At 42.1% G+C, this 72,089-nt stretch overlaps 1 protein-coding gene, 1 long non-coding RNA gene and 1 other non-coding gene across 3 annotated transcripts; all 3 read left to right on the top strand.

The window, feature by feature from the left end:
• Positions 1-1,643: 1,643 nt before the first annotated feature.
• Positions 1,644-33,257, top strand: LOC126236942 (uncharacterized). The gene is made up of 3 exons (XR_007545012.1): positions 1,644-1,742; positions 16,477-16,524; positions 33,158-33,257. It is a non-coding gene; the product is annotated as an uncharacterized LOC126236942 (long non-coding RNA).
• Trnaa-cgc (transfer RNA alanine (anticodon CGC)) lies at positions 24,980-25,052 on the top strand. The gene has a single exon. It is a non-coding gene; the product is annotated as a tRNA-Ala (tRNA).
• A 7,536-nt stretch (positions 33,258-40,793) lies between the features above and the next one.
• Positions 40,794-58,956, top strand: LOC126260388 (interferon-related developmental regulator 2). The gene is made up of 10 exons (XM_049957719.1): positions 40,794-41,013; positions 41,236-41,352; positions 42,571-42,733; positions 42,852-43,053; positions 46,348-46,598; positions 47,240-47,483; positions 51,831-51,926; positions 52,012-52,134; positions 52,342-52,464; positions 56,832-58,956. The coding sequence occupies exons 1-9, from the start codon at positions 40,983-40,985 to the stop codon at positions 52,426-52,428; spliced, it is 1,314 nt and encodes a 437-aa protein (XP_049813676.1). The 5' UTR covers positions 40,794-40,982; the 3' UTR covers positions 52,429-52,464; positions 56,832-58,956.
• Positions 58,957-72,089: the final 13,133 nt, after the last annotated feature.

Raw genomic sequence — 72,089 nt, forward strand, 5'->3', positions numbered from 1 at the left:
TGCACCTCATCGTCCGAAGCAAGTCGACGGCCACGAATGTCTCTTTTTCTGGGTTCCATAAATATGGAAATCGCATAGAGACTGTATGGAGGATGTGTAAGGGCTCCCCAGCGAAACATTGCAGCGCAGCGAAACAATCTTGGCAGAATGGGTTCGGGCATGATCCTGGAACAGAATGATGCCGTCTGTGCCGGCCGCTGTGGCCGAGCTGTTCTAGGCGCTTCAGTCTGGAACCGAGCGACCGCTACGGTCGCAGGTTCGAATCCTGCCTCGGGCATGGATGTGTGTGATGTCCTTAGGTTGGTTAGGTTTAAGTAGTTCTAAGTTCTAGTGGACTGATAACCTCAGGTGTTAAGTCCCGTAGCGGTCAGAGCATCCCTGGGTGTTTGGACTTGATAGCGCGCTTCAGTCTTTGCACGGTTCCCACTTACTGCGTTAATTGTGGCGGCGTGATCCAGAAATTCAGTGAGCAGCGGTCCCTTGCAGTCGAAGAAAAAGGTCGTCCTGACCTTCCCGGATCGGGCGCGCCTGTTGTTTCGACTACGCTGCGGAATTCTCTTACAGTGGCATTAACGTGTTACCAGTTATGACAATTGTTTTTGAAATAATAAGACACTTGATTTACTTTTTCCCCCTGTCTCGTTTTAATTTGAATGGCCCTTGTTGCCTTCAGCCCAAAAACTGTTATGTTGCAGCTCTCTACGCTAGTCTAGGGCTCTATTTCTGAGTAATTATTGCAACCTACACCCACTTCACCCTGCTTACTGTAATCAAGGATTGGTCTCCCTCTAGAATTTTACCCCCACACTTCCCTCCATTACCAGATTCACATTCCTTGATGCCCCAGGATGTGTCCGATCAATTGATCACTTCTTTTAGGCGAGTTGTGCAGCAAATGTTTTTATCTTCAATACAATTCAGAACCAAATGGCTCTGAGCACTATGGGACTCAACTGCTTTGGTCATCAGTCCCCTAGAACTTAGAACTACTTAAACCTAACTAACCTAAGGACATCACACACATCCATGCCCGAGGCAGGATTCGAACCTGCGACCGTAGCAGTCGCACGGTTCCGGACTGCGCGCCTAGAACCGCGAGAATACCGCGGCCGGCACAATTCAGAACCACATCATTACTAATCTGATCTACCCATACGCTATTGAATTAGTCTTTGGTCTCTGTTGTTCACTTAAGGTTCTTGAGCACCAGAAGAACGACATTTCGATTTACATTGTCAAACGCGTAATACTTTGTAAAAGTAGGATAACATGATTAAAATGTTCTTCACAGTTTTGTTCAACATTGTTTTGAGGGAGTAATTTTTAAAAGACACGTTTGCTGGTACACAGATCAAATACGACTGTTTCCACTGTCTCTGTTGAATGTATGTCCGAAACAAGCAGCCGGATATGAGGCCTTTGTGCCAAATCCGGAAGTAAATACCGTATAAGTGGGTCAGCGCATAGAAGGTCAATACATTCTGCAGTAGAGGTCACGGGCAAGACTGAGAGACGATGCCCATCAAATTTCGGCGAGTTGCGCAACAGGTTGCAGCGCTCTTGCGGAAAGCAGCACTTGAGTCATGCAACTTCTGTCCGGATATATAGATACGGACGCGGCCGGTAACGGTACCCATTCCTCTCTCAGCAGTTGGGGAGGAGCACCAGCGCCGCAGCCCGGTCAGCAATGGGATGGATATACGTGCCCCGTCAACAGCAGCGTCAACGACGCCGCAAGAACCGTAAGTCCGCCAAGCCGCCTCTGCCTCCGTAACCTAATTGTAAGGATCGCTCACTCCCACCGAAGGACAGCCGTGTCTCAGTCCTCCACTGCCTAGGCGGTTCACGGCGCGACTTGCTGTTATGATTTGTTAGGCCAGAGTCGGAATTGTTACGTATGCCTGCTTCTGCAGTGAGTTTTGCAATATAGCGCGCAGCGAACTTCGACTTCCGCGTTATCTTCTAATATCGATTTGACAGGCTGGCTATGGAGTTTAAGTGCTTTCGGTTTTGTTTACATGTCTCGCTTTTGTGAGTCGTGTTTCTGTCGACAACGACTATCAGTCTACCTATTTTTAAGGACTCTCCTTTGACTACAGCGCTGCCCTGAATTGATTCGTGCACAAATCAAGAGCTTTCTCTTACCTTCCCGTTTCGGTACAGTGTTTTTTAAACAGCAACAGTCACAAACGCCACACGCTGTCACCGCTTCAGCTGCCGATTTCAGTCGTCTTCAGATTTAAAACAGATAGGAAAATATATTCTAAACTTAACTGAAGTATAATTGTCATATATTTTCTTGTTTACACGAAACAAGGCGCTGGATAACAAAAAAACCTTTTGTTTTGTTTACATGAAATTTCCATTTTCTTGTTTACATGTCAGTCGTATTTTAATCATGTTTAGATTTGAAGACTGCAGCACTGCATAGCTTAAACTGATCATAGAAGTTCGCTACCTTGTTATTATTACCGATAAACAAACAACATACCAATATTGCGAAAATTATCCATCTTTCATTCTTTTCACAATTATATTGTTGTTGCTGTTGTGGTCTTCAGTCCTGAGACTGGTTTGATGCAGCTCTCCATGCTACTCTATCCTGTGCAAGCTTCTTCATCTCCCAGTACCTACTGCAACCTACATCCTTTTGAATCTGTTTAGTGTATTCATCTCTTGGTCTCCCTCTACGATTTTTACCCTCCACGCTGCCCTCCAATACTAAATTGGTGATCCCTTGATGCCTCAGAACATGTCCTACCAACCGATCCCTTCTTCTAGTCCAGTTGTGCCACAAACTTCTCTTCTCCCCAATCCTATTCAATACCTCCTCATTAGTTATATGATCTACCCATCTAATCTTCAGCATTCTTCTGTAGCACCAGATTTCGAAAGCTTCTATTCTCTTCTTGTCCAAACTAGTTATCGTCCATGTTTCACTTCCATACATGACTACGCTCCATACAAATACTTTCAGAAAGGACTTCCTGAAACTCAAATCTATACTCAAAGTTAACAAATTTCTCTTCTTCAGAAACACTTTCCTTCCTGTTGCCAGTCTACATTTAATATTCTCTCTACTTCGACAATCGTGAGTTATTTTGCTCCCCAAATAACAAAACTCACCTACTACTGTAAGTGTCTCATTTCCTAATCTAATTCCCTCAGCATCACCTGATTTAATGTGATTACATTCCATTATCCTCGTTTTGTTTTTGTTGATTTTCATCTTATATCCTCCTTTCAAGACACTGTCCATTCCGTTCAACTACTCTTCCAAGTCCTTTGCTGTCTCTTCAAATTCGTTTTCAGTAAGAGAAGCCATATGACCTTGGCATGAATAATAATTAGGTGCTACCTGAAATCAGCTGCAGTTGAACAGAATTAAGTTTCACAAATGAGTTAGCGTGACTACTGTTGCAATCCTTAAAAAAAAAAAAAAAAAAAAATGTTCTTATTTTCATCGCATCACGGAATTCTATGATCCACTTGCTGAAATGAGTATTTGTTGTTGCTGTCATCAATCTGAAGACTGGTTTGATCTAACTCTCCACGATAGTCTCGTCCAAGTCTTTACATAATTACGGAAACACCGAGCGAGGTGGCGCAGTTGTTAGCCCACTGGATCCACATTCGGGAGGACGACGGTTCAATCCCGCGTCCGCCCATCTTGATTTAGGTTTTCCGTGATTTCCCTAAATCGCTCCAGGCAAATGCCGAGATGTTTGCTTTGAAAGAAAGGGCACAGCCGACTTCCTTCCCTGTCCTTCCCTAATCCGATGTGACCGATGACCTCGCTGTCTGGTCTCCTCCCCCAAAGAACCCCAACCCAATTACGATACTACTGCAACCTTAAAACAAAATCAAAGTTTTTGCGTTGTTCGTTGTCACACGGAGCTTGTGTGGTGTGTAAAGCACAGGACTTGCATCCGAGAGAAGTTTCATTCGAAATCCTGGCTTAGTCCTTCTGTGTTTCCCTTACCTCAGACTAGTTCAGGCTAGTGTTAAGTTGAATATGTAACGTCTCGGCATATTCTTATTCGGCTAAGCAAGTGATCTGTTCTAATGACATCGAAGTTGACGCAACGTTAGTCTGTAACCCCTTTTTCACTATGCCATATATCCGCTACTGGATTCGTATCCATCCTGATCGCATATCCTATGCTCTTCCAGCAGTTACGATAAAGCTTTTGTGCTATGTTGGCAGTTACCATTAAGGGATATATCATTATGCTTGTTGAGTATCTATACCTTCGGTGTCTGTTATGGAGCAAAGAGAAAAAAAAGAAATTCAGTCACCGTAATATGTCACGAATCTTGGCTATTCTGCTAGAACCTTCATTTGCCCTCACTGCCAGTTTCTAGTGAACGTATTAGGCCATTGACCCCCCCCCCCCCCTAGCTTTCGGGGATCAGTAGTCTAATGGTAATCGGTGGTTACGTGGTGCAGTATAGTGTCTGCGATTATGCAAGTGACTGACGTTGCTCCGCAAGGAAGGAACGAGGAGCCAACAAGGCACTTGCTATAGCCGCTGCCCGAAGGACGAGTCAGCAACCAAATTGTCCATTGACTGTATTCCATATAAATTCATGAGACGTTCGGAATTTAAGTCAGGATATTGTTATACAACCTCGTGTTCATAAAATGGGTTCCAAACCTTCTCTTCGCCTTAGTTCCCAAATTGCGGCAACAGAAATCCCTGCAACAAAGTAAGAGCCTACGGAATATCAGACCAGCTGTGTGGCTGGATTGAAGAGTTTTTAGCAAACAGAACACAGCATGTTGTTATCAATGGAGAGACGTCTACAGACGTTAAAGTAACCTCTGGCGTGCCACAGGGGAGTGTTATGGGACCATTGCTTTTCACAATATATATAAATGACCTAGTAGATAGTGTCGGAAGTTCCATGCGGCTTTTCGCGGATGATGCTGTAGTATACAGAGAAGTTGCAGCATTAGAAAATTGTAGCGAAATGCAGGAAGATCTGCAGCGGATAGGCACTTGGTGCAGGGAGTGGCAACTGACCCTTAACATAGATAAATGTAATGTACTGCGAATGCATAGAAGGAAGGATCCTTTATTGTATGATTATATGATAGCGGAACAAACACTGGTAGCAGTTACTTCTGTAAAATATCTGGGAGTATGCGTGCGGGACGATTTGAAGTGGAATGATCATATAAAATTAATTGTTGGTAAGGCGGGTACCAGGTTGAGATTCATTGGGAGAGTGCTTAGAAAATGTAGTCCATCAACAAAGGAGGTGGCTTACAAAACACCCGTTCGACCTATACTTGAGTATTGCTCATCAGTGTGGGATCCGTACCAGATCGGGTTGACGGAGGAGGTAGAGAAGATCCAAAGAAGAGCGGCGCGTTTCGTCACAGGGTTATTTGGTAACAGTGATAGCGTTACGGAGATGTTTAATAAACTCAAGTGTCAGATTCTGCAAGAGAGGCGCTCTGCATCGCGGTGTAGCTTGCTCGCCAGGTTTCGAGAGGGTGCGTTTCTGGATGAGGTATCGAATATATTGCTTCCCCCTACTTATACCTCCCGAGGAGATCACGAATGTAAAATTAGAGAGATTCGAGCGCGCACGGAGGCTTTCAGACAGTCGTTCTTCCCGCGAACCATACGCGACTGGAACAGGAATGGGAGGTAATGACAGTGGCACGTAAAGTGCCCTCCGCCACACACCGTTTGGTGGCTTGCGGAGTATAAATGTAGATATAGATGTAGATGTAGAAGCGTCTCTTCTCGTGTAGGCGACAGCAGGTTAGCTATTTCGGCCACTTCAACGTCGCTAAAAAATTGTTGCTACAGCTCACTTCAGAAATAGCGGCTGCGCCTTGACACGGTTCGCGCGGCTCCCCTCGTCGGAGGTTCGAGTCCTTCCACGGGCATGGGTGTGTGTCTTGTCCTTAGCGTTAAGTTAGTTTAAGGTAGATTAAGTAGTGTGTAAGCCTAGGGACCGATGACCTCAGCAGTTTGGTCCCATAGGTACTTACCACAAATTTCCAAAATTTCAGAAATAGCAATGTCAAGTTCTGGTAAATACACGTAAACAAGTCACAAGGTAACCTCCACTGATATGTGCATTCAGGAACTCCGTGAATGTTATCAACAAAGAGATAGACGAAATCAACGTCACAGGGTACAGTGAGCTTCAGAAACATATTTTGCCTTGCACGTAATGACATCTCAGACAAAGTGCGCGATAAGCAAGCTACGTCCGCTATTCGCCGAAAAATTTCATACGCGAGCTGTTGAGAAACAATGAATTGTGATAAGCGTTGTTCTAAAGACTTGGCGAGATTTGCACACACCCTACTGATAAGCTACGTCACTTTTGAAAAGGTCAGATTGGGATTTACGAAATATCACTTACAACTATGTGCTATATCTTCTTCTTATTGCTGCCACAGATTCTAGCTAAACAAAGAGATTCATAAACTGAACGGCATTTTAAGAATCGCTGATAACGTACATAAAAAATATGAATTGCTAAAACAGTTTGTTTGTAAAACGTTTTTCATGTTCGGTTTGGAATACCATAGCACAGAATTCGAAATTTTCTCACTGGTTGTCAGTGATTGATTAATGCAGCTCTACTATGACTCTGCCTGTGTGTTTTGATATTTCAGCATTAAAATCGCGCTTATTGGAAGAATCCTGACGAAACGCCCCGTTCTTTCTTCATCTTTTCCATTAGTCATGTCGAGTAAGTGTCCCAGAATGAGCAGTAACTCTTCACAACCGGTCAAACGAGTGTTTTCTAAGCCACCCGTTTTGTGAATCAGTTACGTCGCTTAGGACTTCGGACTCTTCTAATAAATCTCTGCCTGGAATCTGCTTTTCCAGTCCCTGGTCATTTCGCTTAAGGTCATTCCGGACGCTTACTACTAGATATTTTACGGCAGGTGCTATTCCTTGTGATTTATAGCCAACTGCACAATGGCACATTAATGGATCTCCCTGCCCATTTAAGTGCATTACTATACACTCATTTACGATGAATCTCAACTGCAGGGCCCTGCAGCAAACAGCAATCCTCTGCAGATCATTCTCCAACGCGCTGCAGTCACCTGGCGATGTGACAGCTTCCTGTCAGTTTAGTTGCCTGCATGTTCCATGAGCCATAACTGCGCTCTAGCGTATGTTACGCGTAGGGTTTGTTTAGAATTATAGTACATTTTCTTAGTGAAAAAACATGCTCAGCATCTAAGTTATTCTCTGAAGCTACTTTTTCGCATACAGTGTTTTACACACATAATGTGTTCAACATATATATATATCTCTCTCTCGCATACACACACACACACACACACACAAACGCGAGCGCGCGCGCAGCTACATATACAGATACACACACACACCATTCCGTTGATATACATTAGAAAGTCCTCTACGGAGTAGCTCCGATTATAATATATGTTCACTTCACAAAAAACTGAAAAACAAGGTAACAGGTCCCAGTGCTGCCTAAGACCATCATCTATGGAATAAGAACTGTTGTGTATGCCAAAACTTATCGTATCTGTTGTACATTTCCCCTTAAGACTCGCGGTTCATAATAGAGAGTATCATTGCTCTTCTTGGTAATGACGTCACACACAACATGGCCGACATTTGTTTACAAGACACTGTATGTGGTAAGAACGTATCTGGCGTTTTTTTTATTCTGAGCTTTAATTAAATTATAGAGTTTGATATATCAGATGAATACCGTGATTGCCGGCCAGTGTGGCCGAGCTGTTCTAGGCGCTTCAACCTGGAACCGCGCGACCGCTACAGTCACAGGTTCGAATCCTGCCTCGGGCATGGATGTGTGTGATGTCCTTAGGTTAGTTAGGTTTAAGTAGTTCTGAGTTCTAGGGGACTGATGACCTCAGATGTTAAGTCCCATAGTGCTCAGACCCATTTGAATACTGTGATTCACCAACAGAAACTGAAAATCCATTAAGAAAATTGTCGCGAGACAAAATAAGCATGCAATAAATGCTAGTGTTAGGCCTCAAATTAGCTGTGAACATGACAGTGGCTTCTGCAATGCTGCACGTTTGTTACCAACTGAAATTCAAGAGAGTTTTAATTTTCATGTTTATAATATCAATATCTTTCAAAAATTTACACAGGAACGAAAGTCAAAGTATACATGTAGGAAACGGATGTTGTGATAATGTCAATCTCCTTATGGATGATAGATGTTCATGGATTACCTCCTTCTCACCTGTAGACTTTGTTGTAGAGTAGGTCTTTAATATTGTTCTGCCTGGTGATGACATTGCTGCAAAAGTGCAAGGGAATGCCATTTAGGCCATTGTTCAGATTGTGTGTAAGTGAAAATAACGAGTAAAGTATTTTGCGAAATAAATATATACTTACTAATTTGCCTTGCAATATTTCGAAACTTTGAAGTCAGTAACAGTTCAAAGCAAGCCTTGAAGAGTGTAAACTGCAGTACAAAACACTGCAAATTAAATATTCAACTATATTCTACTGTTTGTAGTAATATAAAGTAACAACAGAACAACAGTTGCCAAAAGTAACGCAATTTTCTGTCAGAAGGCACCAAATCAATTTAGACTTGGCGTAATGTGTCCCAACATCTGTCTGAATATAACAACAAAGCTAGAAAACATATTCTGATGCTACTGTAGTTGTAAAACTTTTTGTCTCTCCTGTTAAGATTTTGTGTATACGGTACCTTTTACCGTTTGCAAATGAACTTCTCATATGTGGTCTGCTCTACAGAAGACTTGCTAATACGCTAGGTGTGCGAGAAAAGTAATGAGATTGACAAAACTCCGAGCGATCTGCCAACACTGTGTTGTTCTGCTTGTGTAGACCGATATGTTCATTCCCTCCAGATGCTCAGTCCGAGTTTCAGGTCTGCACAGCCGTCACGTGATTTTTGGGAGCGCCTCCAATGAAGTTGTGTTTTTGTTGTGTGTTATGAAAATGGAACAGCAGAATTTAAGGCAATGTTATGCAATCAAGCTTTATGTCAAACTTAGGGATCCCGCGAGTGTGACATTTCAAAAGTTGAAACAGGCCTTAGGGGAACATTCCTTATCAAGAGCACAAGTTTCTTTGACGGAGACAATACTATTGTTTGAGAAAAATAAAAACGGTGATAGACAAAAAATATTCTCATTACTTTTCTCACACACCATGTACAAGATAGAGAAAGAGAGAAAGAAACTGAACAGTTGTCAGATGGATATTATTTCAGTTTGTGTACGTATAGACAACATCGTCACCGATGAGCCTCATGAAATGATGATTATTTTTTTGTTATTTTCAGGCACGCGTCTACATGGCTAGAACACATTGAAATTCCCGCTCCACACTACCTCAACACATCGCTAGGGGTGACAAAACAGCAACTCGTCTCCGCTTAATCAGTCTTCTTCTCCCTTATTGTTTTGGCACCCCTGACGATGTGTTGCGGTAGTATGGAGCGGGAATTTCAATGTGTACTAGTAGTGTAGTCATGTAGTTGCAAACTAATAAAAAATTGATTTTGGAACTTAAGGTTTTCGAGATGATAATTAAAACTTTATGACTATTCCTCGTAAGGAATGAGTGGGACGCTTAAGGGAAAACTGATCAGTCATTTTTGTTCGTTTCATTTGCGCAACTATAGTGAATGTAGTCCGTGTAGAGAGCGGTGTTCCGGCCGGAACGCCCATGCGCTCGTGCGGTCTGATGCGTGTACACTTGTGACGTAACTGGGAACAGCCGATGACTCACGTTGTGCAATGCGCTGCGTCCCCGTGTGGCAGATACCACGAAAGCGGAAACTGCACGCAACGTCACAGCAGTCAGCTGACTGGCAGAACTTCTCTGGCGCCATTCACGAGGCTGCATTCGTTCACACGTCGTGTTGGTAGTTGCGCCGTCAGCGCGGCAGATTGCTAACCGAAGGGGCACGCATTCGATTCCCGGCCGGCCCGAAGCGTTTCTCCCTTCGGGGACTGGATATTGTGTTGTCCTTAAGTTCATATCGACATAAAGCCAATAACTTAAGAACAAACAAACAAACACAAAAAAAACCTTGATGGAGGGTCTTCAAGGATACAGATCGAGACAAATCACACACGAACAGGCAGAAGCAGTCCCGGCAGGCTGCTTCTCTAAAGTATACTATCAAAAAATTCTAATTAGTGCTACTCTGCTACCAAGGATCATTCTGGGAATTACTTCTATATACATACAATACACATGTTAGGAAGTAAGCACCTATTTTAAGAAAAGTCATTACTCATCGTAACAAAACACCCGGCTGCTGTTTTTATCTCCTATTCCAAACGACGCTTTTATGCAACAAGACAGAACACTTATCAGTGTACTGGGATAGTCAAATTCCGTTTAATACCAACATTATACACTCCTGGAAATTGAAATAAGAACACCGTGAATTCATTGTCCCAGGAAGGGGAAACTTTATTGACACATTCCTGGGGTCAGATACATCACATGATCACACTGACAGAACCACAGGCACATAGACACAGGCAACAGAGCATGCACAATGTCGGCACTAGTACAGTGTATATCCACCTTTCGCAGCAATGCAGGCTGCTATTCTCCCATGGAGACGATCGTAGAGATGCTGGATGTAGTCCTGTGGAACGGCTTGCCATGCCATTTCCACCTGGCGCCTCAGTTGGACCAGCGTTCGTGCTGGACGTGCAGACCGCGTGAGACGACGCTTCATCCAGTCCCAAACATGCTCAATGGGGGACAGATCCGGAGATCTTGCTGGCCAGGGTAGTTGACTTACACCTTCTAGAGCACGTTGGGTGGCACGGGATACATGCGGACGTGCATTGTCCTGTTGGAACAGCAAGTTCCCTTGCCGGTCTAGGAATGGTAGAACGATGGGTTCGATGACGGTTTGGATGTACCGTGCACTATTCAGTGTCCCCTCGACGATCACCAGTGCTGTACGGCCAGTGTAGGAGATCGCTCCCCACACCATGATGCCGGGTGTTGGCCCTGTGTGCCTCGGTCGTATGCAGTCCTGATTGTGGCGCTCACCTGCACGGCGCCAAACACGCATACGACCATCATTGGCACCAAGGCAGAAGCGACTCTCATCGCTGAAGACGACACGTCTCCATTCGTCCCTCCATTCACGCCTGTCGCGACACCACTGGAGGCGGGCTGCACGATGTTGGGGCGTGAGCGGAAGACGGCCTAACGGTGTGCGGGACCGTAGCCCAGCTTCATGGAGACGGTTGCGAATGGTCCTCGCCGATACCCCAGGAGCAACAGTGTCCCTAATTTGCTGGGAAGTGGCGGTGCGGTCCCCTACGGCACTGCGTAGGATCCTACGGTCTTGGCGTGCATCCGTGCGTCGCTGCGGTCCGGTCCCAGGTCGACGGGCACGTGCACCTTCCGCCGACCACTGGCGACAACATCGATGTACTGTGGAGACCTCACGCCCCACGTGTTGAGCAATTCGGCGGTACGTCCACCCGGCCTCCCGCATGCCCACTATACGCCCTCGCTCAAAGTCCGTCAACTGCACATACGGTTCACGTCCACGCTGTCGCGGCATGCTACCAGTGTTAAAGACTCCGATGGAGCTCCGTATGCCACGGCAAACTGGCTGACACTGACGGCGGCGGTGCACAAATGCTGCGCAGCTAGCGCCATTCGACGGCCAACACCGGGGTTCCTGGTGTGTCCGCTGTGCCGTGCGTGTGATCATTGCTTGTACAGCCCTCTCGCAGTGTCCGGAGCAAGTATGGTGGGTCTGACACACCGGTGTCAATGTGTTCTTTTTTCCATTTCCAGGAGTGTAGTTACCCGAAATTTCATATCTGAGTCCAAATATTCTGACAAATTACGGAAGGAGCATTGAAATGGTTGTCTTTTTCTTTCTCTTTAAATATGTGGAGTTTTCACGTCACCTGTCGGATGTCTATCGGTACTGTACCAGAATATAAAATTCAATTTTGAACATGAGACAATCATGCATAGCCTATGTGGAAACTGTAGTAACTGCTAGTGCTGTGATTGTGAATTCCACAATACATACTAAAATCAGCCCTATTATTAACCATAAATAAACAGCATCACTTTATTGCCGCAATATACGTTCTATATTCCTATTACTCTAACTCACTATATCAAGCCGTCAGAGGACCACCGTCCTTTGTCAGGGGAGAGGAGTGTAAGAAATGTAACAGTCTCGTCTTCTAACAGAAAGTGAATTAAAAATGCGTGACGTTCTCATAATGTTCTCACTGATTAGACATACCGAGCGACCCGAGCAGATACTAAATACATATTTTTAAAGACATCGAATTCGCTGTTGACTGCAGAAATTGTTTATTTCGCAATTGCAGTTTCGGTCTTTCGGCCATTTTCAAGTGGTACAGCAAAAGATTTTACTTCAGCACATATGAGACTTTAAAATTCTCCGACATGTTTATACGTCATCGTCAAAAATAGGGCTTTTCGCCGTAGAAATACAGTAACACCAGACCAGTGCGGAGCTCCGTACATCGTGAAATGTTGCGAATGTTAACTTCGTTCACGCAAATCGTTACAAATAAATGTTGTAGCACACTTTTTACAAGTAAACTAAGGCCTTTTGTAAGCAACATTCCTATTAACGCGAAATTTGTCAATATAAAAATCTCACATCTTATCAAGGCTATTGGTAACGATCAATTCAAGACACAACGCCTGTATAAGCGTAGAAGATTATTTTAATAGCACAGTCCAGGCTGTACACCCACATTATCCGGTCAGCCAGAGGAGGACCCTTAGTTTGATGTGGACTACGAACTACAGTGTAACGCGCCATTTTTCACAGTAGAAAGTCATTGTCAGAGTGTAAGAAGTGGTAAATGACAGGAAACATGCTATGAGAGACTGGAAATCGAACTCTAAATATTTGGAATGGCAGTCTGACATTCATTTTTATCGTATTCGTTGCATTCAACTCAATCCTTTGAACGACGCAATCCCATTTTTTTTGTATAATTGTACTTCAAAAAATGGTTCAAATGGCTCTGAGCACTATGGGACTCAACTGCTGAGGTCATTAGTCCCCTAGAACTTAGAACTAGTTAAACCTAACTAACCTAAGTACATCACAAACATCCATGCCCGAGGCAGGATTCGAACCTGCGACCGTAGCGGTCTTGCGGTTCCAGACTGCAGTGCCTTTAACCGCACGGCCACTTCGGCCGCGTAATTGTACTGTATGAGTGGCTATTCAAACAATGTTGAATACAGAATAACAAATAATCGTTTTACCTAACACAATAAGAACAAAATGTGTTTCTAATATTGACAAGACGTACACTATGTTATCACAAATATCCGGACACACCTATGTCATGCAGAACTGACCACTAGCAATGTGACCCAGCAATATGAAAATAGGCTATTGTGTTGGCAATAGAGAAGCATTAACAACAGGATCGTTCAGTGGTGTCGAACGTGGAGTAGTCATTGGATGTCACGTGAGAAACAATTCCACTAGGGACATTTTCCACCCTTTCGAAGTTGCCCAAGTCCACTGTTAGTGACGTGACTGTGAAGTGGAAACGCGAAGAAACAACCACAGCGAAACCAAGACCATGCGCATCTCATGTGCTGACGGACATAGTCGGGAATAGTCGAGCTTTGCGAAAGGTGGTTGTAAAAAAATCGCATCAAATCGGCAGAAGGTATCACCCCTGAGTTCCAAAGTGCTAACGGCTAACACAGTGAATGTGCGTAAGGAGTAAAGAAGAATTGGGTACGATAGTCGGACAGCTTCTCGTAATCCACACATTCTGTAGTCAACGCTAAACGATGTCTGATGTGGAATAAAGCGCGACGGTTCTGGACAGTAGAGGACTGGAAACGGATGATTTGTAGTGATGAATCCGATGGAAAATTTGGGTTTGGCGAATGTCTGCAGAACGTTACCTGCCGTCACGTATAGTGACAACATTGAAGTACGGATGATGTGGTGTTACGGTATGGGGATGTTTTTCGTGGTTACGGTGCGGTCCCCTTATTGCGCTGATTAAAATGGTAAGTGCGGAAAGATATAAATACGTTTGACAGTGTTGTGAACTGGTACAGTAGAGGAACAGATCAGAGAAGATGGTTGTTTGTCTCTGCCCGACAATGCATCATGTCATAAAGCAGCATCTGTGAAGCAATGGTTGTGGACAGGAAATGGACTGGCCAGGCCTGATTCGCGACCTGAACCCAAAGGAAAAGTTTTGTAATGAGCTAAAATGTCGACTTCCCTCCAGACCCCGCCGTCCAACATCATTAACTTCTCTGGTTTTGGGTCTTGGGGAAGAAGGAGCTGCCATTCCTCCACAGACTTTCAGTCATGCCGTTGGAAGTATCCCCAGCAGAGTTCAAGCGTCATAAGGGTGAAAGGTGGAAACACAGCATATTAATGTCCACTAATAGGTGTCCGAAAGCTTGTGAGCACATAATGTATATAATTTGGCTGCTAAATACAATGATCTGCCAAGCGAAACATAAAGTACATGGAAGAAATAAAGACATAGCATACTAACTTGATGATACCTTTTGATACAAACTGCGTACGGTACGAGTTCCGTATTCAAGTGCAGACGTCATTTATCAGATCGCTGTAACCACATTGTTTCTCACGTTTCTTTATGTTTTGAAGACATAGTAATTCGGCAGATTCTTCCATTTTTGAGGAACTGATAGTAATGATGTGATTGAGTATTTTAATATACTCTAAATCAATAAGGATCTTGCCTCTGATGGGTAATGAGATAGCATGTTAATAACAAAAGTTATCAACTGCGTATGATTCAACGAAAATGTAAAATTTACCTGGCCTCCAGACTATCTGCGAAGCCGGCACTGCATCAGTAACTATATCTGGCGTAAATATATGCAGGTTTTGAATAACTCATTTGTCACTCTTAAGAAGCTCTTAACGTTAGTTGACATTTCTGCATTCGGTTGCTGGTTGGTAGATCTGGTTCCAATTGAGAAAATCAGGAAGGGATTTCCTGTTTCGCTTTTTGCCTACAACAATGGTAAACCTGCTGAAAACCTCTGTCCGAACTGAGTGATTAAAAATAATTTCTGGAAAAATAGTCTCAGACTAAAATATAAAGATGCAGAGCGCCGGTTTTTTTTTTTTGTTTTTTGTTTTTTTTTTTTTGTCATCAGTTTTGCGGCTGGGTTGTTGCGGCCCGCCGGCCGCGGTGGTCTCGCGGTTCTAGGTGCGCAGTCCGGAACCGTGCGACTGCTACGGTCGCAGGTTCGAATCCTGCCTCGGGCATGGATGTGTGTGATGTCCTTAGGTTAGTTAGGTTTAAGTAGTTCTAAGTTCTAGGGGACTAATGACCACAGCAGTTGAGTCCCATAGTGCTCAGAGCCATTTGAACCATTTTTTGTTGCGGCCCACCACGAATTCCTGTCCTGTGGCAAGCCCTTCATCTCAGCGAAGCATTTGAACACATATGTCCTCCATTATTTATTGGATGTACTCCAATCTGTCTTCCACAACGATTTTTGCGCTTGACAGCTCCCTCTGGTACCATGGAGTTATTTCCTGGTGTCTTAACACATGTCCTATCATCCTGTCCTTTCATCTCGTCAATCTTTTCCACATGTTCCATTTCCCGTTGATTCTGCGGAGAACCAACTCGTTTCTTATCTTACCAGTCCACCAAATTTCCAACATACTTCTACAGCACCACCTCTCAAACGTTTCGATTCTGTTCTTTTCAGATTTTTCACGCAGTCCATTTGCATTCAATGCTGTGGTTCTCACGTACATTCTCAGAAATTCCTCTCTCCAAGTAAGGCCGATTTTTGATATTAGTATAATTTCGTTGGTCAGAAATGACCTCTTTGCCTGTGTCAGTCCGCTTTTTATGTGCCACTTGCTTCGTCCATCATGTACTATTTTGCTTCCAAAGCACCAGAATTCCTTCAATTTCTCTGTTTCGCGGCCTGCCAATTTGAATGTTAAATTTATCGCTAATCTCGTTTCTACTAATCCTCATTGCTTTCGTCCGTCTTCGGTTTACTCTCAAACCTCAATGTGTGCTCATTAGGCTGTTTATTCCATTCGACACGTCCTGCAATAATTTCTCTCTTTCACTGATGACAGCAATGTAATCAGCGAGTTTCGTCGTTGACACTCTTTCACCCTGGTTTGTAATACTACCCCTGACCTTCTCCTTAAATTCCATAATTGATTTTCGATATATAGATTGAACAATAGGTACGAAAGATCACATCCCTGTGTTATACCCTTTCTTTGAATATCTGTTTATTCGTGTAAGGGAGTAAAGTCGATGAGTCGCTCTGTGTGTGCAGTGTTCCTGACAGTGAAAATGGGAGGGGTACGAAGTACGATGTAATGACAAATGCTCTTGCGATTTCTCCTTTCTTTTTAAGAACTTCGTTCAGCAGAAAAGTTAACAGTATTTTTTCCTTTTATTTTCAGGTGCCTTAGCCATCGGCGAGGCGGAAGGAAGAGGAGCGTTTCACACAGGTTGGTCACCACACTGAGCCCCTGAACTTCTAAGTTTGCATGTCGAGATGTGAAACGAGATACCGGGGAAAGTGGCCTTTTATCGGGTACTGTTTTTAAATTTAAGACTGCCAATAAATTAGCTTTCTGTAAATGAAGTAAAATGTGCTATACTTTTACTAGGGAATATTTAAATACTACCTTTGCAAAAAATCTTCTGGATATTTTCTTGTTCTGTAATAACAGAACAAAGAAATAAAACGTGTAATCTTTTCCTCCGGAAAATATGGTTCCTAATTTTGAGTTTCCTTATTACTGGTCGTAAATAAACACTAAGATTTAACGACGAAATGTTTGTTTCGAAGTAAATCGTGCTGCATAGTTGTCGGTTGCACCGCATCCGTTTGAGCCACAACAAGAAAAATGTTTAGTCCTTGTACTTTTTGATATTCTCGTAGATGATGCATTTAAAATCTTTCCAAGCATCATCGTCGACACCTGCACAAAGCTCATAACACCAGCGAAAGCAACCGATGCATTTAACCCATGTCTCTTTAGATGTACAATTAGCTGCAGTAAATGCACCCCTCGTCCTATTCATATTTAGATGGCGAGTCTTTTAATATGATTTCATCACCGCTTGAATCGGAGTGATCCTGCTGCTCCATGACCCTCTGGTTCTTTCTTACGAGGAGCTTCCTTTCGGTAATCTCAGCTGTCGAACGTCTGCAGGTGCATCACGTGAAGCTCTTGGCGTAAATTATGTTGAAGGTGGTGCCCTTCCTGTACTCTTGGTACTTGCTTTCTTTTTTCCTTTAGCCAGGGACTGCTAGAAAGCGTATTAAAAGGAAATGACGTCAAAACAGCTTTTTTACCTGCTCTTGGTGATAGGTTTGATGGTGGAAGCAGAGAAGGCGTGTTGATTTCAAAAGTGGAAACCACTGTTTCTTCCATTCCAGTAACTGTTGCCGACAGTGGCCCTGCTGCAGCTTCTGAGGTCTCATCAGCATATGTTGCAGATTGCTGAGGAGGAAAATCCATAGACGAAAAAACCAGGGAGTCACAATAATAGATCCTACATGTTTTGAAACTATTTGCAGCCTCTTCTATTGCTGCGGCTCTGCAATATGCCCAACCCCTCAATGGCCCGATGTCTTTGTATCTGAAACACAGGAAAGTTGGCATCTGGAATAAAATTCAGAACATGAGTTTGTGTAAACTCATCCCAAACTTCGGGTAAGCGAAACAGTGCAACCTTTTACTACCCGGTATTAGGGACTATCCCTTAAGTCCATTTAGGCACAACCTGGCCCTTAAGCGAACTGCAGACGACACTTTTATCGACTAGATAAGTCAGAGCATGCTTCAAATTACTGTCTCAAATGAAATGCTTTGAAAGTACGTCTTACCTGGCTGGAGGAAGGATTTCCAACTGAATTCTGTAGAAAATATTTTTGTTGGGCACGATCCAAAAACAGTTGTGATGAGCGAAACGTGAACAGCACCGGCACCAAACTCACAATGGAGTTTCACAATGACCTTCGCTGCTAATTGTCAGAGAGAGCTACAGAATGCTGCACCAAGCAAGGGGTATATCCAAACTACCCAGAATTAGGCAACCACCCCGAAATATGGGCGCTTTAACCTACTGCGCAGCGCTGTCGAAGTCTTTTGAAAAATTCTGATGATTCGTAATAGGTATCTAGTTTATTATTGAGGAATGTAATGACCATAGAGAGTTGATGACTAGCTGCTAGTGTCCTGGACAAACTCTTAGAGTAGGTGACCCCGCCATTGCTTCTCTCCAAACAGTGAATGATGTGACAATATGGTAACTCTGCGCCCCCTTGTTGCCTGCTAAATAAAGGCCCGTTACTGGAACATAATTTTCAAAAGGTATCCTGCTGTGTGAGAGGCGATTCCTCCCGGCTGTTGTTCATAAGCGCGACACACTTTTCCGCCAGAAGCTCGGTGAGAGGGAAACCTGTGCTTATCGGCCTGTGCCGGGAACAGAGAAAGTGCGGGTGGCCACTTCCCAGCTGGCGACGTGAACAGCGGGCCGCGTGTAATAATGCCGTCATATCAAGGCCGCGGCAGCACAACGTGGTCCAGAGGCCAGAGCTGATCGGAGGCAGGTTGGGCCGGAGCGGATGCAAGCAGCCACTGGCAGTTGTAACAACTTCGCCACTGATTCCGTGGACGCAGTGGAGTATCAGTGCTAAGGAAACGAAGAAAACCAGTCCATTCTCTTATGAAACTAATACTTATTTTCCTGCTCTGGAATTCTGAAGTTACCAGGCACAAAATACATGTGGTGGAATATGGTTTATAACTTGAACAAAGATTAGTCTGCAACTGTAAGTCGAGAGACACGAAAAGAAGGCGGTAGTCGAGAGAAGATGATGCACGGGTGTAGTCTATTCGCCTCGTTATTCAGTCTGTACAATGAGCAAGCAGTAAAGTAAATTCAGGAGAAATTTGTGAGCGAATTAAAGTTCAGGGAGAAAAAATGGAAACTTTAACGTTTGCTAATAACACCGTAATTCCACCAAAGAGGGCAAAGGACTGTGGGAGATCAGCTGACAGAAATGGATAGTGTCTAGCGGAAGTAAAGGGAATATATATAATACAGACTGACAATAACAAGAAAATATTTTTCTAAAACAGAGGTAGTTATTGATATCGAATAAAAATTTAAATGTTAAGAAGTCTTTTCTGGAGGTATTTGTTTGAAGGGAGGCCTTATATGGAATCAGAATACGGACGGAAATAGTACAGATAAGAAGAGAATAGTGGCGTTTTAAACGTAATATTACAAAAGAATGTTGAAGATTAGTTGGACAGATCGAGCAACTAATGAAGAACAATGTAATCGAATCGGGGAGTAAAGTGTTTTCAGGCACAGACTGATAGGGCACCTCCCGTAAAGAAAGAGTTAATGTGTTAATCGAAGGGATGTGGGGGCAGAAATTGTAGAGCAGGAACAAGACAAGCAGACTCAGATGGATGTAAAGTGCAGTAGTCATGCAAATACGAAGACTTTCAAAACTTGCGGAGAGCCGCATCTAACCACTATTCGAATCAATGGCGACGTCATCTTGTTTTCCCGATCCACTTTTAAGCTCAGAGAAGGCGGTATTCACTGCTGTGTCGTGAACCATACTGAGATGGTCCTGTGGGTCTCGCATTCTTACCCAGGGTGCCACCTCCCCTTTTCTAGTAAAACTGCATTCCTGCCATTTTTTATATCAGCTTCTACTCCACAGTCCTTGGGTACCAGCGGAAAAAACGAGCTCGGAATGGATGGGGTCTGCATAATGACTCCACGATAATTCTCCATGATCCTTGACACATGACTATTTCTACTTTCTTCCCAGAGAATTTATAAGATCGGAACACAACAGTTCCAAGGTTAATTATTTAAAACCCATTTTTGGCGGATTTAAGCAAGTTTATAATTTTGTAAGCTGGTTTCATAAAAGTGAAGCATTATTGAATAATAACTACCTAGTGAGAATTGATACAGGAACTACATGGACTAACGATGTGTGAACCAAGCGCACTGTTGCTACATAAACCATATTAGCTATTGACGCCTGTTTGTAAATAAGCCTAGTTTTTTGTCTATTATGGCACTTTAGACGAAATGGCACTACAGAAATGGCATTGTGATGACAATGTACGTTTACAATCTCGAGCCGCGGGCAAAACTTTTTACCGTAGACAAAAGATGAAACACGAGCGGTAGGAGAACTCATGTACCTCTCCCGGTTGGTTTTAAAACAGTCTTTTTTTTGTTTTTCTTTTCTTGCGATCAGTTTCAGCGCCCCCTCAGCGGCTACGCTCTTCGAGGGAGCCTATCTCAAAACCCCCTCGATACGCCTCTGACTGTACCATCGGTATGGAGCGTCCTTGTATACGATGCCAAATTAAAACTTGCCCAAAAAGTACGATATTGCAGTCCCTGTGACGTTCAGAAGGGCGATGGAATGTTCCTTCGGTCATGCACACATGTCTGAAGAAACAGACGCTGCAGCGGCTACAGCCGTTATGAAATAAAAGAAATGCATTCGCAGTTGCGAATATGGACGACCATCAGCTGTGTACTGCAATGACGAAAATGAAAATTTCTGCCCCACCGGGATTCGAACTGGGATTTCCCGCTTATACCTCTTAATCAAGGTAGGAAATAGGCGTAATCAGCTGAATTAAGAGGTTCACGTCGCGAGCGATGCCTTACCTTAGGCCATCCGTGCACGCTTCAAGGCCAGATCCAAACTTCGATTTGTCGTCAACCATGTGTCGCCAACCTGCACTCGTACATCCATTATGTACATTCCTTAACAGGGCAGATATTTTAATCGAAAGTCGCTTGCCCGGTGTCGGCGGATATACAGGGTGTTACAAAAAGGCTTGGCCAAACTTTCAGGAAACATTCCTCACACACAAAGAAAGAAAATATGTTATGTGGACATGTGTCCGGAAACGCTTACTTTCCATGTTAGAGCTCATTTTATTACTTCTCTTCAAATCACATTAATCATGGAATGGAAACACACAGCAACAGAACTTACCAGCGTGACTTCAAATACTTTGTTACAGGAAATGTTCAAAATGTCCTCCGTTAGCGAGGATACATGCATCCACCCTCCGTCGCATGGAATCCCTGATGCGCTGATGCAGCCCTGGAGAATGGCGTATTGTATCACAGCCGTCCACAATACGAGCACGAAGAGTCTCTACATTTGGTACCGGGGTTGCGTAGACAAGAGCTTTCAAATGCCCCCATAAATGAAAGTCAAGAGGGGTGAGGTCAGGAGAGCGCGGAGGCCATGGAATTGGTCCGCCTCTACCAATCCATCGGTCACCGTGTCTGTTGTTGAGAAGCTTACGAACACTTAGACTGAAATGTGCAGGAGCGCCATCGTGCATGGACCACATGGTGTGTCGTAAAGGCACGTGTTCCAGCAGCACAGGTAGAGTATCCCGTATGAAATCATGATAACGTGCTCCATTGAGCGTAGGTGGACGAAAATAAAATGAGCTCTAACATGGAAATTAAGCGTTTCCGGGCACATGTCCACATAACATCTTTTCTTTATTTGTGTGTGAGGAATGCTTCCTGAAAGTTTGGCCGTACCTTTTTGTAACACCCTGTATACAATATTGCAGTGCATGTATCGTTCAGATGTACGATGCAATGTTCCTTCGAACATCTTTGCAAAGTAAGAACAGCGCTCAAGTCCCGGTGGTCACTCAGTATTAACGTACCTCCTTAATAGTGAATTGTTCTCCATGCCTCATCGTTCCATCGTTCGAACGCCCGTAACACACCATCAGGCACATGTGCTGCGAGCCCAGACGGGCAAACAAATAAGCTGTCGCCAAGTACCGCATCAAGGTTATGGCCGCATGGAATTTTTCTCCCGCACCACTCGTTGCTTCTTTTATCGCCACTGAAACCTGTGTTATCTAACAAATAAATTTCTCTTTTAATAATAAGCTGATAACGTCTAAAAAGACGTATTTTAAGCCGTATGCACAGCATATATTGTTTTACTGGATGGCGTTGAAACCCATCCTCAAACGTATTTTCTCGAACGAAGTATATTATTAACAAAAGACTTTTCTTACCGCCCCTTCGTATGTCTGCAACGTGACCAGCAACGAGAACAAGGATACGTTTCATATTGAAATACGCATCAGTCAGTGCGTATCTACTGTTCACGCGGATGAAGATTGCAATAGTAACAGGAGCGATAGACGAAAAAAAAAAAAAAAAAAGAAAAAAAGAAAAAAAAAAGAAAACAGCAGTATCTTTACAGTAATCTTGCAGTAGCATGTGGCATTGTTGACTCGACATATGGCCATAGGCGAACATAAACTTGCCTCTCGCGCCTGGAACATTTCGAACGTGGATGTATGTTTTTGCGCTGTTGACTGTGTAAAAGTTGTGCAGTATCGGCGCGTATCTGTTAAAGCGCTGAGCTGAACATCAGCGGCTGACTTTGCGGTATGGTTTACCAGCTTCTGAAGCAATAGCGAAACGTTTAGTGCTTCAAACAATCATTCTAATGACGCTAATAAGAACGCAATTACGGCTTCACTTTGGGAACAGCTTCTGAAGGCACTTGGAAACTAGTGTTGACGAACTCTGAAGCTCAAAGGAAGCACTGAATAAAGGCAAGGCCTCCGGTCCAGATTGTATACCAGTCAGGTTTCTTTCAGAGAATGCTGATGCAATAGCTCCATACTAAGCACTCATATACAACCGCCCGCTCGTCGAAAGAACTGCACGTAAGTATTGGAATGTTGCACAAGTCACAACTATAACCAAGAAAGGACGTAGAAGTAATCCACTGAATTACAGGTCCACATCGCTAGTGTCGATTTGCAGTAGGATTTTGGAACATATACTCTGTTCGAACGTTATGAATTACCTCGAAGAAAACGATTTATTGACAAACAGTCGACACGGATTCAGAAAATATCGTTCTTGCAAATACAACTAGCTCTTTATCCACCCGAAGTAATGAGTGCTATCGACATGGGATGTTCAATTTATTCCACATTTTTAGATTTCCAGAAGGCTTGTGACACCGTTCCTCACGGGCGACTTCTAACCACAATGCATGTCGCCTCAGTTATGCGACTAGATAGATGATTTCCTGTCGGAAAGGTCACATTCGTAGTAATTGACAAACAGTCATCGAGCAAAACGGAAGTAATATCTAGCGTTCCTCAAGGAAGTGTTATTAGCCCTCTACCATTAATAATCTATATAAACGATTTAGAAGACAATCTGAGCAGTTCTCTTGCATTTTTTGCAGACGATGCTGTCATTTACCGTCCGGTAAAGTCTTCAGATGATCAAAACCAACTGCAAAATGATTTAGGCAAGGTATCTGTATGGTGCCGAAAATGACAAATAACTCTAAATAATGAAAAGTCATCAACATAAGTACTAAAAGGAACCCGCTAAATTTCGGTTACACGATAAATCACACAAATCTAATGGCTAATGGCTATAAATTCAACTATATACTCAGGGATTACAATAACGAATAACTTACATTGGAACGATCACATAGATAATACTATGGAGAAATCAAGCCAAAGATTGCTATTTCATGGCAGAACACTTAGAAAATGCAACAAGCCTACAAAAGAGACTGCCACATTACGCTTCACCGCCCTCTTGCTGTGCGGTGTGGCATCCCCGTCAAAGGCGACTGACGGAGAAAAAGTACAAAGCAGGGCAGCTCGTTTCTTATTATCACGAAATAAGGGAGGAAGTGCCACAGATGTGATACGCGAATTGGGACTGCAATCATTAAAACAAAGGTTTTTTCGTTGCGGCTGGATCTTATCATTACATTTCAATCAGCGACTTTCTCCTCAAAGCGTAAAAACATTTTTTTGATGCCACCTACACGGGGAGAAATGACCATCATGAAATATGAGAAATCAGAGCTCGTACGGAAAGATTTAAGTGTTCGTATTTCCCGCGCGCTAATCGAGAATGGAACGGCAGGGAAATAGCTTGAAGGTGGTTCAATGAACACTTAATTGTGAATTGCAGAATAATCATATACACATAGATGTAGATGTAGAAGCAAGTTTCCAGAATAACTCTGTGACAGTTCCACGTGACACCTTGAATATGATTGTTTCAACTTCATTGCCAGAGAATTTATAAGCTCAGATCATAACTGTTCCCACGCTAATAATTCAGAAGCCATTATTGGCGTTTATCTCGCGATTTGACGTTATCAAACAAACATAATATTAGTACCTTTATCACTGATCATTAACTCTGAACAGTGTCAAGTCTCAAACTCATATTTCTTGTATCTTCTACCTGCAACAGACCTCAGCCAATGTCACACAGCTAACACAGGAGGACATTGCAATCTTCAAATCCCTCATCCACCACTTCTCACACTGTGGAGATAAACCAGATGAGCAGAGAAACGCGTTACATAAATCGTGGAAGATAACAGATAATTGGTATCGACGACACACTGTTTTTTTTTTCCTTTGTTGTAATTTCCATTCCCCATCAGGGGCGGGCTGGCACCAGCACAAGCGCTGCTCTTCAGCCGAGAGACATAAATAGACAGAAAGACATGCAAAACAATATAAAGAAGAAAACATGGCGGAATATAGAAACAAAAAAGGTGGAACAGAAGAAAAGAAGGCATAAAAAGCGGTGACTGTAAACCGGGAAAAAAATCTAAAAAAAGTATGTTACACAAAAAACACACACTAGATTAAAAGGCACCAGGCAAAGTACGGGCGGAGCATAAAAGTTGTAGAACGATGAAAATAGCCACATGATGGACGGCATAGCATGGAACAGTCAAGGACGATAAACAGGTTGCGCACACAATTAAAACCACATCACTAGATGACACTGTATAACGGCACTGAAACGCAACACTAACGCAGCACACTGATAACGAATAAAAAACCGAGCGAGGTGGTGCAGTGGTTAGCACACTGGACTCGCATTCGGGAGGACGACGGTTCAATCCCGTCTCCAGCCATCCTGATTTAGGGTTTCCGTGATTTCCCTAAATCGCTACAGGCAAATTCCGGGATGGCTCCTTTAAAAGGGCACGGCCGATCTCCTTCCCCATCCTTTCCTCACCCGAGCTTACGCTCCATCTCTAATGACCTCGTTGTCGACGGGACATTAAACACTAATCTCCTCCTCCTCCTCCCTCCAACGAATAAAAACCTATAAGGATCCGCCAGGGGGGAGGGGACAAGCTGAAAGGGAAAAAGGGAAAAGGAGGCGAGGGGGAGGGGTGAGAAAGGGGGATGAGGTGGGGGCCGCGCCGAAGGAGGGCTGGGAAGGGAAGGGATGGGAGAGGAAAACAACAGAGGAGGGGGTGCAAGGACTCAGGAAGGGAAGGAGGAAACCCCGCTCTGTGAGAAGGAGGGGAGAGGAAAAAGGGGGCCCTGGGGAGAGGGAGAACAAGGTCAGGTTACAATTGGCAGGAAGGGTATATGTCATGGCGAAGTTCAACATCCAGGAGAGGGAGGTGCTGGAAATTGCCCTGATGCAGGAGATGATGGAGGGTGTGGAGGTGGAGAGACGGAGGGATACAGCGATAGAGGCGCAACAACGGGCGTGAGATGGAGAGGAAGGAGGAAACCAGGGGATGGGGGGATCAAGCCTGCAGGCAGTGGAAAGGATGCGGAGATGTTGGAGGAAGGGGATGAGGTAATACAGGAGTCATGGGGGGGGGGGGGGGAGGAAGGCGGATACGAAAAGCAAAGCGGAGTACATGGCGTTCGAGGGTTTGGAGGGCCTTTCCTTGTAAAAGCTGGGGGCTGGGAGGGGGGGGGGGGGAGATCCAGGAAACACTGGCGTAACAGAGAATAGGACGGATGAGGGATCTGTAGGTATGGATGATGGTGGAAAGATGCAATCCCCATGTCTGGCCAGACGAGTTTCAGGAGGCAGAGGGCGACACACTTGTCATTGGTTGTGTTGAAATAAGTTTAATGTATTTACTCCAGGATATAAAAAGAAGAGTGTGTAAAATGTTATTAGTGAGGTAAGTATCCTATAAAAGGGGTTTTCAAACAGTGTGTGTCATCTTCCTGAGGCATCGCGGCCTTACTGTAGGAATGTCATAGTGGTCTTCATAAAAATAGTAATTTGGTTTATCTGCTTTGTGACTAAAGAAACAACGTGTACGCTAGTAGTGATATCTAGTGGGCTTGAGAGTAAGCGTAAGCATGGTAAATGACAGTCTAGTTAGATTCTAGAGATATACACTGCGTTTTCCCTGCTGTTCACATGTTTTTAGAAGATGATGACTTTCCATTAAGTGAATAGTTGAAGTCTGTGTTTGTCGATTGTTTGACTGAACTCAGTGATTACTTTCTGGAGTAGTTTCCAGAAGTTGAATAGCACTACGTGATCAAAGATGTTTTCAATACAGAACTTTCATCAACATTTACCGCTGAAGAACAAGAGCACTTTATTGATTGCTCTTCGGACTCCACAATGACATCGAAATTCATTTACTCATCGCTGCTTGAGTTTTGGAGCTTGGTGAAGCAGGTCAATATCCACAAGTAGGGAACAAAGTCCTACGAGTTTTCGTAACTTTTCCAATACCCTGCGTGTGTGAGATGGGTTTTTCAACATTTACATAAATGTGGAGAAAGAGACGTGAGTCGCAATTTCCAATCTTGTCCCGAGGTTTGAAGAACTGATGATGAAGAAGCAAGTTCATCCATCCCATTGAGTGCATTGTAAGAATAAAATGTGATTTTTTTTTAAACTTAAGTTTATTTGCCCCACACTTCGCGTCGGATGTCATGTGCGAAAGAAACCGCGGATGAATGAGCTTCAGTCAAGGGATCCGTGGACCCAAAAAGTTTGAAAATCACTGCGCTATACCTTGCTTCAGTTATAATCATAACGAGTTTTGTCCCAAAAATTGCACCAGCTCTCAGTAATTTCGGTTGCAATACTTTTAGACAAGAGAATTTAAAAATATTTAAGGTTGAATAACACATAAAGGTGGCCCAATAATGGGCTATTTGACCGAAGGCTTCCGATTTTTGCCGATTTATACCGACTGAGGACTGGCGCGAATCTGTTCGAGCTAGTGTGCTTCCAAGTATTTAACAGAGTAATATCTTATCTAGGAACATTCTGCGGCTGTTTTTCGTGCCAATTATAGCAGATTATTGATACAGCTGAACTATCCGAAAATACCTCGAGCAATTAAACAGAGAACCCACTCGTGGAGATAACATCTTGGACCTACTGATAACAAACAGACCCGAACTTTTCGACTCTGTAAGTGCAGAACAGGGAATCAGTAATCATAAGGCCGTTGCGGCATCCCTGAATATGGAAGTTAATAGGAATATTAAAAAAAGGGAGGAAGGTTTATCTGTTTAGCAGGAGTAATAGAAGGCAGATTTCAGACTACCTAACAGATCAAAACGAAAATTTCTGTTCCGACACTGACAATGTTGAGTGTTTATGGAAAAAGTTCAAGGCAATCGTAAAATGCGTTTTAGACAGGTACGTGCCGAGTAAAACTGTGAGGGACGGGAAAAACCTACCGTGGTTCAACAACAAAGTTAGGAAACTACTGCGAAAGCAAAGAGAGCTTAACTCCAAGTTTAAACGCAGCCAAAACCTCACAGACAAACAGAAGCTAAACGATGTCAAAGTTAGCGTAAGGAGGGCTACGCGTGAAGCGTTCAGTCAATTCGAAAGTAAAATTCTATGTACCGACTTGACAGAAAAGCCTAGGAAGTTCTGGTCTTACGTTAAATCAGTAAGTGGCTCGAAGCAGCATATCCAGACACTCCGGGATGATGACGGCATTGAAACAGAGGATGACACGCGTAAAGCTGAAATACTAAACACCTTTTTCCAAAGCTGTTTCACAGAGGAAGACCGCACTGCAGTTCCTTCTCTAAATCCTCGCACAAACGAAAAAATGGCTGACATCGAAATAAGTGTCCAAGGAATAGAAAAGCAACTGGAATCACTCAACAGAGGAAAGTCCACTGGACCTGACGGGATACCAATTCGATTCTACACATAGTACGCGAAAGAACTTGCCCCCCTTCTAACAGCCGTGTACTGCAAGTCTCTAGAGGAACGGAAGGTTCCAAATGATTGGAAAAGAGCACACGTAGTCCCAGTCTTCAAGAAGGGTCGTCGAGCAGATGCGCAAAACTATAGACCTATATCTCTGACGTCGATCTGTTGTAGAATTTTAGAACATGTTTTTTGCTCGCGTATCATGTCGTTTTTGGAAACCCAGAATCTACTCTGTAGGAATCAACATGGATTCCGGAAACAGCGATCGTGTGAGACCCAACTCGCTTTATTTGTTCATGAGGTCCAGAAAATATTAGATACAGGCTCCCAGGTAGATGCTATTTTCCTTTACTTCCGGAAGGCGTTCGACACAGTTCCGCACTGTCGCCTGATAAACAAAGTAAGAGCCTACGGAATATCAGACCAGCTGTGTGGCTGGATTGAAGAGTTTTTAGCAAACAGAACACAGCATGTTGTTATCAATGGAGAGACGTTTACAGACGTTAAAGTAACCTCTGGCGTGCCACAGGGGAGTGTTATGGGACCATTGCTTTTCACAATATATATAAATGACCTAGTAGATAGTGTCGGAAGTTCCATGCGGCTTTTCGCGGATGATGCTGTAGTATACAGAGAAGTTGCAGCATTAGAAAATTGTAGCGAAATGCAGGAAGATCTGCAGCGGATAGGCACTTGGTGCAGGGAGTGGCAACTGACCCTTAACATGGATAAATGTAATGTATTGCGAATGCATAGAAAGAAGGATCCTTTAATGTATGATTATATGATAGCGGAACAAACACTGGTAGCAGTTACTTCTGTAAAATATCTGGGAGTATGCGTGCGGGACGATTTGAAGTGGAATGATCATATAAAATTAATTGTTGGTAAGGCGGGTACCAGGTTGAGACTCATTGGGAGAGTCCTTAGAAAATGTAGTCCATCAACAAAGGAGGTGGCTTACAAAACACTCCTTCGACCTGTACTTGAGTATTGCTCATCAGTGTGGGATCCGTACCAGATCGGGTTGACGGGGGAGATAGAGAAGATTCAAAGAAGAGCGGCGCGTTTCGTCACAGGGTTATTTGTTAACCGTGATAGCGTTACGGAGATGTTTAGCAAACTCAAGTGACAGACTCTGCAAGAGAGGCGCTCTGCATCGCGGTGTAGCTTGCTCGCCAGGTTTCGAGATGGTGCGTTTCTGGATGAGGTATCGAACATATTGCTTCTCCCTACTTATACCTCCCGAGGAGATCACGAATGTAAAATTAGAGAGATTCGAGCGCGCACGGAGGCTTTCAGACAGTCGTTCTTCCCGCGAACCATACGCGACTGGAACAGGAAAGGGAGGTAATGACAGTGGCACGTAAAGTGCCCTCCGCCACACACCGTTGGGTGGCTTGCGGGGTATAAATGTAGATGTAGATGTAGATGTAGATGTAGAAACAGCTGCTTTCAACTTTCAGGTGAAAGAGCTAATTAAGAGCATTGACACTCTTTCCATTTGAATATACTGAAAGTTTTTCTTTCTTTCTTTCTTTGTAGTATGCTTACCCAGACATCGGAATAACTTTGAGAATATTTATGACAGTATCAGTGAAAGAAGCCTTTGCAAATTAAAGAGGAAAAAAACTACTTGAGTTCGAGTAGCAGACTGTTACATTTAGCTATCTTGTCGATAGAATATGGCATAGCTGCCAAACTTGACTTCGATCACATAATCAACGAGTTTGCTTCCGCCAGAGTAAGGAAATATAAAATAAAATCATGCAGTAATAAAAACACAGTTCCTAAAAAGGAATGTTTTCTCCGCTCTTCATTATAACCGTTTTATCTCTTATTATTGTTAGTGATTTATGAGGGAGAAAGTAGTCTGTTCTTTGTTATATATCAAACTAAAATTTGCAGAAATTTAGTTTTACAGTGGTGGTGGAGGAGGAGGGGTGGGGGGTGGGTGTGGGGGCTAGTGCCGCTTTGCCAGTTGTGCCAAGGGCGCAGGAACACCTCGGTACGAGTCTGACAACAATTTCAGGTTGAAGAATAAATTGGAAATGAAGAAAGCACGTGTTGCCATCCCGTGACACGTAACGCCATTGGTTAACCAAGATCTTTCTTTTTTCAAGGTAACGCAGCGTATGATAAAGATCTCCGGTGACAAGGTCGTTAAAAGATAACGACTTGACATCAAATGATCGAACCAGAATTACATAAGATGATACGTTAGTTCTACTGGGTAAAGTAATGGAACGCACGCTCATATTTGGTTTCCATATATCGCGTAAAACAAATACTGGGATGATTCTGTCGAAAAGTTATGGCCGATTTCCGTCACCATTCCTGCCTAATAGGAGCATGTACTCCGCTAAGGATTTTGTCGTCGACGGGACTTCAAATTCTAAACTACTTGCTTTCTTCTTTTACATATACATGCAATGAAATATAGGGGAAGACGAAGTGCAGAAATTGGAGCCTTCGCCCTTCGTTGTGCTTCGCAATAACTGCAGGTAAAAAAGAAGCTGTTCTGCATGACATATTTGTTAGAAGACACCAGAAGCAATCAGACGGCAATCTGGAAAATCTGAAGCCACCACAGCATTTACCGAGCGAGACGACAAAGTGGTTAAAGCAAATACTTGCACTCGGGTTCCAGTCCGGCAATCCAAATCAGGTTCACCGTGATTTCACTAAATCCCGTAAGGTGAATGGTGGAATAGTTTCATCGAAAGGGCGCTGCCAATTTCCTTTCCCATCCTTCCCCAATTCCGAGCTTGTGCTCCGTCTCTAATGAGGTCAGTGTCGATGGGGCGTAAGACTCTGATCTTCGTTCGTTCCTTCCTTCCTTCGTTCGAGAGAACGGCGTTCAAATTCCCATCCGCTCAGCCCCGCTCAAGTTTTCCGGTGTTCCCCAAAATGAAATAAGGCGACTGTAGTATAGAACCTTTGAAGAAGACACGACGGTCCATATCCAAGCTCCACAATGGTGTGTGGCGGAGAGTCTTTCACTTCCTCCCTTCCCTGTTCCTTTCGCGGATACTGCGTGGAAAGAGCGACTCTCGGTAAGCCTCTCTATGAGTTATAATTTCTGATTTTCCTGTCACGATCACTTCGCGAGATGTATGCGCAAGAAATTAATAACTTATTGCCTTACTCTACTTGGAAGTCTAGTGGCTAGCGTTGCTGTCTCGGGGTCCCGGAGTCCGGGCTCGATTCCCGGCCGGGCTCGGGAGTTTCTCTACCTGGGAACTGGGTGTTTGTGTTGTCCTCATCACTTCTTCATCATCATCATTCGTGACAATGTCTAGACTGGACTGTGGGAAAAAAATTGGACTGCGTAAAAATTGGGACTTGGTGCGGGCGCTGATGACCGTGCATTTGAGCGCCCCACAAACCAAACATCATCATCATCTACTCGGAACTTACTCTCTCCAAATTGTAGCAGTCTGCTTCTCCGCCAAGTACAGTCTCTGTCTCGCAGCGTCTGTCTCTGGAGCTCTATGAACGTCTCCATAACGTGCTTGTCGTTATTAAACGTATTCGCGACGAAACGCGCCATACTTCTTTGGATCGTTTCTGTACCCTTCTGGTAAGAATCCCTCATTAAACAGCTATAATCAAGGAGCGGACGTACGAGTGTTTTGTAAACTACTCCTTTTATGGATGAACTACATTCTCTTAGTATTTTCCCAGTATATCTCAGCGTGGGATCTCTTTCCCCTGCTATTAGTTTTATGTGGTCATTGTACTTTAGGTCACTCCGGACGATTATTCGCGCATATTTGATAGTATTTTGTCATCAATGTTGTAATCTAGCAGCAGTAGCTCTCTTCGCCTGTTTACACGCAGTACGTTACATTTATTTACCGTGAGGTTTCAACAGCCAGACTATCCAACAATCGTTGACCCTGTGCAGACCTTCCTGCATTTTTCTAGTTTTCTGGTCTTGTACCTTCTTTACAGACAACAGAATTATCCGTAAACAGCCACACAGATCTTCCGACGTTATCCGCTAGAGATCATTTACGCTTGTTGTCAACAGCAACATCACCATAAGACTCATTTGTGGTATTTCCGAAGTTGTCTTTACGTCTGTCGATATCGTCCCATTAAGAACTACGTTGAATCCTATCTGCGAGGAAGTCGTGAATCCAGTCACAAATTTGACGCGATATTTGGTATTCTCGAATTCTGTTTACTAAGCTGTAATTACGATTGCTATGCATAACTGGTCGCGACTTACTTTTCTGGGGAAAAAAATAGGATTTTCAATCGACGCATGGAGGTCAATGTTTTTATCAAACTTCTCAACTCACGAAGGAATTTCATAAAAGCGTCATGAACTGATGACAGGTTTCTCCTTTATAAGCATCGATACTTCAATGTGTCACTGTGTCAAAGACTTGGACAGTCATTGTGACTGTCTTGAAAAGCAATGACTACCAGTGCAAGACTACAGTGTATCAATGTGTGTTCTGTTAAATAACCTTAGTTTCTAAGCATTATTGTTACTCGAACCGTGGTAGTAGATACGCTCTCTATAGAAAGATGCTAATGCAAAGTGAGATACATGTTCAAAGGGACTGTTGTGTTTGTTCGGTGACTCCTATTCGCTGGTGATGTAGGCCGAAGTATTGAGACTAGCCGCACGTTGACTGCATGATCTTCCTTATGTATCAATAATAACGCCGCTAAGACTGCTAGCACATATACTCTCTTACCAGAAGTAGCTCTCAAATTATCCTGATAGTGGAAACCATAATTGCTCATAGTTATTAGACCATTGCGAATACCCAAGCTCGGAGGGTGATCAAAATCAGAGAAAGGCTGCTTTCGTCGCATCGGATAATCGATTATTTAGTTTAGCGTGTATCATTCAAATAACGCTGTTACGAATTAGATTATTTCGCATACAGCAGTGTGATTTTCACACGCCTGTCTCATTTTATGGACAGGGTTGTGAACTGCTGGTTTACGTCGCAACAACAGTTGCGAAATTCGCCATTGTTTATATGTGATGTACAATTTAGTCAGCTCTTGCTGAGGTTTTTGTACTGTGTTATGTTTCAGGAACGGAGGATACGTGGAGTGAGTGTAATATGTCACAAGAAGACTACGCAGAATACGCCGAAAATTGGGACCGTAAAATGAGGATGGTTGGTTTTATAGGTAAGTGATCGTTAAGAGTGATTCGTGGATAAAATCTTGGAAATTTGTGGTGAAGTCTTATGGGACCAAACTGCGGAGGTCATCGGTCCCTAAGCTGACACACTACTTAATCTAACTTAAATTAACTTACGCTACGGACGACACATACACCCATGCCCGAGGGAGGACTCGAACCTCCGACGGGGAGAGCCGCGCGTCCCGTGACAAGACGCCCTAGACCACGCGGCAACCCCGCGCGGCGATTCGTGGATAACAGAAGTAGATTTTCGATAGTCCGTTTCAGTAACATTAAACATCAATGAGCAGTTAACAGTATTACGACATCTCTTCAGCAAATCCATGGGAAACAAAAAACAAAAGTAATCGTAATTAATCTGGCGCAGTTTTAGGGCCGATCTAGCCTATGCTAACAGCCCTGAGTAAGCATTCAGATGCTCCGAACAGAACTGTGCCTCCAAAGTCATGTGACATTGATACAATGTAAGGTTTGCCCGTAAATGCATTACGGATTTCGGACTCATTCTATCGCTAGCACAGACAGATCCCGTTCAAAAGTACTGTCGATTTTGCACTCACGTTTCATAAATGTCAAAATATTTTGCTTTTACTACACGGAATGGACTTGGCTCAAGAAATAAATGGGCATTCCACTTGTTAAAGAGAAGTGTCACAGTTCAGATGCCGCTATTTCTTGTATTGAGGGACAGCAACCGCTATTTTGTAGGTATTTGTAACACGCGTGATTATATTACCGTCTCTGTTTTACTTAAGTATGGTCCAGCGACATTGCGAAATTCCTTCCCCGTTCGCCAATGTGAAAGTGTCCCAAACAAAGTCGAATTTCCAGCTATAATAAGCAGCAAATTAAGGATTTGTCAAACTGTGAAAATTCTTGCATATTTTTCTGGCACAAAGTGTTTAATATTCGTCATCTTCTGGCAAATTTAAAGTATTAATCGTACATATTCGTCATGTATGTCTTAGATACTTTACTACACTTTCTTATTGTGACAACAGCAAAATAAGCTGAATGGTATTGTGAGGAAATGTCTCAGATTGTCACATATATAAATCTTATCTGCGTATGATAATTGCTTGAAATGTGTATATATTCAACAGACTGACTGGCAGCATACATTCGCTCAACTGAGCTGACATTGACCAGCCAAAACTTTTTTTTTTTAATTTACTGGCTTCGGGACGTGCCCATACAGCCATATCAGCAGTGGAATGTCAGTTATGATGCTCCAAACGTAAGGACAATACAACACGCAATCCCTATGCGGAGAAAATTCTCCGACCAGGCCGGGAACCGAACCCGCGCCCCTTCGGTTAGCAGTCCGACACGTTGGCCGTACAGCTACCGAGGTGGACGGCCGAAAGTTTGATCACCTGTTTAGTATCGTGTTGATACAAGTTTGGAACGCAATACAGCATCGATTCTGCATGGCGTGGATTCTGTAAGTCTTTGGCTTTCCTTCATTATGCGGCGCCAGATGTCACGCAATTCCTGTAAATTATAGGCTGGTGGTTTGCGGACGCGAAACTAGTACCTGAGAGCGCACCAGACGTGTTCCATCAACGTGAGTTTGCTTTCGTGCTGCTCAAACCACTGAAGCACTATTCTGGTCTTGTGACATGGACAATTATACTTATGTAAGATGCCATCGCCGTCGGAGAAGACCTTCGAGCACGGAGGGATGCAGTTTGTCCACTGTAGTGTTCATGTACACTGAGGAAATAAAAGCCATGGGATACCTCCTAAATTCGTATCGGACCTCCTTTTGCCCGGCATAATGCAGTAGCTCGAAGTGGAATGGGCTCAATAAATCGTTGGAAATTCCCTGCAGCCAATCGCGAACAACTGTGGCCTGGTGTTGCATTGTCATCCATAAAAATTCCATCGTTGTTTGGGAACATGAATTCCTTCAATGCATGCGGTTGGTCTCCAATTAGCCAAACATAACCATTTCTAGTTAATTATTGGTTCAGCTGGACTAGAAGAACAACCAATTTAATGTAAACACAGCCTACGCCGTTACAAAGCCACCTCTAGCTTCCACAATGGCTTGTAGACAATTTGGCTCCATGGCTTCGTGAGGTCTGCACCACACACGAACCCTACCATCAGCTCTTACCAACTGAAATCGGGACTCATGTGACCAGGTCACAGTATTCCAGTCGTCTAGTGTCCCACCCATGTGGTCACAAACTCAGGAGAGGCGCTGCAGGCTGTGTCGTACTGTTAGCAAAGGTACTCGTGTCGGTCGCGTCTGCTGCCATAGCCAATTAACGCCAAATTTCGAAGCACTGTCCTAACGAATACATTCGCCGTTCGTCCCACATTGACTTCTGTGATTATTTTTATTTATTTCGTATCAGAAGCAAACTAAAACATTATTGCATATATTACCGCATACATTGTGGTTTATAAAATTAAACCAATATACACTCCTGGAAATTGAAATAAGGACACCGTGAATTCATTGTCCCAGGAAGGGGAAACTTTATTGACACATTCCTGGGGTCAGATACATCACATGATCACACTGACAGAACCACAGGCACATAGACACAGGCAACAGAGCATGCACAATGTCGGCACTAGTACAGTGTATATCCACCTTTCGCAGCAATGCAGGCTGCTATTCTCCCATGGAGACGATCGTAGAGATGCTGGATGTAGTCCTGTGGAACGGCTTGCCATGCCATTTCCACCTGGCGCCTCAGTTGGACCAGCGTTCGTGCTGGACGTGCAGACCGCGTGAGACGACGCTTCATCCAGTCCCAAACATGCTCAATGGGGGACAGATCCGGAGATCTTGCTGGCCAGGGTAGTTGACTTACACCTTCTAGAGCACGTTGGGTGGCACGGGATACATGCGGACGTGCATTGTCCTGTTGGAACAACAAGTTCCCTTGCCGGTCTAGGAATGGTAGAACGATGGGTTCGATGACGGTTTGGATGTACCGTGACTATTCAGTGTCCCCTCGACGATCACCAGTGGTGTACGGCCAGTGTAGGAGATCGCTCCCCACACCATGATGCCGGGTGTTGGCCCTGTGTGCCTCGGTCGTATGCAGTCCTGATTGTGGCGCTCACCTGCACGGCGCCAAACACGCATACGACCATCATTGGCACCAAGGCAGAAGCGACTCTCATCGCTGAAGACGACACGTCTCCATTCGTCCCTCCATTCACGCCTGTCGCGACACCACTGGAGGCGGGCTGCACGATGTTGGGGCGTGAGCGGAAGACGGCCTAACGGTGTGCGGGACCGTAGCCCAGCTTCATGGAGACGGTTGCGAATGGTCCTCGCCGATACCCCAGGAGCAACAGTGTCCCTAATTTGCTGGGAAGTGGCGGTGCGGTCCCCTACGGCACTGCGTAGGATCCTACGGTCTTGGCGTGCATCCGTGCGTCGCTGCGGTCCGGTCCCAGGTCGACGGGCACGTGCACCTTCCGCCGACCACTGGCGACAACATCGATGTACTGTGGAAACCTCACGCCCCACGTGTTGAGCAATTCGGCGGTACGTCCACCCGGCCTCCCGCATGCCCACTATACGCCCTCGCTCAAAGTCCGTCAACTGCACATACGGTTCACGTCCACGCTGTCGCGGCATGCTACCAGTGTTAAAGACTGCGATGGAGCTCCGTATGCCACGGCAAACTGGCTGACACTGACGGCGGCGGTGCACAAATGCTGCGCAGCTAGCGCCATTCGACGGCCAACACCGCGGGTCCTGGTGTGTCCGCTGTGCCGTGCGTGTGATCATTGCTTGTACAGCCCTCTCGCAGTGTCCGGAGCAAGTATGGTGGGTCTGACACACCGGTGTCAATGTGTTCTTTTTTCCATTTCCAGGAGTGTACAAACATTAGTTAATTTAACTATGCAATGGATGCCCAAAAATTAGCAACATCCAGTGCACATTGAGTAGCATTTACAAGACCTTCCATAGTGCACACAGTTGAAGGTAATAATGTGCATTGTAGTAGGTGTGATGATGTCTGCACGGCAGCTCCACAGTCACACTTGAGAGAGTCCACCTGGAAGCCCCACCTCTGCAGGTTGCTCCTCAATCTTGTGACACAGGAACGTAGGCGATTAAGTGATTTCCGTGTGGACCATTTCTGTGTGTGGCCTGGGGGAAGAGCTTCTTGTGGAATCAGCCATTCCTCCAGATGCTGTTATCTTGCCTGCCATCTTTTCTCTCCGTGTTGGTGTGGAGTTCAAGCGAGTGCTTCTGTGCTGCGAAGAAAGCTCTTTCTAGACAGAAGTCTTTGCTGTGCCTGTTGATGGCCATGTAGTGGATGGGCTTTAGGACAACCCGTGATGTCGTCCAGCGCAACATCAACTTTCTTGGTATGTGTGGATCTGCATTTGTGGTTATTTCGCGCAGTGTTGCTTGTCTGTTAGCTGTAACAACTACATGCAAACACTAAAGCTCGGTCGTTCAGTGAAGTCCGTCGGCCACTGCATTGTCCGTGGTGAGAAGTAATGCCTGAAATTTGGTATTCTCGGCACACTCTTGACCCTGTGGATCTCGGAATACTGAATTCCCTAACGATTTTCGAAATGGAATGTCCCATTATTCTAGCTCCAACTACCATTCTGTTTTGAAAGCCTTTTAATTCCAGTCGTGCAGCCGTTAACACGTCGGAAACCTTTTCGCATGAATCATCTGAACACAAATGACAGCTCCGCCAATGCAGTGTCCATTTATACCTTGTGTATGCGATACTAGGCAACGGCCTTGCCACAGTGGATACACCGGTTCCCGTGAGATCACCGAAGTTAAGCGCTGTCGGGCGTGGCCGGCGCTTGGATGGGTCACCATCCCGCCGCCACGTGCTGTTGCCATTTTTCGGGGTGCACTCAGCCTCGTGATGCCAATTGAGGAGCTACTCGACCGAATAGTAGCGGCTCCGGTCAAAGAAAACCGTCATAACGACCGGGAGAGCGGTGTGCTGACCCCATGCCCCTCCTATCCGCATCCTCACCTGAGGATGATACGGCGGTCGGATGGTCCCGATGGGTCGCTTGCGGCCTGTAGACGGAGTTAGTTAGTATGCGATACTACCGCCATCTGTTTATGTGCATGTCACCATCCCATGACTTTTCTCACCTCAGTGTACGTTCACGACAGTAACACGTTGACAGCCGATCAGCTCTGTCGTTTCCGAGATGCTCGTTCCCAGGTGCCTGACCATAACCATCTACGCTTTGTCAAAGCCGTTTAGTCACTGGACGTTCTCGTAAACGGCCTCTATTGTCGCTAAAATGATTCCCCATACCATTCCATGCGGCGGATTCTCACGGCGTTATGTTTATTTTTAGAGTTCGCAACACAGGTGGGCAATAGTCCTAACGATTTGGCTCATTACTGTGAATTCACAGATATGACAGAAACGACCATTCGAAGTAAAAAAAAATCTAGTAAACATGGGCTCTAAAACGCACACATCTAGAGCTATAAGCACTTATTCAGTTATTCCAGCAACGAAGATGGACAAGTGTTCTTAGCTCTTGAAGTACACAGTTTTGAGCCCAAGTTTACTGGTAATTTTTGTTTCGAATGATCGCTCCTGTCGTATTCCTGAATGTTCACCATTCCCCTGGGGCACCCTCTATAGCTCATCTTACTAACATGATAACTGTTATTAGATCTTTGTGGTACGTACATATGAAAAGTAACTTTTCTTCCTTGGACATACTTCAGTTTGCATCCATGGGAGCAACAATAGTTTGCTGTTGCTGTAACTAATTATCAAATGTGTAAAAATAAGTGTAATAGGTGTCATACTACAGTTGCCGTCCTACCGTAAAATGTAAACGAACATTGTAATACTGAAGTCACATGGCGTGCAATAGAATAGGCCATTGCATAGATATTCCCACTCTGTGGTTTGTGAACAAACAGGTTGAACTTACAGTCCTGAGAAACAGACAGTCATTCATTGTTGCCAGGTAATAGACTAAACCATGGGAACCCATTCTGCACGTAAGCAGTGGAGTCGAACACTTTGTTGATACGTACCCACGGATCTTTTCATTACAGTATTTTCAAGGACATTTGCAGGTTAGCTTGTAACTTCTTGCCTATCTGGCTGAGAATCTCATTATTTTTTGCAGCGGGGAACAAGTTGAGGGGTGTATTAAAATTCTGATCGCAGCCCAAGGAGCTCTAGTGAAGAGCATAGGGACACCCACGTACCGAGGAAGATCGCGTCAATGGATGGACTGACATTCAGCAGAAGACTCGCTATGCCCACAAAAGAGCTGTCATGACGTAAGAATGAATTAAGGCTTTTGCATCAGCGCAATAAACGACGCACACTGTGCTTCTTAACAATGATTGACATTGACCGTAGATGAGCCAGGAGGCCTCCAAAATTACTGCCTTTCAGTTTTTTTGAATGTATTTGTGCAGTTCATCTCGCTTTCAGTAAGTTAATGTCATCCCGTTTACATGGGGCTTCCAAAGCCTGATTTCGTAAAGATTTCCCAATACCGTTTCTGGTTGCCGGTTTTCCTATTCCGCAATCGATTTTCGCCCCCCATGTAAACTCAATCGGTTTTGAAACGTACTTGGGCTGTCAGGTTTCGACTTTTGTTTTTTAATGTATGGCGAATAAGGAGGGAGCGGCTTTTTGTACAGTAAAGGATAACTAGAAATATTAGAATGAAGTCTATATGAAACATACTTGGGCTGTCAGGTTTCGACTTTTTTTTTTTTTTTTTAATGTATGGCGAATAAGGAGGGAGCGGCTTTTTGTACAGTAAAGGATAACTAGAAATATTAGACTGAAGTAGTTGACGCCTCATCTAATTGAAGGGAAATAGCGAATGTGCTTACTAAATCATAAACTGTATCAACTGTTTTCTAGGCGCCATATTTAACCAGGCTAGCAAATCCGCTTCAAACCTTACGAAGTAAACGCGACAACGAAAAACAGGTTCCGAAATTCGATTTTCGTCTTCCGGATGATGTGTTACATGTAAACGTAGTGAATGTTGCTCATACGAGACACAAGCAAGAATATCATGTAATCGATTTCATGTATGTAATCCATAATTTTCGCTGTGGAAGTTAGAAACAATCGTATTCAGTTTATTACCAGTACTATCAAAACAATATTTTTATCATAAAAAATATATGGCACTTTTACTACTTGTTTTACAGAATCATCGCCAACATATACCCAACTATATCCCTACTCGATATAGTTATCAAAACCATAGTGCGGTAAGTATAGTCCTGGCCGTTATGTCTGCACTTGCGTAGGCCGCGGATTAGACTCTCGGTTGTTCTGGCAATATCCAACCTCAGTAAAATATGCCACTGTATTATAAAGTGCAGCATTATGTAAACGATTAAGCCTACATTTGTTTCCAATTTCTTAAATTATGAATTAACTTGAAATGGACATCATATTTAACCTAAAATTCTAGTTAATAGCATACCATATTTCATTTTAAAACGCAAAGTTGGTGCCCCACGTGTTCCATATCCAAGCTGGGAATTCATTCCCAGCATTCATTGCGAATCACATTGGCCGTGAAGGCTTGCTTCGCATGCACTGAGCTGCATCATGTTCATGGGCTTTTGTCAGATTTTATTTATATGTCAAGTGATAAGTATACGTAAACATAAAGCTATATTGAATTGTTTACCTTCTTGATTAAGTGTAAATTTTAGGCTGGATTATAACTGTTGAAGACATGCCCAAAGGAAAACGAAAGGGAAAGTCAGGTAAGTGTCCCAGCAGCTTGTGAGGTTTTCTGAGCGCGAACGAAATAACCTCGCAAATTGCTGACGTATGAGATATATGTGTGTAACATATGATCGTACCTGTTATTGTTTATTGATCACGAAGTTTAAGGGAACCATTAAGGATGTATTTAGTGATATTAAAGTTTAAATTTAGAAGTTGCGTAATGCTACTTCTGTGATGTTATTAACTTGAAATTTCAGGGTCCACTCCGAAGCTACGGCCAGACGCTATTGGCGTAACATCAGATGAAGATTCACTAAATGATAATGCAAGTGTCATCAGTCTCGCTTCAGAAAATCGTAGCATAGTCGAAGAAGGTAAGTTGTGTATACACCCCTTCTAGGTTATGTTACCAAATAACTCGCATATATTGACGACACCTGATTTCGCTAGCAAGAATCTAACAAATGCAGAAGTTGTTTGAAGACATTGTAGAGCAGTGACAACTTACGTATTTAAGACATTCTGATTTGGCTTTGATGGTTGAACCAAAGTTAGTTCATTCATTTTTAAAAAATTGATGCACTAGATCCTTAATAGTCACATACACAAATATTCTCTCACAGTCCGTATCGATGTTGAACTACAATCTGTATATGGCAAAATTTAATAAGCTACTCCTGTAAGAGTGACTGAAGGGAGGTATTTTCTGCTGAAGGGGGTAGCCCTCGTTTTAATAAATAGGTTAACAACAATGTTTATAATTCTTGGTTGAGAAATAACAAACGCTTATTACAAATATTGTGTTGTACTGAACATAACGCCTATGCAGAGGTAAAGGAATGTATGAAAAAGGTACTGAAACCGGATCTCTAGTTTGGGACTTGCCATACACTGTTACTGAGTGGAGACAATTCTTGTTACAAGTCTCACAAATTTACAATCTCTCATTATCTCTTGTGTTTGTGATTAGTGGGGGGGAAAAGTCTTAACAACATGCACCCAAAAGAAATACCTTCTTTTTGTACCCTAGTTCCAGGATAAACACTGCATCAGTGTGTCAGCTTCTTTTCTGTGCAATATATTCATTTGTATAGCTCCGAAGATAGGTTCTTGCATGTTGTTGTAGTGTTGCTGAAATGAAATGTTTCTTTTAAAAGATATAATTTACTATTTCTTGTAACTGAGGTATTTCACTGTAGATAACCTGTTTACTAAACTTCTTACAATACTGACAAAGGGATTACCATATACAAATAATCCCAACCACCATAAGTTCTAGAAGGCAGCACATTGAACCTCAAGGGTTGAAACTTCCAAGATGTTATTTACTACTTCTGTTTCCCAGTTGTAAACATTTCCTGTTATCGATGCAGTAATTTGTAACAGACATAGAACTTCTCATTTCTGTTGACACAGGATGCTTAATTGCTACAATATTTTCTGTGCACAACAGACAAAAAAGAAAATTCACAGGTTTGGGAATAACCAAATAAGGATAGTTCTGGAACTGCAAGAAAACAAACAGTCTGAGCAGTACTATTTGTTCTGTTTTCAGACATGAAATTGATGAATGTGATGTTGATTTATTGCAGGAGATGAAATTGATGAGCAGACACAAGAAGAAATATTTGAAGAAAAATTAGGAGAAGCCATTGATGGTTTAAATCAAAAATCGGCTCAGGGACGAACAGCTTCCCTTGAATCGGTTGCAAAAGCATTCATTAAAAAATGTGTACCTGAATATGTAATTGACAGGTGGGTTTTTCTCCTCTGTGCTTGTTCCTTCTTTCTAGTGTATCAGGTTGTTAACTTTCTTCTTACACTCTTGCTGTGGCTACGGATTTCTTACACCCTTTTGTTTCGAATAATGTAGGCGCTTCACGTTGACTGATGGTGTGGAACGCAGCCTAAAGAAGGGCCGGAGTGCGGAACAGGCAGCTGCAGCACAGTTGGCACCACTTCTTTGTGTACAATTGGGTGCTGGGGAGCATTCGGAAGAAGTTTGTCGAGAGTTATCACCAACGTTAACTGTTGTTGCTCACGACAACTCTGCTTCTCCATTAGCTAGAGCAAAAGTAAGTTAGCAGCTAGTCTATTCTTCAGATATATCTGTCTCCGTTAAATTTTCACTTGTTTTTGAATATTCTGATGTGTTTGATACTTCAAAGTCTCCTACCAATAACAAAGGTTTTGGCTGCTGTTAAACTTTCAGCAGTCAAGTTGACCAAATATAGTGTGGTTTACTTTTTCAAGTTACTTTGTTATACATTTATGACTGAGCAGCTGTTGTGCTGAAACTTAATGATGGGGGAAAGTTGTTTTGATTTTTGACGTTGTCAGACTGTGAAGTAACTAAGATATTCTTTGCCTTATTTATATATTCTATATACTGTTTTTTATGTCAATAGAAGGGCTTACCCAGATCTTAGGCAGTGTTTTGAGGAGTATAAATCAACTGCACATCACAATTAGGAAATATGAAAGTCAGATACTGCCAGTCTGTTTCGACCTGCAATGTAAAAAGTCGGACACCCCCATTTGCATCATACCGCAAGATGATGACCATAACATCATTAAATACACCTGTGAACAAAGATATAAATGAACTGAAATATTTTACTCCAGCAGTGAAATGAAACTAATGGGACCACTGTAGGAAGTAAGGCATTCAGAGTGGGAACAAGCTAAATATACGAGAAGAAGAATGTCAGTATTACAAAACAACCAAAACTGAAAATAATGCACACAAATACCTGTAGAATAAACCATACAGAAAGATACTCCCAATTAGAATTGAATATTTCATTTGACTTGTGCAGCTCAGACGAAGACAGTAATATCAAGAATCAACAACTTGTAGAACTACTTTTTAATTGCCGTCAAATGTGTTTCAGAGCTAGTACTCCATTTTCGTGGACTGTGTGGCTATAATGGAGAAGTTCCATGTTGTTCACTTTTTCACGTAACAGTAACAGAATGACACGCTTATTAGGTTTAATGAGATAGACTATACCTTAGTGATATTAATGAAAAAATGCTATATTGAATTTACTGTTATTTAATTTTACAGAATAGTAAATCCAGAACACCATTGTACCACTGTAACATAGATTATATATGCAGCATTTGAGTCATGTAATACTGTCATAAACATGCTAAATAGAGGTCAAGGGAAATGACCGATTCCAATTCTTGTATTTTTATGTGTAGGTATAGGTGTTTTGGTACTGTCAGCTGTGGTCAAGGGGGAAATACGGAAGCGTCCGATCCCGCCCGTCTGCTTTGACCCATGACGTCACAAATATGGCGGAAACAAAAACAAACACACACACTTTCCACAAGAAGCCTAATGACACTAACGGGACAAGTGCGGGAAATGGGTTTTTTTTTGGGTGGGGGGCAAACTAAATATAAACAAATTTAGATGCCTTGCGTAGCTACAACGTGTAAGTGAAGACAGCCATGCATGAATACCCACCCACCTCCCCAGGGGTCGTAACCCCTGCAACCCATAGAAGATAAAGATGCTTCAGTAGCTGATTAGTGTTTTTTGTCTTTTAAAAAAAAAAAAAAAATCTCACGGGATAGAACGAACAGATCAGAAAGATAAATATAATAAACTAAAACAGAAATTGGAGGAAACAGATAATTAAAATAAGTAATAAGTGTTTTTAAATTAAAAAAAAGATCTCACGAGATAGAACGAACAGATCAGAAAAGTAAATAAAATAAGATAACACAGAACTGGAGACAGCCACACTCAAACCAAACTCCGCGCCGTCATGATGTCACACACAACACCCTTACGTCACGGGTCAAAGCCGACGCGTGGGATCGGACGCTACTGTCGACCCGTCAAGGGAAATGTCTGATTCCAATTTCCATAGTTTTTGCTGTAGGCATTGGTGTTTTGGTATCGTAAGCTGCCGTTGATCTATAAAGGTCAAGGGAAGTGTCAGATTCCTGTAGATTTTGTAATTATTTTTTTGTTCGTCATCTTGTGTGTTTTGGGATCGTGGTGTTTTTTACTGTTATATTTAGCTCGTCCTCTCCCTAAAACCCTCAATTTCCCGCGGTTGTCTCGTTAGTTTGATTGTATTTTTGGAGGGAGGTGTTACTGTCTTATTTATACGTTTTTTCGTGTTTGTTGCCGTGTGTATGTAGTGATATCATAGGCGCCATATTGAAAACGCTTTGAATAGCCATTTCCGCCATATTGGTGATGTCATGGGTCAAAGCAGACGGGTGGAATCGGACACTTACGTATTTTCCTAAATAGTTTATGAAAGTAAGTGCAAAATTGGAAGTTTCTCATCAATGCCGGAGACTGAATGATGTGGTCAAATGCAAGTAATATGTTTCTAGACTTTATTTTGCCCATTTCTAGCATTTTTCATTAATACTGCCTCAGGTATAGTTTATTTTACTAAAGCTAACAACTGTCATTCTGTTACTATTAGATGATACACTAAAGCAGATGTAACGCAATGCCCATTATAGCCTGTACAGTCCTTGACACACACACACACACACACACACACACACACACACACACACACACACGTGATTGCAGTCTCTGGCTGCTGAGGTCACACTAACATTCTTAAAGTTAAAACCATGGTTACACTGGGGTTGTAACCTTCTACTCTAATGAAATATTTACTAACGTCATTGTTGGGTTCAAATTAATGATATGAATATAACAGAGGGAAACATTCCACGTGGGAAAAATATATCTAAAAAGAAAGATGATGAGACTTACCAAACAAAAGCGCTGGCAGGTCGATAGACACACAAACAAACACAAATATACACACAAATATACACACAAAATTCAAGCTTTCGCAACAAACTGTTGCCTCATCAGGAAAGAGGGAAGGAGAGGGAAAGACGAAAGGATGTGGGTTTTAAGGGAGAGGGTAAGGAGTCATTCCAATCCCGGGAGTGGAAAGACTTACCTTAGGGGGAAAAAAGGACAGGTATACACTCGCGCACACACACACATATCCATCCACACATACAGACACGTGCGAGTGTATACCTGTCCTTTTTTCCCCCTAAGGTAAGTCTTTCCACTCCCGGGATTGGAATGACTCCTTACCCTCTCCCTTAAAACCCACATCCTTTCGTCTTTCCCTCTCCTTCCCTCTTTCCTGATGAGGCAACAGTTTGTTGCGAAAGCTTGAATTTTGTGTGTATATTTGTGTGTATATTTGTGTTTGTTTGTGTGTGTATCGACCTGCCAGCGCTTTTGTTTGGTAAGTCTCATCATCTTTCTTTTTAGAAATATTTACTAACATACACTGCATGTCTGTTTTTCTTTTTTCTCACTTTCCACTGAAGTATACAATTTGAGTTTCTATTTGCAGTGCTGCTGGGCTCTTGCCATGTGCAGTTTTCTCTCAGGTGGAGAAATGAATGATATAGTGCAACTGATGCGTTCTATGGAAACAATATACAGTGCTTCCTATCTCAAGGGCAATGGCACAGTACCTGTAGTATCAGCTGAAGTGGCTGCTTTACATGCAGCAGCTATTTCTTCATGGAGCCTTCTTTTGACTTTAATGTCACCAGGAGATGTGTATATGTTGTTATCAGACACTGATACAACATTTTCACCGTAAGTTTTAATATCTTTATTTAAATTAAGAACATTGCCACCTTAAATGTTATTAATGCAAAATTAATCAGAATTATTATTAAGACGGATAATGGTGTACAGGTCCACTAAACATATGTATATTATTATACAAATAACTTGCATGTGGGACGTAATAGAAAATTTTGCAACTGTTCTAAAATATTTGATTGCTTGATCTCTGTTAATTATTGTAGGGATGTGGACATAGGGCGAAATCATGGGATTTGTAGTGTTTGATGCAGCATTGTAGTGGCTAGTGTAAAAGTGAATGAGTCATTATCTGCTTTTAATCTCATCTAGTGGACAAATGCATTCTAAGGAATGGCCCAAAATTGGAAAAGTAGTTTAACATCTAGCAAGACAGTTATATTAAAGTTGCAGATTGATCAGCCACATCCTCAGTATATTTGTCAGTATCAGTTGACCAGACACAACTGCTCTTTCTGGAGACAGTTGATTCTCAAGAAAATGAAATATTGATCTGTTTTTTATAGAAAGTATTGAAATTTTTTATTGAGATTGTTTAGCTACGAAAGGAGCAGCAAATAAATTATAGTAACTTGTACTTGTTTGTTGTTAGATTTAATTGTAATATACAAATAATAAACTTTCATATACAGGCAACTTTGGCAGCTAGCTGAACTCTTAGAATCTGCACACTTAGATGTGCGTATGGCGGCAGGTGAAGCAATGGCTCTTGTGTTTGAGATGGGACGCACTCATTCCATAGACTTCCAAGAAGCTGCCACACCTCAGCTTATTGAACGTTTGCGAGAATTGGCAACAGATTCCCATAAATATAGAGCAAAAAAGGATCGGAAGACCCAGCGTTCAAGTTTCAGAGATATTCTGCATTATGTGGAGGTATTTATAATCTGTATTATGTTCTATAATAATTTTGTATTTCCCTCTTTCAAAAAATGCTGATGAAACCACAAAGTTGTTAAAATATCGTAGCAGACAGATCATACAATATAAGCTTTCATGGCAGGTACTGACATCACTTAAAACTTTTAAGTTGCTAGGTTGTGGTTGATGTATAAAACTTTCTCTTAATGTTTCCTCTCTGACTGTGGGAAACATCTTCAGAGGTTAAATGGCGAACTGCAACCAGAACTCGAGAGAGTGCCGAACTTGTGGACAGTGTAGAGGGCACCACAGTATATCGTGTGATATTGGCTAAGAGATAATTGCTGTTAATGCCAACATTCTCCATTGAAAGTCATTGATCGTCATTCTTATGTTGCAGTGTTCACATCCAAATTTTATCTGATTTAAGACCTTAATCTTTTCTGTTAAAATTGGTATCATTATTGATAAATCTCAGTCTCTCTGTGCACATGCACATGATAATGTGATGTTTTTGAGATGACACTCGTCTCACTGAATTTTATTTCATGTTCACCCTCTCGATAAAGACGTTCTGCTATGGATGATTTATCCATATGTCCCAGATAACAATTCCTCTTTCGTGTTCAACGAGACGGGTGTTAACATTTCTTTTGTAGGAAAAGACAGAGTGCTACTTACTGTGAAGAAGAAACGTCAAGTTCCAGACAGGCACAATTAAGACACTTACGTGTAGCTTTCGGCCAGTCTTCAAGTCTTCATTAGTAACACACACAATTCACACAAGCGTGTGTGCGTGCGTGTGTTTGTTTTACTAATGAAGACGTGGCCTAAAGCTACATGTGAGTGTCTTTTAGTTGTGCCTGTCTGCAACTTGATGTGTCTTCTTCACAGTAAGTAGCAATATGCCTTTTTCTACATTGTTGATATTCCTACTTGGAGTTTTCATTGTTTGATCTTAAACATTCGTTTATCTTTCTGGTGGGTCTGAAGATAGTTTCCACACTACTTGGTCAACATTTTCCCAGTGTGATCTGTGATTGTACTGATCAATTGAAGGAAAACTTTCCCTTTGGGTAGCGGTCATTCCTCTTCAGTCCTGATTCTCTCCCTAGGGTGAAGTACTCTTATCTAGCTCATTGTTAGAGTGACCATTCTTCTTGAATGCCAAATGTAGATGTTCAGGCTCATCTTTTAAATAAGTTGGTTCACAAATGTTGTGTGCCCCATCTACCAAGGTTTTAATCATTCCTCTTTTTTGTCTGGGGTGTTGATTAGAATCTTAATGCTGGTAACAGTCAGTATGCATGGTTTTTCTGTATTCAGTTGGCCGTTATTCTCCATCTCAATAGTAAATTGTATTCTTGAATTGATACCATTGAGGTGTATCAGGAAGGCATCAAATTCCTCTGCACCATATGTCCATACTATGAAAGTATCATTGACTGAAGAGTACCATCTGGCTGGTCGTTTTCTGGCCATGTGCAACGCCTTTTGTTCAGAGCTCTCCATAAACAAATTGGCAATAGCCGGACTAAGAGGACTGCCCATAGCCACACTGCCAATCTGTTCATAAAAAACATCGTATTGAAAATAGGTCGTGGTGACGCAGTGTCTGGATAACTTCACCATGTCTGCTGGAAAAATGTCAGCTATACATGAAATAACTTTGTTCAACAGAATCACGGTAAATAACACAGCGTCGAAAATAAAAGGAATATCACTTTGTCCCACATGCATTTCTTTAAATTTGTTGGTGAAATGATATGAATTTTTAATGTGACTATCAGTTCCACCAACATAAGGTTGCAACAATGAGTCAATGTGTCTAGTTAAATCATGGGTGGAAGATGATATAGCACACACAATAGGCCTCAAAGGATTCTGTGGTTTGTGCACCTTTGGTAAACCATAGAACATAGGTGGGTACACTTCCATTTTGCAGAGTGGCTTTGGATATCAACATTGTAACATAAGAATGACATTTGATTACTTTTAATCAAGAATGTTGGCATTACCAACAATATTCTCGTAGTAGAAGTCATGCGATAGTGTGTGGTGCCCCCTAGATTGCCTATAAATTGGTGGCTCCCTAGAGTTCTGGTTGCAGTTCGCCATTTTACCTCTGAAGATGTCTCCCACAGTTGGAGAGGAAATGCTAGGAGAAAGGCTTATACATTGCCCCTAATAGCCTGGAAGTTTTAAGTGATGACATAGCAAACAGAATTGTAATAACAATCATATTATCACAGTGATCACTGAAGATACTTTAAAATAAAGTGCATATACTCTTAATAAGACTTACATGACAGTCATAAAAGGTGGTATGAACCTGTATAAGTTGTAGAAAAATCTTGCTCGCATACAGAGTTATTAAACATTTCATAGTTTGTATCTATAGCATTCCAGTGGGAGCAGGGATTATTTTTATCTGGAAAAATGAACCACACTGTTGAGGGAACTGGCAGTAGTGCGCGCGCGCGCCTTTGTGTGTGTGTGTGTGTGTGTGTGTGTGTGTGTGTGTGTGTGTGTGTAAAAACAAAAAAAAAATTGTGGATCCAAAGCACTGATGGCTGGTTACAAAAGTCAAGAAACAAGAAAAGTTTTTGTGTACTCCTAGGTAATCTGATGAGATGGCGTGTGTCACTAAATGTCTGGAAGTATTGAGTAGATTAATTTAAAAATACAGAGTTCTTGTAATGTATTTCAGAAATAAAAAATGAAAACTGAATTATGTAGAGGTGTCCAAAAAAAATGTATCCACTGTTTAAAAAGTCCATAACTGGCAAACTAATTGACAGAGTTGTCTCATCTTTAGTAGTGTAATAGTTTGTAGTTCCGGCAATCGCCACACAAGCATTGTATTGCATTGTTTTGTTTGGTCAGATGACTGTCACCAGATATGAAACTTCCTGGCAGATTAAAACTGTGTGCCCGACCGAGACTCAAACTCGGGACCTTTGCCTTTCGCGGGCAAAGGTCCCGAGTTCGAGTCTCGGTCGGGCACACAGTTTTAATCTGCCAGGAAGTTTCATATCAGCGCACACTCCGCTGCAGAGTGAAAATCTCATTCTGTCACCAGATAGTCAGCGTTTTGTTCTTAGTTGCACCTAGTTACTCGAGTAAACATGGCTGGCGCAAGGCTTGCATTCGACGAAAGGAAGTCAGTTTTGAAGTGGTATTTTAAGTACGAAAACATTAATGAGGTTAAACGACAATGGGGAAATGAGAATCAAACAGAGCCACCGACACGTTTAACGATTCGTCGCATTCGAGACAAATTTGAAGCCGAAGGCTGTGTTAAAGATGTACATAAACAACGATCTGGACGACCTGTAATAGTAACAAGTCCAGCTAACTCCTGTCATGTGTTACAACAATTCACTCGCTCACCACAGAAGTCTCTGATACAGTGTACCTGTGAAACTGGAGTGAGTCGCTCAAATGTTCGGCGAATTTTGAAGACAGCAAAGTGGAAGTGCTACATCCCACGATTGCTACATACAATGAACGAGGACGACCCAGATCGTAGAATGGAGTACTGTGAGTGGTTTACTAACTTTGTGCGCAACGATGAAGAGTTTGTAGAGTTGATTGTGTGGTCTGGTCTGATGAAGCACAGTTCAAACTCAGTGGTACAGTAAATTGCCACAATTGCATCTACTGGGCCGCCAAAAATCTGAATGAATGTCCATGTAGACAAAGCTGTGAATTTGCCAGGAGTAAATGTGTGTTGTGGATTGGCTTGATTGGGCCATTCTTCTTTGACAGCACAGTTACCGGTGAGGTGTACCTTCAGAATCTTCAGATATCCATTTTACCTCCTATCCGAGACTTGTATGGAGACGGAAGAGTTTACCCTCAACAAGATGGTTCCCCAGCCCACTACCAAAATCGTGTTGGGGAGTATCTTGTCGAAAATCTACCAGGAAGATGGATAGCCCGTAGAGGTGCTGTGGAGTATCCACCACGTTTCCCAAACCTAACTCCTCTGGACTTTTACCTGTGGGGGACACTAAAGGACGTCATTTATCAACAAAAGCCACGCATATTGGATGAACTTAGAGAATCCATCGTACATTCATGTCCAAATATCCAACTGAACACGTAGCAGTCAGTAGTTCGTGCTGCAGTTTGGCAGTATCGTTTGTGTGTGGATGTTAATGGTGACCATTTCAAACACCTACAGTGATATTTTAAGTTGGATTTTAAGCTACACTTTCACCAAAAATGAGAAAACTCCGTCAATTAGTTTGCAAGTTACGGACTTTTTAACAGTGGATACATTTTTTTGGACCCCTCTGTATAAATAATGACTCAATGTTTGCTTCAATTTATTCATAGTCTTCTTAATATTTGCAGGATGGTGATCCACCAGATATACAAGTGAGATTTGGTCAAGAGGTGTTAGCGTTAGACTCCTGGTGCAGGAAAAAGCAATATGATGCTTTCTGCCAGGTAAACATTCAGCTAATCATTAATATCTCTAAAGTTTGACGTTTTGAAATGCTATGTGATATGCTAATACTTCCGTTCTGTACAGGTTTTAGGGTCTGGCATGAATCTTCATTTGACAGAAAATGATCTTGTTAGAGAGATATTTGAACTCGGAGAGAGGATATCACCTCTTAATGCAGCACTTCACAAGCAGACAAAGTTAGAAAGGGTAATATGCTTCTGTATTTTATATGAAATTTAATAGAATGTTGGTGTTCATATACTTGCAGATAATTTGTAACTTTTGTAGCAACTATTTCCAAATGTAATGATTTCCCAGTGATAAAAGTAACATATAGTCAGTATTAATTTCTATTTTCATTGTAAGTACAAAATTTTTAGTAGGTTTGAATACTTATGCAATGTTATTTTACAGCATTTGATGAATGCAGCAGCGTTTAAAGCTAGGACTATTTCGAGGAGTAAAAACAGAGATAAACGTTCCTCTGTAATGGCATGTTGATGGCTGTAATACGCTTACCAAAATAAATTTTCATAGGTAAGTTGATGTAAAAAATTTGTTTATCCAGTGTAATGTAACTGGATAGGTGAAAAATCTACTAACCAAGTGGCAGGAGAACACGTACATATAAAGGTTAAGGAAATTTGCAAACTTAACATTCATGAATGTGTTTTCTCCTGCCGCCACTTGGCGAATAGATTTTTTTATCTATCCAGTTACATTATACGAGGGCCGTTCAGAAAGTAACCTCCGGTTGATTTAAAAAAATATACCAAGTTAAATAAAAATATTTTAATATATACATCTTACAACTACATCTTTGCACTATTTTTCTACATAGTCTCCATAGCGATTGAGGCACTTATCGTATCTCTTCACAAGCTTTGAAATTCCTTCTGCATAAAAATCACCCGCTTGTGCCTGGAGCCAGCCTGTGACCGCATCTTTGAGCTCTTCGTCGTCATCAAACCGCTGTGACCCGAGCCATTTCTTCAAATGCATGAAGAGGTGATAATCACTTGGCGCCAGGTCTGGGCTGTAAGGTGGATGGTTGATAACGTCCCACTTGAAGGACTCAAGAAGGGCTGTTGTTCTGTGAGCAGAGTGAGGACGGGCGTTATCGTGCAAAAAAACAATACCGGAAGTCAGCATACCATGGCGTTTGTTCTGTATAGCCCGTCGTAACTTTTTTATTGTTTCACAGTACACGTCTTGATTAATGGTCGTACCACGTTCCATGAATTCAACCAACAACACCCCTTTGGCATCCCAAAACACCGTTGCCATCAGTGGCTTTTCTTGGTTTGGTAGGCGAATTTGAATGTGCCCACATCTTTGATTGTTCTTTTGTCTCAGGGTTCACGTACTTAATCCAGGTTTCGTCACCGGTCACGATTCTGTTTAACAATGGTTCTCCTTCGTCCTCATAACGTGACAGAAAGTCTAATGCAGAGGCCATTCTTTGAGTTTTGTGGTGGTCGGTAAGAATTTTGGGCACCCATCGTGCACAGAACTTACGGTAACCCAATCTTGCTGTCACTATCTCGTACAAGAGAGTCTTAGAAATCTGTGGAAAACCAGTAGACAACTCCGACATTGAGAAACGTCGATTTTCACGAACTTTTGCATCAACTGTCTGAACGAGTTCGTCAGTCACCAATGATGGTCTACCACTCCTCTCTTCATCATGAACGTTTTCTCGTCCACTTTTAAATAAACGTACCCATTCACGGACAACTCCTTCACTCATAACTCTTGGTCCGTACACGGCACAAAGCTCACGATGAATAGCTGCTGCAGAATATCCTTTGGCTGTAAAAAACCTTACGACAGCACGCACTTCACATTTGGCGGGGTTTTCTATTGCAGCACACATTTCAAACTGCCACAAAAACTAAACTAGCGCAGGTACGACGTTCACTCGACCACGGCTTGATGCCGACTGACCTGTTGAGTGCGTGAACGCACAGATGGCGTCGCTACTCCCCCCACAACCCGCACTGTGACCAATCGGAGGTTGCTTTCTGAACCGCCCTCGTATTTTAAAAAATAGAAAATTATTTTCGTTGTTCATCCAGTATGAAATCATTTCGTTTCATTTCGTTTGATGGAGTTAAGAATGTAACATTATCTGATTAGTTTTCTTTCTAAGGATTTCAGTGAAAGACTTTTCACATTAAAGATATTTTTAAAAACTGACAAATTAGAAGGAAAAACAATCTCTCGCTGAGAGGTGTTTCCAAACACACACCGTCTCTCTTACAGGGGCTAATGTAAAGGGTCACCACAGTGTTGAAGACCAGTGACTGGTGTGTTACTGTTTAACCAATGCTCTACAGCTGTCAGTTGGGTCTTAAGACATGTGATATTACTAGCACATAAAACTGAAAAGTATTTAGTAAAATCCTTTTGGACGTTACTATAGTGTTTTGAAATAAAACCGCCATTTTGAGAACCTTTGCAGTGGTCTCTTCTCAACAGTTCAAACTATCAGTTTGAAAATTTTGCAGCCTAATGCCCAGAAGGATTTTACTCGAATTTACACTTGCTGTAAAAGCCTGTGTACTGAAGCCTATTACTTTTTCTTCTGAGCCTTCAGGGTGTCTTACCTCTTGTGGATTAAGGGTGAGGTTGTAGATCCCACTTGAAAATACAGATTTCGTTGTGAGTGGAGCAGTGGAACAGGTATTGTTATATTTGTGCACTATATTTGTGTTTTTGCCAAAGAGTGTGCTTGTTCTGAGCATTTTAGCAGTGGAATGTTTGTGATGTAAGAGCGGTGTGCATGACAATGTCTGCTGAAAGTTACTGCTACATGGAGGTCACACTACCCAAGGTTCGAGTGGGAATCTTCTTCTGTGTATGAAAATGCCCCAGCACATAAAACTGCCAAAACAATGTACTTTTTGGAGGAGGAAAGAAGTGGGCGTGCTATTGCACCAGCTCCGTTCACCTGACCTGGTCACTTGTGATTTCTTCCTGGTCACAAAGATGAGTGAAAAAAATTGTTGCCATCATGTTTCTTGTGATGAAGAGGCTATCACAGTGTAAAATTGCTGTAAGTGACTTCCTAAAGAAGCTTGGAGTGAGACATTTTTGAAGTGGTTTCAAAGTACGGAAAAATGAATAGTGCTCATGGAGAGTATTCTGAAAACTTGTAACAATTATATTGTAAGTAAACTTTTTTAAATTCCTGCTAAAAGCTTTTGGCATAACCACTGAACATTGACTGTGCAGTGTGTCCAAGATCACAGAGGTGAGATGACCCATATTGGTGAAGAAAGTAGTCTCTTCGGGATCGTAATGGCACACCAATGTTTTGCCACTTGTGACGATTTGTAATTACCTGTAGACCATCCTTTGTCGAATTTTTTCGATCATAAAATAACATCAGTTCATTCTTGTGTATTTTTGGACTTGCCAGACAATGTGGGATTTAACAGGAACATACCTTGGTTAGACCGAAATAATTGTGAACAGTGGTCTATGCTGCAGTCGGTCCAATATTTATGGTCCCTTCAATTTCAGAAAATGTGAGGTGATCATTTCAAACATTTTCCTCACAGCAACAGTGTGTCCACAGCTCGTGGTCCAGAGGCTAGTGTTTCTGCCTCTGGATCACTGGGTCCCAGACTCGATTCCCGACTGGTTTGGGGATTTTCTCTACCCGGGCACTAGGTGTTTGTGTTGTCATCATCATTCGTGGCAGTGGCTAGATTGGATTGTGTAAAAACTGGACTGTCAAAATTGGGACTTTGTACAGGCACTGATGGCCGCACAGCTGAGTGCCCAACAAACCAAACATCAAACGGCATCAATGTTTCCTCGAGTGACTTTCGTTGTTGGGTGCCTGGGACAAGATTTATATTCAAAAGACTCCGGACCTCCTTGAAAATTCACAAAACAACTTTCCAGTGGTGGCTCTGAAAGGGGCAATCGCTGAAATGTATACCAGATAGGGTAAATTCTTCTGTATTTAACTCCTCCTTTGCAGCCATAATAATCATTTGATGAAAATGGTGGCTTGACGGATCCACCTTGCACTCTTGTCTGGCCTAGCACTGCTTGCCATCTTCACTTACCATTCACAGTATGGTTTAAATCCAGTAATTGGGGAACCACTGTGCATGCTCTGATGTTGAAAAATAATGCTCTTTCCAACTGAAATAATCCCATTGTCATCAGACTTCTGGTTTAAGAGCTACTAAAGCTTGGTGGCACAGCCCTTCTGTTTAAAGGATGATGCTGTGGAGAGGCTCGGTAATTTGCCTCCAGTCATTATATGTGCTACAGGTATAGGTTGTACAACCTATGTTTTACTAACTTACGCCCTTCATTAAAGTCAGAAAAATTACATTGCGAACTATGAAAACTGATACATTGCTGTTAAACTCGCCAGCTACAATTTTCTATGAGCATGTTCTGAAATGGTTGCTAGTTGACATGTGACTTGTGCTTCTGCTAGCCTGCTTAACTGGAGGAGATTAGCATCAGTGCCCCTGTATCACATTGCTCAGTACATTACTCCATATAGATGAGCAGTGACTTCTGCTCCAGCATGATGGTGCCATGAAAACATTGGTATGTTGTGGGAGCACAGCTGTGAAATTTGGCCACAATTTGGTAGGTCTTACAGGATGTTGTGTGGCCAGTGTGCATGTGTGATTTAATGTCTCTAGAGTACCACTAAAGCTGAGTTGATTGCCCAAATTATTGATCATTTCTCAACATGAAGCAGAATCTTCTGAAGTTTGACAGACAGAAGCTTTCAGTCCCCAGTAAATAACTTATTTTTATTGTTGAAAGAAAATGGTGGGTTACTTGAAGGGTTTATTTCAGAAATGAATGTGTAATACTTCTTTTTAGTGTGTAGCAGATTTAAAATAAAATATCTTTTGTTCCAGGGGATGTACAACCATGTTCTTCCGTAAACACAGCAGAATTACCTTGAATTATGAAGTGGTAAACTACAGGAAATAATTTATTGCTGAACTCGTTTCTTATGATAACACAGATGTTGCATTTTAATAGTTTTGGTATTATACTTTGATGACAGAAATATTAATGGTGCTAGACAATGACTGCTGTAATTCTTTTTCTTTGGGCACGAGTCTTCATTTTAGAAGTGATTTTTACAATTTAAGAATGTTTGAAGTTGTTTTGAAATGTATCCAGAATCATATATGTATAGTAAGCATTAGGAACATTGTCATTGTAGATAAATTGTAAACTTTTTATTGTTGTGGATTGTGGCTGTTCTGTGGTTGTAATTGTCTTGTGAGCTGGTTGATGATTTCTACTGAATTACGTTCTCAAGACTAGGCTGTACAGTATGAATTGCTCACATGTTAAGCAACCTGGAATATCTAATACTCTGAACTTTTTTGTGGTGAGAGAATTTTATCTTCCTTGTATTATCTTATTGACAAAACATTCATTATTCTTCATTTTGCTGTTAGAGAAGGCAAGACAGGTCCCTGAAACTCTGTGGATATGTCTCAGAAAAAAATTCATTCTTTCCACTAACTTCTGTCATAGTATATGTGACAGATTATGAAAATTGGGATATTAATGCATTCCAAATTGAAATAAATAATGTACTGTGGGAAGATTGTGAATGTTGAACACAAGTAATTTATTTTGTAGACTGGTTTAGTTGAGGTATTTACAGTACACTGTTGAAGTGATAAATATTATGTGCTTAGCAGCTTCGTTTTATGCAAGTGTGTCAATGATCAGTGTATAAAATGCATTTACTTCATCACTGACTTTCCCCCCTTCCCCTATTGAATGATTTACAGAAGAGAAACAATAGATATAATTTTTTTTCTTTTTTTTAGTAAAAAGCGGAAATGTTAGACAGTAAAGAAACAAATACATTGGAAACTGATTGGATTTCTAATGGAATTTTAGGATTAAACAAATTTAAGAAAGGCATGATATACTGTATTTTCGTAACACTTGTTTTCTGCAGTCGGAGATTACTGTTCCAGACAAAAACTTTCAGCCAGGTTAATTTTACTAACATTTGTAATGTAAAGAGTGTATTTGATATTTCAAATGGTCTGTTGTGATTTTTATAAATGTAATAACTTAACCACAAAACTTTACAGAAAATAAATTGAAAGATATTTCATTGAAGCAAATCAAGCATATTTGTTTTACCAGTTTCAAGCAATGAACATAATGGTATCACATCTTATGGAAGCTGAAGTCATGTTGGCAGAATGGCTTCATATGCTTGTATTTATTATCACAGTGAAAATGAGTCATATTTGTTTTACAAAGAAAGGCAAGGAGCCTGCTTCTCATGTTTGTTAGTTGTACTGTGTTGTTGTGTTATCAATGCAAAGTAATTGTACTAGTCCATTTATATAAAAACCGTTTTTGTACAGGTGATAGATAATTGGAATAACTTCTCAAAAGAGACAATAGTTTTGAACCTAAGTCATTGTATTTAACAAAAGTTTGGCTGAATGTTCTTTCACTATTTTGTTTTGGAATTGCGTAGGCTTTGCTTGCCCTTTGTAAACATAATAATTTTATTAGCCCTTTTGATGGTATTTTCAAATTATTAACTTTGTTACAACTCCTTGACAGAAATCTCCTAAGGAAACAACCCACAGATAAATTGTGAGATTCTGCTCTGTCTCAATATCTAAAAAGGTAGTGCCTCTGTTGTAAAATGTATATAATAGAAAACGAAACATGGGCAACATTGTGTACAGATTCGCTAGAGTTGGGTTGTGTTCATTTTACTTGTTATTGTTCTGTTTTATATAATACCATTAGTTAATGGTAACACATAATTTATTGTTGGCTTAATTCCACGGAATATATTGTGTACAGTCAAATTTTAGTTCCTGAAACATTGTACTGAATGTTCCACATTTGTTCCAAGCAGACAAATGGAATCTGTTAAGCGTGGTTGTATATTTACATTAAATGCTATTATATTGTACATTTACATTAAATGTTGTACAATCAGTAAATGAATAAATTGTTTCAGGATTCTGGTGTCTTTGAAAATTTATGGATAAGGTCTTGTGGGAGAATAATCAGGTTGAAATTCTACATGGTTACATGCTACATTTGCAGTGCACCTTAGACTGGAAAATAATTGTCCAGAGCTGCATATAACAGTTATTTAATCCTAAAGTATTTACGTTTCTCATTTATGTTATTTTTTTATTCTGTCTCTGGCTATGGTCATTATGTAGTTTGTGATCTTTTTAATTTATGGTAGAGCAGAATGTATGTTAAATGTGCCCTCTTTCACATATACTGAGTGAGATGGTTCAAACCTGTGTGTGACCATCCAGATTTAGGTTTTCTGTGATTTCTCAAAATCGCTGCAGGCAGATGCCGTGATGGTTCCCTTGAAAGGGCACGGCAGATTTTCTTCCCTATCCTCTACACAATCGGAGCTTGTACTCGGTCTCCAGTGATCTCGATGGCAATCTTCCTCCTTTTCTTTTTTCCCCCTCTCGCATACACACTTTATTTGTTAGCACAGTAAAATGGTTTGCATTTCATGGTTGCTGACAAGTGCAGACAATGGAGATATGAATTGCTACATCACTTCAGATAGATCCAAGAGATAATTGTGTACATTTAGGCAAGAATTGCCATATTGCGATGCATGCTTGTGCTGAAAGATATTTAACTTTGCCCATAATTCTTCCACGTCCATCGTACCGGAAGTAAATGGAGTCGATTCATTTACTAAGTGGGATGCTAACAACTGCTTATCTGCTCTTTCTAATAAGAATAATCTCCTAGCCTTCTTGACCGACTTGTTAACTTTCGTAACCATAGTCGTAGCGACAACATCATGATCACTAATCCCTGTCTCAACACTGACACCATCGATGAGGTCTGGTCTGTTCGTGGCTACCAGATCTAAAATATTTCCATTACACATTGGCTGTCGATTTAGCTGCTCAAGACAGTTTTCGGATAATGTGTTCAAAAGTAATTCACACGACGGCTTGTCTGTACCACCTGTAATGAATCCATAGACATCCCAGTCTATAGTAGGTAGGTTGAAATCGCCTCAGACTAATATAGCATGATCCGGGTACATCTGCGATACAGAATAGACTCCCTGTGATTGATTCTAGAACTGTCACGGTGGAACCTGGTGGCCGGTAATAACACCCAACAATTAACTTTTTCTCCTAGCCCTGTTAAACGTGTCCAGATAACTTCACAATCGCACTCTACTTTGACCTCAGTAGACAAAATATTTTTGTCAACTGCAATGAAGACACTACCTCCTACGGTGTCTAATCTGTCTTTCCAATACAAGTTCCAACCCTCACTAAATATTTCAGAACTTCCTATCTCAGGGTTCAGCCAGGTCTCAGTCCCGAGAATAATTTGCGCACCACACGCTTCCTGGAGGGCAGTAAATTCAGGAACTTTATTCTGAACACACTGAAAATTTACTGCTAATATCTTGATAGCTGAAGTGTCTTTACACTGAGCGCATCCTGATTTCCCTGCCTGCACATTGACTGATGAGTGTTCATCAGCCTAAAAAACCCCCATGTGCATGCCACAAATACTCTGCTACCCGAGTAGCCGCTTCCTTTGTGTAGTGCACCCCTGACCTATCTCGAGCGTCCTACAATTCCCCACCCAATAGCGCAAGTCTAGAAATCTGCAGCCAAGACCGTCACAGAGCCGACGAAGCCTCTGGTTGAGACCCTCCACTCGGCTCCAAACCTAAGGAACCCGATCCACTCTGAGAATGATGCTGCAAATAGAGAGCTCTGCTTGCACCCCGCGTGTGAGGCCAGCGGTCTTCACCAAATCTGCCAGTCACCTGTACGAACTGAGGATCGCCTCAGAACCTAAGCGACAGGCATCATTGGTGCCGATGTGAGCAACTACTTGCAGACAATAGCCGCAGGCAAGGCCGCCTCCACATCTTGGATGAGGCCCCCCCGGCAGACAAACCGAGTGCACGTTGGAATTCTTTCCAGCTCTGTACGCTATTTCCCTAAGGGGCTCCAACACCCGCCTAACGTTGGAGCTCCCGATAACCAGCAAGCCTTTGCTCCCGTGTGCCTGCTTGGGTCCTGCTGAAGGAGCGGCCACCTGCCCACTGACAGGATGAACGGCCGGGGCCAGCCGGTTATCCTCCACATTGATCCTCTGCCTCGAGTGACGCGAACGCGTTGCTGTCCGCCACTCACCCTGAGGTGAGGGCGGCCCCAACACGCTGGGTACACTAGAAGGTGCCTTGGCGACTGAGTCAGCGGATGCAGCAAGCGACACCTGGGGTATCTCAAGCAACGTGCCAGATCCTCCGCCGTCACTGCATCTTGAGGCAGCAGCCTGAAGACGGCTGACCGTGGCCAACAGCTGCTCGCGAACCGCGGCCAGTTCCTCCTGTGCCCATACAAAGCATGCACACACCTTATCCACCCCTACTGCTAATATCTGGACGTACAGAGTTGCGACAAATAAAACAGCAATATGCGACTTCACAGTTGTATCACCAGCGCCAGATTGAGCTGCGATATATGAACAATTACTTACGAACTAAGCAATCAAATGACCACGACTACGCCACTATACAGATATTACAATGCGATCCTACCCCTGTCTTAGTACAAATTACAACCGCCTACACCTGCTTTGGCAGCACTGTCTTTGATAGTATATCCATTGCTATCTAGCAGAGAAGGCATTGATTGTTTCTTGCTGCTAACATACTTCACATACAACCAGAATCTCTTTGGATTTTCTGCCAGGTTTTGAGACAACGTTTCGTTGTGGAAACTGTTATGGGCATCTTGCATTGAAGTCCGCACTAAATTTCGAGCATCTGTAAAAGATTGCCAACCTTGGGGATTTTGCGCCTGTTTAAATTTGGCATGTTTGTCTCGTTGAATCATCGTTTCTGCAACAGTGTTCTAACCTGTTTTGTGTACCAGGAAGGATCAGCTGCGTCATTTGTTAATTTATTTGGTATAAATCTTTCAGCTGCTGCCGATACTATTTCTTTGAATTTAAGCCACATCTGGTCTACACTTACATTATTAATTTGGAATGAGATTGTCTCTCAGGAAGGCATCAAGTGAATTTTTATCTGCTTGTTTGAAAAGGTATATTTTTCGCTTATTTTTAAGGAATTTGGGGATTACAATATTCAATCTCGCTACGACAAACCTGTGTTCACTAATCCCTGAATGGGTTTTGATGCTCGTTATTAACTCAGGATTCGTTGTTGCTAAGAGATCAAATGTGTTTTCACAACCGTTTACTATTCGCATGGGCTCATGAACTAAATGCTCGAAATAATTTTCAGAAAATGCATTTAGCACATTTTCGGATATTTTATGCGCACCTCCAGAATTAAACATGTATTTCCGCCAACATATCGAGTCACCACCAACTATTATCGTATGAGTTGGGTATGTGTTTGAAATTAAACTCAAGTTTTCTTTGAACCTTTCAGCAACTGTATCATCTGAATTGGGGGGTCGGTAAAATTATCCAATTATTATTTTATTCTGGTTGCCAACAGTGACCTCTGCCCCTACTAACTCACAGGAAGTATCTACTTCAATTTTGCGACAAGTTAAACTACTTCTGACAGCAACAAACACACCACCGCCAACCGTGCTTAGCAAACTATTAAAGCACACAGATATAATAAAATTCGCTCCTGGTTAGGAACTCGTATATGTCACAAAAGCGGTTTACTTATCTGTTGCTGTGTCTGTCGCGGTCGGCTACTGCTGCCTGCCTGAGCCATGGAGTGCCTGGCCACATTCTGGGCTGTTTCCTTCTCACATTTTCTTGCAGGTGTTGCATTATGTACTGATAGTACCATCGATTAACAGTTTCTCCTTGTCGCATGAATTCTTGATGAATTAATCCTTCAAAGTCAAAGAAAACTTTCAGCATGGCTTTGACATTTGACCTGACCTGAAGAGCTTTTCTTGGTCTTGGAGAACCTGTCCCGACCCATTGTGAAGACTGAACCATGGTCTCAGCATCATAACAGTAGACCCACATCTTATCAGCAGTTAGGATTCTCATAAGGAACATCTCGTTCTCATTTGCACAATCCAAAAGCTCTTCATAAATTGTGAGGCGAATGTCTTTCTGGTCTTGACTCGTGAACTGTGGCAACCAATGCATTCCAAGTTGCTGTGTCTGGATTTCATGACATGATCCAGCTGAAATGTTACATTCTTCTGCAATCTCTCGGACAGTCAGTCTTTGATTGGCACGCGCAGTTTCATTGATGTTCCTGAGATGAGTGTTGTCGGTAGACACTGAAGGGCATCCTGAACAAGAGTCATCTTTAAACAACTCCCATCCAGTCATTTTAAACAACATGAACCATTTGTAACACTGAGTACAGCTTAAGCTCTCAACACTGTAGGCTTCGTGCATCATTTTGCGTATGTCTGTAAAGTTTTTCTTGAGTTTCAAGCAAAATTTAATGCAGATGCGTTGCTTTGCTAGCTCTGCCATCTCGAAATTTGCAAATTGTGCGAAACAACTTCCTATTCAATACAGCACTGAACAATAACAGACATACAACAATGAAACTTCCAGCAATTACACATTAACACAGCCGTGTGCAGGGACACCAACTGCATTTTGCTCTAACACACCACTGGTGTGAAATTCTGAATGTTCCGAAATTTCTCGAACAGATCTTGTACAAGTTATCCTGTAACTATGCACAAATAACTAGGCATGGAAGATAGCAAAAATAAAACGCATAAACAAAATCAAAACAAACACACATATAAAATAGTGCCTCTGGTGCTTGGCATGAAATGTTTGACAACACAGTGTTTGTAAACACATGCATACAGCATGTGTGACAACACAATGTAACGGCATACAGTCGCTACAATGATATGAAATAGTGTTTGGGTGATCCTGATGATGGTGAGTCTACTGAAGAGTGAACCAGAAGAATTTGTTCCTCTGTGCAGTTATTTATTATTATTTATTATATTTTGTAGCTTTTTGGTAAGGGGTCTCCTTTAATCCTGAAGTATTTATTCGTGTTAAAGCAGAAAGTGACAATATGCTGTCTGTTGCACGTAACTAGAAGCTTTATGATGGTTATCTTAACCAGTTCCTGTGCACCGTGGTGTCAAACCTATGGGCCAAATATAATTGCCAATGAATATTTTTGTGGTTCAGCCATATTACAGCCAAACAATATTCTTCTGTAAAAGCAAAGGATCTTCAAATTTGTAGTAGTACTGACCTTTCACTGTTCACAAACTAAGAAGTGGGGTGAATCGCACACTTTCTTCTGTACACGTAGAAGGAGGTACATTGCAGAATTCTCTTTGAAGTACATTATTTAGTACTACTAAAACGACTGCAAGTAGCTGTAGAAAAACAATAGTGTTTTGTTTCAACTGATTGGTATGATGTGTATTAACAGGAAACATTTAACTTCACTTACTGCTTTGTGCAATTATTTAACGTGTGTTAAATTCCTGCTAAAATATTAATATTCATTAAAAGAATTTGTATTATTTTGTGGTACATAACAGATATTTATTTCAGCACTTTGAAACCAACTGACAACAGCAAAGAGGAAAACTGTTGATGACCACTGAAATGTTAAAAAAGTGAAAGATGATCTTATTTTTGCTGGGAACTAAGAAATGAAATAATCTTCATTGCTTAGAAATGTTTTTAACGTACTAGAGGGTTTATTTTATTTTATTTCCCTAAAGCCATATCTCTTATAAAAACAGTACATTTCAAATACACTGAAGTGCCAAAGAAACTGGTATAGGCATACATATTCAAATACAGATGTATGTAAAGACAGAATAAGGCACTGTGGTCGGCAATGCCTATATAAGACAAGAAGTGTCTGGCGCAGGTATTAGACCAGCTACTACTGCCACAATTGCAGGTTATCAAGATTTAAGTGACTTTGAATGTGGTGTTACAGTTAGTGCATGAGCAATAGGACACATCTCTGAGGTAGCGATGAAGTGCAGATTTTCCCATATTACCATTTCATGAGTGCCGTGAATATCAGGAATCCTGTAAAACATCAAATCTCTGACTTTGCTGTGGCCTGAAAAAGATCCTGCAAGAACGGGACCAATGACAACTGAAGAGAATAATTCAATGTGTCATAAGTGCATCCCTTCCGCAAATTGCTGCAGATTTCAATGCTGGGTGATCAACAAGTGTCACATGCAAACTATTCAACGAAACATCATCTACATAGGGCTTTCAGAGCTGAAGGCCCACTCGTGTACCTTTGATGACTGCATGATGCAAAGCTTTATGCCTCACCTGGGCCCGTCAACACGACATTTGACTGTTGATGACTCGAAACATGTTGTCTGGTCAGACAAGTCTTGTTTCAAATTGTATTGAGCAGATACACATGTATGGATATGGAAACAATCTTGTAAATCCATGGACCAAGCATGTCAGCAACAGACTCTTCAAGCTGGTTGAGGCTCTGTAATGGTGTGGGGTGTGTGCTGTTAGTGAAGGGGGACCCCTGATACATCTAGATATGACTCTGACAGCTGACTTGCACATAAGCATACTGTCTGATCACCTGCCCCCATTCATGTCCATTGTGACGGATTTGGGAAATTCCAGCATGACAATGTGACACCCTGTTCGTCCAGAATTGCTACAGGAACACTCTCCTAAGTTTAAACACTTCTGCTGGCCACCAAAGGCCAAGATATGAACATTATTGAGTATATCTGGGATGCCTTGCAACATGCTGTTTAGAACCCCCTCATACTCCTGCCCTGCAGGATTCTTGGTGTCAGCTCCCTCCAGCTCTACTAAAGACATTAGTCGAGTCCATGCCACGTCGTGTTGCAGCACTTCTGCGCGCTCATGGGGGCCTTCATGATTAGACAGGTGTACCAGTTTCTTTGGCTCTTCTGTGTAGTTGTTACAAATACGATCTTAAAAATTCATTTTTGGAATAGCTCAATTTTACAGAGAGAAGCTATACTGTTATTTTTGAAGAAGTCAAGAGTTTAAGTATTGTCTTATATACACGGATGGAGTTGTTATAAAGGACAATCAGAAAACCACAAGGTAGATGACATACCAATGTTATACAATACATTTTCACTAAGACCAACACAAATCAAAACATGATAGTTACGGGAGTTTAATCCCTCGACCATGCTCAATGAACTGAGTTCTGGCTGCCTGATGGCAGTGAGCTGCATGCTTGTCAAGCTGAGCTTAGGCCCACAGCTGACAACATTTGCAAAGTCTATAAAGTGTATTTATAGCTTTACACCACTTGCAAGGCTCCATTCCATATTTTAATATTCGTTTGGATGAACAAATACGATGAACAGTTTGTAAGTTCACATGTGGGTACACTGAAACACCAGCTGCATGTGCACAGATGCGTACCAACCAACAACTGAGATTTCTGTTTTTCATCTACAATGTTATTTCTACAAGACATAGTTCAGAAACCCAATTTTGAAATGTATTACTCAAGGAAAGACTGTCAAAAAAATCAACTGTAATGTGATTATTTTCATAGTACACATTCCTGCTGCCAAAAACTTCATATTGTGGACAGCTTACAATCACAAAAATCACTTGATTTGAGAAAAATGCACCAAAACATGTCAGATTACGCCACACTGCAAGAAAATGAAAAAAAGTGCAGTCATGCCCAGACTCTTCAAGTTAGTATGGTGTCGTAAGAAGCAGCAAAGTAAATATATTGATAACAAATGCAAAGAATTTTGCTTGCAACGAAAAAATGTGACTACAGATGACAGCATTGGTTTCATATCTTTAATACTGTGTCATCTGAAGCTAGCTCTCCAAGTGTGCACTAGTGTATTAGGCTTACATATCTACACTGACATTTTTTCCAGCCATTAGCTTGCTCAGGAAAAGGGTAAAATGAAAATGTATAAAAAAGGCACAGTTATGTTAAGAAGGAAGATTTTTCATCTGATGTGAAAAAGAAACTTCAGCAATATGGACTATGCATCTGTTAGTCTAACATGCAAATGGTGTTTCTGTCTGTCATTGATTAAAGGATGGTAAAAATGCTGAGTACATTCTCTGGTCCTCAGACATGACTGATACCTAGTTACATAAAGAAATGCCAGTTCAGTTTGGAAAACCAACAATTATTCTAGAATTAACAGGGGTTTGTGGGAGGACTGAAGAGAACTGATCAGTATTTGGATCTTATGGACAAACAAGACGTTCTCATACAACTGACAGAAAAAAATATTGTTCTGTCTTATAGAAGTTTTTCTATGGCCTTGCCACAGTGGTAACACTAGTTTCCATTAGATCACCAATGTTATGCACTGTCGGGCTTGGCTAGCATTTGTATGGGTGACCACTCAGGTCTGCTGAGATATGTAGGAAAGCGTGGCACCCTCAGTCCTTGTGAGTCCAGTTGATGAGCTATTTGACTGAGAAGTAGCAAGATATTTTGACACTGAGGAGATGCTGAATGGGAGGATGCATTTTATGATGCCTAAAGGAAAGAAATATTTGCATCCTTCACAATTTTTATTTTATAGGAGTTTGGCTGTTGTCCAAGCCATGTTTCTGCACCAAACATTTTGTCTGCTAATGCCAGAGACGGGGTCATTAAGAGACAAAATGTTAGGCACAATAACATGCCTGGGACAATGGCCTAATTCCCATAAAACAAAAATCATCAAGAAGAAATGATGGTTTCTCTTCTTTCACTTTTTTCTTCCTCTGAGATATGTATAAGATTAAGTTTGAACTTCATCCTAGAAACTGCTTTAATAAGTAACTCACACAAAATAATTATGAGGGGAATTTTTAAAGTAAGAACCGATTTGTAATGGAGTAAGAGAAACTTTGTTTATGAATGTAAATTGTATCACAAACCACAATATCCATATTTTTCACTTTGCAACAGTTACCATGAACATTTAAATATTTGTCAAATCGTGGCACCAGCTTTTGGATCCCAGCATCAAAAAACTCTGCCACCTGACCATTAAACCAGTTAGTAATAGTGGTCACCATTTTCCAAGTGCTTCCCACCAAGAAATTTCTTCAGTTTTGGAAACTGATGAAAGCCTGATGGTGCTAAGTCAGGGCTGTATGGTGGATTATCCACTAATTCCCAATCATCAAATCAAATTTTTGTGTCAAGTCTTCATGTATGACAGTAGGCTGTCCAGATCATTCTTCATCGTGAACATTTGACCTTCCTTCATTAAACAGTCTACATCATTTATGCACATTTCCATCATTCATTACTCCAGCATCATTTACTTCAACAAGTTGCTGGTGAATTTCAGCAGGGTGAACCTTTTTGGCATTTAAGAACTGAATAACCAAGCGCACTTCACAATTGGCAGGATTACTGATTGTCATGGTAACAAATGAAGCAGTATGACCATACAACCAACATTGGCAAAGATGTGAAACGTAATGGCAGCATAGTGAGAGAGTGGCCAAGAGTGGCTGACCATGAATGGATGTCACAGGACAGGGTGCGCAGACACAATGCACTATCAGTTCTTGCTTTAAAAATGACCTTCATATAAAAAACTGAACAAAAACAGTTCTTACAGTATGTAAACCAACACAGATAATAAAATTGAGTAAACTCATAATTTTCTTTTTCCTATTTTCAACTGTCAGATTATAAGTAATCCATTAATCCATTTCCCATCCAAAATAAATAATAGCTGGGGAAAAAATGACATAAAAATAGAACGTGTTGAAGTGTTATAGATTGTGATGGTATGTCTAGTAGCTCACATTTCTTGCTACCTTCCCTTTCTTAGACAAGTGTCATTAAAGAAGCTCCAGTCATATTACTTCCACTTGATCTTTAGGTTTAGTTGGGTCACTTACTTAGCTAGGTGTGATGATGAATATAAACCTACTGGAATAAAACATATCAGACAGAGGTGTTCAGGCACCCACCATAAGAGCGTAGGGTGTGCGACCTTTCACCTCGTGGAATTCATACACACATAACAGCGGTCACTGACTCTGTGTGAGGCCACTGGCAGGGAATAAAAGCTCCCATGCAGAATCTACACTGTCTGATACGATTTTGTCACAGCCAGGATGTCTGCACCTGGTTTAAGTTGGTAGGCCAGCAGGGCATTGACTGGATGCTTGTATGTATATTTTGTGGTAAGAATAAACTCAGGTGCTATTAACTGGACTACAGCTATTAGTTTCAATCACCTGCTCACCCTTCATACCACCACACTCCATCATTGCTCGTCCTGAATGAGATCCCTTACAAAAGGCTATTAAATGTGGGATCCTCAGTGTTCCTGTACCCATCATTGTTCATGAGGGAAGAAGAAAACACACAGTCTTCCACGGGATGTAGTAGTGATTGGACTTTTCACAAAAGTCAGTGTGTCATATACAAATGTACACTCGTGTTCAGGAAAAACGGAACACATTGAATGACAAGAGATAGAATATTAATATTAACAGGACATGTACATTAGTATGTTCTGCAGAAATGATTATCATTTGAACCACATCTGTCTATGAGTTCACGGTCAACTTCAATATCACGGTGCAACACAACCTACTGGTAAAATGTGTGGCTCTTGTTGTCACTATAAACTGAAGGTAATAGACCAGTGTGACTTGAGCACATGTGCAGGATGCCTCGCAGATGTGTGCACGAACCATACTGTCAAATCAGTGAGTCTGAAAGAGGGTGAATTATTGGCATGAGAGAATGTGGTGCATCCATCTGGGAAACTGCTGCTCCTGTGGGATGTAGTGTTTTGACAGTGCAACAGGTGTGTCCAGAATGGTTCACAGAAGGCCATAGAACAAGCCAAGATGGGTCAGATCACACCACCCAGACCACCCCCTCAAAAGATCGACACATCATCCGAATGGCGTTGCAGGACAGATCTGCATCTTTCTCAGCTCTGGTGCAACACTGAAACAGTGTAACACATTATACACTTTCAGGGTTGACAGTCCATTGTCGTTTATTATGGCAAAGGTTATGTGCATGTTGTCCACTTCTCTGCCTACCTTTGATGAATGCGCAGAAACATGCTAGATGGCAATGGTGTATGGAACAATGTCATTGGGGACAGGAATGGCATTAGATAGTGTTTCTAGATGAATCTAGGTTCTGTGTGTTTGAAAATGATGGCAGCATTTTGGTTCGCCACAGACAGGGGGAGCAGCATCACAGTGACTAAATTTGCACAAGACATACAATGCCAACTCAAGGCCTTATGGTGTAGGGTGCTACTGGGTGCAACCACAAATCACAGTTGGTGCGTGCCCAGGGCACTATAACCAGTGTGACCTATGTGAATGACATACTTCAACCCGCAGCCATACCCTTTCTGCATAACACCCTGGACACCATTTTTCAGCACGACAATGCCTGACCATATGATGCTGCATAAACACATGCCTTCCTGGTGTAACAGGATGTCAGCCTTTTGCCTGGCCCACCAGATCACCAGACTAGTCGCCAATCGAAAATGCGTGGGATATAGTGAAATGACAGGTGTAGCATTGTGACCCATTGCCAACCACCACAGATGAAGTTTCGAACTACATGAATGCAGCATGGATGGCTACAACACAGGATGTCATTCGTGCCTTATATATGCTGATGCTACCATGCATAGAACAAATTACCAGGGTCCATGTAGACCCTGTACCTGCTAGGCAACAGTACACATGCTGAACCGAGATGACTGAAATGCTGATCATTTCTGCAGAACATACTAATATACATGTCCTGTGAATATGAATTTCCTATCTCTCGTCATTCAAGGTGTTCTATTTTTTCTGAACATGAGTGTAGAACTAGTGCAAGTTTGAAGGAGACAACATTCTTCCATTGGAGCACTTTTCTTCAACGATGCTGCGGAGCAAAACTCAGCACTGAAGGTATCATTGTTGAAGATGTTGGCTTTGTTTTCCACTGCATACAAACATCAGTGATGGCAAATTATTAATAACTGGATAATCATTCGTGACTGACACGCAGCAAGACACAATTTTCAGGCAGTTATAGAGCCATTGCACTCACATATTTAGAAAGGCAGATTGAGGAAGCTAGGAGGGCCGAGCGTCATGCAAATAGCAGCCATCAGAATACAACCAATGAAAGTGTAATAGACTCAATAACAGTAAAGAACTTTTCTTAGATTCTGATTTTCTGTGGAAGATTGCATGAGAATGTTCAAATGTCTTTTTAGTAGAGTGTGGAAAGGCTGTGATTCCAAGATGATGCATTCAAATTTGTCACATGTGGTACCACATGCAATCATGCAGCTACTTATGACAAACTTAAACAGTCACTTGTGTAATGGTGCAAGAGGAAAAACAGAGGAAGGTCTTAAAAGGAGTAACTCCACAACGTTTATTTTGTTCAAAGAATCTATTTAGCATTTTGCAGGCAGCATGAGTATGATTATGCTAACATACACTCCTGGAAATTGAAATAAGAACACCGTGAATTCATTGTCCCAGGAAGGGGAAACTTTATTGACACATTCCTGGGGTCAGATACATCACATGATCACACTGACAGAACCACAGGCACATAGACACAGGCAACAGAGCATGCACAATGTCGGCACTAGTACAGTGTATATCCACCTTTCGCAGCAATGCAGGCTGCTATTCTCCCATGGAGACGATCGTAGAGATGCTGGATGTAGTCCTGTGGAACGGCTTGCCATGCCATTTCCACCTGGCGCCTCAGTTGGACCAGCGTTCGTGCTGGACGTGCAGACCGCGTGAGACGACGCTTCATCCAGTCCCAAACATGCTCAATGGGGGACAGATCCGGAGATCTTGCTGGCCAGGGTAGTTGACTTACACCTTCTAGAGCACGTTGGGTGGCACGGGATACATGCGGACGTGCATTGTCCTGTTGGAACAACAAGTCCCCTTGCCGGTCTGGAATGGTAGAACGATGGGTTCGATGACGGTTTGGATGTACCGTGACTATTCAGTGTCCCCTCGACGATCACCAGTGGTGTACGGCCAGTGTAGGAGATCGCTCCCCACACCATGATGCCGGGTGTTGGCCCTGTGTGCCTCGGTCATATGCAGTCCTGATTGTGGCGCTCACCTGCACGGCGCCAAACACGCATACGACCATCATTGGCACCAAGGCA

Source organism: Schistocerca nitens, chromosome 1, assembly GCF_023898315.1.
Source record: "Schistocerca nitens isolate TAMUIC-IGC-003100 chromosome 1, iqSchNite1.1, whole genome shotgun sequence".
NCBI lineage: Eukaryota > Metazoa > Arthropoda > Insecta > Orthoptera > Acrididae > Schistocerca > Schistocerca nitens.

Bases quoted from the DNA above. Each gene is read 5' to 3' on its own strand.
- LOC126260388 (XM_049957719.1), top strand. From the start codon at position 40,983: ATGCCCAAAGGAAAACGAAAGGGAAAGTCAG. The intron at 47,484-51,830 runs GTATTTATAATC...TAATATTTGCAG, and splicing joins ATATTCTGCATTATGTGGAG to GATGGTGATCCACCAGATAT. The intron at 52,135-52,341 runs GTAATATGCTTC...GTTATTTTACAG, and splicing joins AGCAGACAAAGTTAGAAAGG to CATTTGATGAATGCAGCAGC.